Source organism: Balaenoptera borealis, assembly GCF_965194805.1.
Source record: "Balaenoptera borealis genome assembly, chromosome: 13".
Classification (NCBI taxonomy): domain Eukaryota; kingdom Metazoa; phylum Chordata; class Mammalia; order Artiodactyla; family Balaenopteridae; genus Balaenoptera; species Balaenoptera borealis.
The window spans coordinates 42,505,055-42,563,040 of record NC_138870.1 but is presented as its reverse complement, the minus strand read 5'-3'; the positions used below and the strand labels follow the sequence as shown (position 1 = coordinate 42,563,040).

At 45.4% G+C, this 57,986-nt stretch overlaps 1 protein-coding gene across 7 annotated transcripts; it reads left to right on the top strand.

The window, feature by feature from the left end:
• The first annotated feature begins 18,159 nt into the window (after positions 1-18,159).
• On the top strand, positions 18,160-51,402 carry RACGAP1 (Rac GTPase activating protein 1). 7 transcript variants are annotated; one of them, XM_082352420.1, is made up of 18 exons: positions 18,248-18,290; positions 18,863-18,916; positions 31,200-31,288; positions 37,304-37,506; positions 38,530-38,666; positions 39,622-39,691; positions 41,361-41,414; positions 42,097-42,177; positions 42,953-43,070; positions 43,555-43,685; positions 44,342-44,506; positions 45,703-45,798; positions 45,886-46,084; positions 47,799-47,904; positions 48,080-48,212; positions 48,327-48,462; positions 49,839-49,947; positions 50,258-51,402. In XM_082352420.1, exons 2-18 carry the CDS (start codon positions 18,876-18,878, stop codon positions 50,331-50,333), a joined length of 1,944 nt encoding a protein of 647 aa, XP_082208546.1. In that variant the 5' UTR covers positions 18,248-18,290; positions 18,863-18,875; the 3' UTR covers positions 50,334-51,402. The 7 variants fall into 7 exon arrangements, with proteins under 7 accessions (XP_082208545.1, XP_082208546.1, XP_082208543.1 ...); XM_082352417.1 differs by lacking the exons at positions 18,248-18,290; positions 18,863-18,916 and adding exons at positions 22,432-22,579; positions 23,154-23,249; XM_082352416.1 differs by lacking the exons at positions 18,248-18,290; positions 18,863-18,916 and adding exons at positions 22,432-22,579; positions 23,154-23,269 and having other exon boundaries at positions 31,204-31,288.
• Positions 51,403-57,986: the final 6,584 nt, after the last annotated feature.

Genomic DNA, 57,986 nt, shown 5'->3' with positions numbered 1-57,986 from the left:
AGACCCACCTGAGGGGGATTCGGGAACCCGGCAAGCGGCGGCGGGTCCTGGGGCGCGGGGCCGGACGCGGGCTCAGCGGCGAGCCTCGGAGGGGCTCATGGCCCGGAGCGGGAGCCGGCGGCCGCCGCGGCACGCCGCGCAGAGCCCTGCAGGGAGCGGCCCGCCCGGCCCGGCTCGGCTCGGCTCCGTACGCCCGCCGCGCGCGCTCCCTCGTTCGCCTCGGCTCGGTCCGCCCGGGCTTGGCGTGGTGCGCGGTGTGCGGTGCTCTCAGCCCCGGGATCTGCAGGGATCCATCGTCCGGCCGGGAGGCGGCGGGAGGGGAGTCAGAGGGGGAGGGGAGAGGGTGCGCGTGCGCGCCTACGAGTGTCTGCGAGGCTGTCTCTGGGCCGGTGTGCGCGCGGGGCCCCCCGGACCGGAGAACGGGATCGAGGGCTCCCCCCGCTGCCTCGCCCCCTCCTCCCGGCCGCTCTTGGCGGCGCTGCCTCCCTCCGGTCCCGGAGCCGTCCCCCTGCCTGCGAGGCCCTATGGCTTGTGTGTGACTGTGTGTGGTGTGTGTGTGCGCGCGCGCGCGCGGAGGGGGGAAGGTGTCTGCCCCCAGCGTCCCCCTCCCTGCGCTGTCTCCTTCTGATCGATGCTCCTGCCTCTTGCTGCTGCTTCCTCTGGTGGCACGCGCGCGCGCGGGCGCGCGCGCGCACACACACACACACACACACACACAGGCAAGCTCCGAGTCACACTTGACTGATTCAAGCACTTGCCCGTGTGGAGACACACACACACATACAGACCAGAGTCACACCACGCCACTCACAGCCACACGCACCCCCCACAGACACCCACACACCCCAGAAGCCTGGCCCACGGGGCAGGAGCTCAAGAGCTTATAAGTATTCACCTGCTCTTATCCCTGCTCCCCACCTACATGTGACACTGTACACACATGTACATATACAAACAAACACGCAGCCTTGGCCACCCAAACCCCATCCTTGTAGCCTTGGCCTTGCCTTGGGGAGGGCAGGTTTGCAGCTCCTCACTGCCAAACCTCTAAAGAAGGAGCAGAGAGAAGGAGGGAGAAACAGCCAGAGGTCAAGGGAAATGGGACTGAAGTCAAGAAACAGGGAAAGGGAAGGGAATGCGGGGCGGTGGGAGGGTGTAGGGTTGGGGGGAGGGGGACAGGATGAGGAAGGGATGGAAGGGGGAGCTGTACTCAGGGATGGAGCTGAATTCTGAGGCACTGAGACCAGGCCTGGGGGATGGGAGTGCTTCTCCTCTAGCTCACACCTCTCTCCTCCTCCTCTTCCTCTCTAAGAGGTCTTGGGGGGCCCTCCCTATCCAATTAACAGAGAAGGAGCAATCAAAGGGAAGTTGTTAATTTGCTGATGCTCATTAGGGGCTCTTGGCATGAAGACTGTTGAGGTCTGATGGTGTCATATGATGAGGAGAGGGGTGGGGGTGGGACCAGAATTCTATCTCTAACCACTCCTTCACTTCACTTGCGGGCTGGTGCAGCACAGGGAGAGGAAGGTGAGAGGTGTGTTCCCAGGGTTTTAAGTTAGAATGAGAACCTGTAATGAGAAGGGGCTGGCACAGTAGAAAGAAGTGGGAAGAGAAGTTGTGAGGGGTTGGGGCCACGAGGCACACGGGAAGCCAGGGAAGGGAGCTGGAGATCCCTCGAGGGAGGGTTGGCTTAGGGCTGCAGAGGAGGGAGAGTACAATCCATTAACTAGGTACCTGGGCAAGGCACTACCAAAAGGAAGGGAGGATCTTAGGTTCTCCTCTTGAACTGGGGAGCTGTCCAGCAGCACCAGGCCTTTCCGGAGGGCTGCCATGTCCCTGGGTAGCCACTGGGTGGCAGCACCCTCCCAGGTACCTAGAACAACCAAAAGGGGCATTTGGGAGTGGGATTTCAGCCTGGGAGGGCCCCAAGCAGGGACCTGAGGAAGCACTGGGCAGAGTCTGATTCCTGAATTCCAAGTGTCCTCGGGAGGAGGGGTGGACCATTTTGGAGCACCTGTAATTCCCCTAACTCCCCACCCTTGCAGGCTGAATGACACACGGAGCTTCTTCAAATGGCTGCAAATTGCTTCAGTCACCTGGGATGTTACTGAGGGAGCAGCGGGGGAGGAAGGAAGGTGATGAGATGAGGTGGAGGCAGGCAAGGACTGATTGAGGCCAAGGAGCAGCCTCAGGAGGAGTCTGGGGGAAGATAAGAGTGAATCAGGCAATCTCAGATTCCAGACCTGGCCCTGCCATTCATTAGCATGGGCAGGTCCCTTGACCCCTCTGAGCTCAGTTTCCTCATCTGTAAGATGGGGATAATATTTATTTCACAGGAGTTTCTGAGAATTACATGAGCTAATGCATAGAAACTGCTTAGTACATTAGCTTGTACTTAGTAAATCCTCAATAAGTAATAACTATCATTATTAGCATTAGTGTTTGAATCCAGTGGTAAAACCACCAGTGCAGCCAAATCAGGGCAGAATCTGACAGTGGTTCTCAGCCCAGGCTGCACATTTGAATCACCTGTGGAGCTTTTTCAAATGCTGCTGCTGTGGCCCTGCTTTAGACCAATTAAATCAGAATCTCCGGAGGTGGGGCTCAGATTCCCCAACTTTTCAAGACCTGTAATATATAGCAGTCAGCCTTGAGAAACCTTGATCTTCAGAATCCACGGGTCTGAATCAAGGCTTCAGTTATGATTCCTCGTGTGTCAGGCCCCAGCTTTAGAAGTTCTTTCTTATGTACAACCTGAGTCCCTTATGCTATTGTTTCCTCTTCATTTGAGGTGAGATGGATCCCTGCACACATCCCCCCATCCCTGCCCTGTACATTTCGGCAAACCTCCACTGAGGCTTTTCCGGTGTCCATCCCCAGGATTGGCCCTGGAGACATGGGCCAAAGTCTCTCAGTGTCAGAGGAGAGATGAACATGCTGACACCCACCTGAATCTAGTCTAGCAAAAACCGAGTGAAATTGAGGGATGGGACAGCATCGAGTGGCAGAGGGGCAAGTCATAGTGACAGGGGTTTGCAGCACAGGGATGAGGAAAAGGGGAAGTTGGCTTTGGTAAGATGACACTTGAGGGATCCAAGGGCTGTGATTAGTGTCACACTGCTTCTTTCTGCTCCTCTGGGCCCACCTACCTCTTATTCAGGCCTTGACAGGTCCTAGCTCCTTCAGCCTCCTCCCAGCTTCTTGCCCACACTTCCCTCCTCTCTGGTCACTGCAGTCCCTAGACCTCAGTACCCTTTCTCTCCTGGGGCTGAGAGAGAAATAGGCCTGGAGATATCCTGCCCTCCACTGCATGAGGCATCTGGCTAGGTCCCACCCAGGGCTTTGGCATCATGCTGACCTGGATTCAAATCCCACCTCTGTCACACCAGCACTGTGTGATCCTGAGCAAGTTCCTTAACCTGTCTGAGCCTCCCTTTCTCCACAAACCATAAAATCTGGTTAATGCCCACAGTGATGAAAAAATGTCTGCCTGGTAAACAGTAGGTGTTTCATCAATAGTGGCAAGTATTATTTTCATCCCTGAAAGGCTGATGGGGCAAATTCCCCATGGACACTTCCCTTGCAGATGGCCCCATCTGCTCTAGGTGCAGAAGCACCCTCCAGCCTCTCAGAGACAGGGGGAGAAGGGGGAGGGCAACGGTGGGGCAAGGCCCCTTGGGACTCCTAGGCAGCTCTTCTCTGCTCCCCGTGCTTGAAATCACACGTACCCCAGTCTGTCTGCAACCGCTTCATCTGTGAGCTCAGCAAATGCAGAGACAGTTAAGGAGTTAATTAGCAGACAGTGGGAAGGGGCTGTGGACCTGAGGCTGATGAGACCCATCAACACACCTCTCCCCCACCTCTCCGGACTGCACTTTGCCCCTTGACCCTCATCTTCTCACCCTGGTCCAGATGGTCATCTCACCTCCTCCCTCATTTCTCTGCTACACTTGCCTTTACCCTACCCCCCCAACCCCTGGCCTATCCTATCCTGTCCTCTCTTCTTCCCCATTCCTTTAGCTAATCTCTCCCCTGCCCCACTTAGCTTTTCCTCCCTTCCCCACCCAAATCACTGCTTTCTCCACCTTTTGAGGGCTCACCCTTTTCTCCTCTCCATGTTCTCCTCTCATTCTGGCCCCTCTTCACTCTCCACCCCTTCCCCCTCTCCCCACATCACCCCTCTCTTTCCAACATAATATGGGTCTCAGAACACAGTGCCTTGTTCACTGGGCACCATATCTACTACAGGAATCAGTGGGTTCAAGGTTGTCTGCTACGCTGGGTCCCACCACTGCAGTCCGGAAGGGGTCTCCTCTGATCCTCACCCACTCCCAGCACCTCTCACTCCCAGTTCTCTGGGTAGCCTAGTCTCTTTCCTGTACTAGTACACCTCTGGGGGCTCTCTCCCCATATTGCTACTGTTGCCGCTCTCTCAGGGTCTTGGCAGTTCGTCTGCACATCCAGGACCACGATGGACACTTCTTTTTCCTCCCTTCCTCCCTGGGGGTCCGGCAGATGGCCACCTTTCTCCCATCACACGTCCCAAATTGTGTGTCATCATGTCATTTGGGGAGTCATGGCTTCGGAAGGAAGGGATGATTAAAGAGAAAACATAGATTAGGAGACAGAGAAAGGCAGAGGGCAAGAAAGAGGGGGAGAAACTGGGGCCAAGGCAGAGATTAAAAGGGCAGATGTGGGGAGGGAGGAGGAGGAGGAGAGAGATTAAGACAGAGAGTAAAGGTAACGAGATGGAGAAATAGAGAATTGGAAATAAGGAAGAGACTGCTAAGATCCCTCACTGCTTTAAAATTCTGGGCCTTTGAGAAGAGTGAACAAAGGAGAAACAAAAGACCCACAGAGGACCTGGGGTTTTCTTCTTCCAGGAAACTTCCCTGGTTAGTCCTTTACCTAACCCTGATCTCCAGTTCCCTCCTGCTCCAGCTGCCTACTCTCTGTTTTGTGGGCTCTGGCTGCTCTGGGAGCAGGTCTGTCCTCTGTCCTCCCCTGACACCATCTTGCCAAGGCAGGGTGCTCCCCCCTAGTGGGCAGCAGCTATTTTGACCTCCAGAAGAGGGGAAGGGGAAGGATTGTGGACCAGGCAACCGGCCGCGGACTGTGCTCTGCCCACACTCAGTAGGTGCTTTGGATCCTGGGCACCTTGAGGGCAGGGACTGCATCTTCAGCTCTGGGATGCCAGGACCTGGCCTGAGCCTGGCCGTTGCAGCTGCTCAGTAGTGTTTAGTGAGTTGCCTAAATGAGGAGCACTCCTGGGGGTCATGGCTGGGTCTGGGGGTTCCCTAGGCTGGAGACACCTTCCTCTCTCTGCATCAGTTGGTCCTGCAGGGCGCTTGTGTCTCTGAGCTGTCCCCAGCTGACAGCAGTCTTCCTCTCTCCCCTCTTGCCCCCACCCTCCTCCCACCTTAACCAGGCGTCTCTGGAAGGCGCAATCTCAGCGCCCGGGGCGGCCTGCGAGAGCCGGAGGAGGCAGTGCCGGTGAATAATTCATGGGGCTGGGAGGCCCTTATCTCCCAGGCCGGCCCCACCCGGGGCCCCAGCACTGGGCCGCTGTCCCGCAGCTCCTCACTTTATCTCGACGCCCAGCTTGTAATGCAGCCCGCCATATCACAGGCAGAGGGGGAGATTAATTTTCTGGTTTTGCATGGGCGGGGAGGGGAGGGGGCGTGAGGAGGTGCTGGGGAGCAGAAGCTGGGATCTTTCGGATTTCAGACTCCAGCGGCTTAATCCTCTCCCAGGCCGGCAGGAAGGGGGGGGGAAGAGGGTGCTGCAAGCCAGATTTCATCATCAGCGGCAGCCCCAACAAGGGGAGGAGGTAGGCGCTGGCGCTGAAAGGGGGGTTGTTTGGAAACAGGGGGAAAGCGGCCCTCAGCCTGGGCTCACAGACGCTGGGTTGGTCAGGAGCAAAGGACTCAGGCCGCGTGCGGTGCACACATGGGCACATGTATGTGTACACACGGGAGCTCGGGCACATGGGCGTACCGCTTCAGGAAGTGGCGACAGTCTTGGTGTCTGCCACTCCTCACACAGGGCCTGGCACAGAGGAGTCTAAAAAAAATGTTGACTGACTGAGGGGCTGAATGTCTGGGGAAATGCTGATGAACTAAGCAGACACAGCTCCACATGCTCCTGGAATCTGGCTCTGCCATCTTTCCATCTACCCCGTGGGCCCTGGCCCACGAAGACTGCTGGCTGCCTCCGTTTCCTGTCCCCCAAGGTCCACATAGGCCAGTGAGGGTGGGGACACTGGTCTAGGGAGCCTGCCGGTCCCTGCCGCTTCTGCTTAGCTGACACAACTACCCAGAACTAGAGGAATCCACCACCTGTTAGTTGAGCACCTATTACACACCAGGACCTGGGCAGGGCAGTCATGTGTTCCCCAAGATCAACTAGAAGTGAATCTTGCCTTCAAGGAGCTTATGGCCCAATTGGGAGGACCAGACACATAGGTAATTGACTCTGATGCATGACACTGAATGTGATGTTTGCCAGGAAACAATAAATAAAGTGCTCCAAGCAGGGAGAGAGTTGATTATGACCAAGAAAATGTCTTGAGAGATGTAGCATTTGAGATGGGTTTTGAAGGATGGGTAGGAGTCTGAGTTGGCTGTAATGGCATGGGAGGGAGGCATGGCATTTCAGGAATAGGAACAGTATGGAAGAAATGATGATAGGGACCAGGGTGAAGCAAAGAGATGATAACTTTGTCTGTTAGGTGAGGGGGAATAACAAAGCAGGGAGAGGTAAGGACATAGAGGTTCCTGACATCATGTGGAGGAGCTTGCATTTGTCTGGGGTGACTGGGGGGCAACTAAAGTGTTTTGAGCAGGAGGTGGCATGATCAAAGTGGTATTGGGGAAAGATAAAGGCAGCCAACATTACTGAGTTTGTGTACTGGGTGTTGTTCTAAGTGTTATGGAAGGAATTCTCTCATTAAATCCTCACAACCACTCTCTTAGTAGGTAATAATACCATCCCATTTTATAGATGAGGAAATGGGGTCACAGAGGTGTTTGCTATAGAATGGAATTAATTGAAGACAGCAGAAATCACAGATGGGAAGTTTAAGATGATAAATTCTTTAATATCTTAGGCACTTTGGGGCATGGAGAGGAATACTCATTATTTTTTCTACTTTGATGTCCAGTTTGTTAATCTTTATTCAATTATTAACATTCCCCTAAATATTCTCCTACTACTTATGCAACCAATATATCAAAAACTCATAAATTTGGCAAATTATATTTCCCCAAATATTTAAACCTTGATTGCAAATGAAATCAAACTTTTCATAAATCAGGTTTTCCTAAAAGCTTTAAACATCTTTAAGAGCAGACCAAAAAAAGAGTATTACAACAATTGCCCCAAAAAGCCATTACAAAAACAATATCATGCATTTAAATTTCTTTGTTCAATGTTTCTGAGATTATTTTCTTTATTCTTATTCTTTTTCCTTCCTGGGGTAGGATTTTCCTGACTTAAACTAGAGAGTCAAGGTTTACCTGCTCCAGCAGGCTGAGGCCACAGATTGGGTTGATTAGAGATGATTTGGGACCCGGCACAAAGGTCCTGGCGAGGTGGGGCTTCCAGGGAGATTCTCCTAGACTTCATTATGCAGCCCTTTGCTTGTTTCATCAGGAACTTTCCTCTTTACGCTTGGGCTAACCATAGATTTTGAATTTTCGTGTGTGACCCTAATCTCTTCCCCAAAATGATTCTGGTTCTGACTGCCTTATCTTTACAGTACAGCCCACTGTGTTCTGAGTGGGGCCTGGTCTGGTTCAGTTAAGTCTAAAGCCCTTGGTCAGTTGGTTAACTGGAACTACATCCTTTCCTTCTCACCGGCTGCTAAGACCTACACTATTGTCAGCTAGGTGCTGAAGCGAGGGTCTAAGAAGAGGCATTAAGGGCTTGAATTAGGGCAGTGGCAAAGAGAATAAAAAAGAAAGGACAGTTTTCAGAGACTCTGTGAAAGCAAAACTGACTTCTATTAAATGGGAGAGAGTGGCTTACCTCAGAGAATCAAATGAAAATACATGTGAGGGCCCTTTTGAACAGTATAAGCACCATTAAATCCTAGTTGTTTTTGCTTTGTTATTGTGGTACCCTTATGAGATGGCTAAGGACAAAGCCTTAGGGAATTCACACAAGTTTAAGGGGTGAACAGGAGGAAGGGAGGCATGAAAGGAGGCTGAAAGACAAAGGGAACTGAGAAAGATTGGTCGAAGGGAAGAACCAAGAGAGAGATGTCACATAGACCAAGCGGGTGGGAGGTGTTTTACGGAGGTCCAGGAGAGAAGAGGCAAAGGACTGAATAAGGGTGGGGACAGTACAGGTGTGTCTGGAGGGGGAAAGGAAACAAAAGAGGTGAGTTATAGAAAGGATTGGCAGATGGCTACTTCCTGGATGTACTGAAGAGGGACCAGAGGGGAAGCTGGCGATGCAGAGGGTGTGCACCTGGGGGTGGGGAGTCTGGGAAGATGCAGAAAAGGAAGGTTGGGGTTGCCTTGGGTTCCTACAGGATGCACAGGATGAAGGTTCTCCACTGTGACCAGGTTTGATGAGCCTCTGCAAACAGAAACTGTTTTCCAGCCATGTGGCCCTAGGCTTTCCAGCATAGCTGTCACCCTCCATTCACCCTCCGCCCTTCTCATGGGAATCAGAATCAAAGTTTAGAACAGACTGGGTCTTTAGAGGTCACCTAATCCACCCCTCACCTTCAACTACCACCATGAAACAGTTGAGGACACTGAGGCCAGAAAGCCCAAGTGGCATGATTAGTGAGTGACAAAGCTGGGATTAGAGTCCCAGTCTCCTGACTCCCAAGCTAATATATTTTATCCCTGTCACTCAACCTGGTGATCCTACTGGAGGAGGACTTGCCCCCATGACACCCAATATCACCTGGCTGCCTAAAGAGACTTTTCCAGAGAAGTAAGCTTTATTTTGCCTTGCCAGACCTGAAAACCCTGGCATTGGCATTGGATTAGGGGGCTTGGTGGTGGTCGTTGAAGGTATGAAGCATCAGAAAAGGTGAGCTCTGGGAATTCCCTGGTGGTCCAATGGTTAGGACTCTGCGCTCTCACTGCCAGGGCCTCGGGTTTGATCCCTGGTCAGGGAACTAAGATCCCTCAAGCCTCACCACGTGGCGAGGCCAAAAAAAAAAAGGTGAGCTCCTTCTGTGCTTATTAAAGAACAGGAGTGATGTTGGGGGGATTTTAAGAAACAGCAGGTAGTCAGAAGTAGGGAGAGATTAGAGGCAGGAGATGGAGGGAGGGGGACGGGCTGCTCTGGGCTCAGGGAAGCTGTAGCCTAAAGCCTGTGTGAAGGATTGAGAGAGAGAAGATAAAGTGGGGCTGGTGGTGGGTTGCGTCCTATGGGGATGTGGAGCTGGAGACCAAGGACATGAGGATTCAGTACAGGATGGGGTGGATGCTTTATCCAACTTGAAAGAACCACAGCCCAGTCCCCAAACTGGCAGCACCTCTCTGACTCCCTTGGGCCTCTGACCACTCTCTTTTCCCTCCTCCCTTCGATTGCTAGTGGTTATTGCTCTCCATCTGGCAATTACTTAGCTCATTAATTGCCTAAAGAAGAACATCAGCCTAGGGTGGGGTGATTGGCAAAGAATGTAATGGGGAAGGAGGACTCTAGGGGGGTGGACATGGACCTGGACCTGGAATGGACTGCAGTGTGGTGGAGGAGAGGGGTCTTGTATAACTGGCTCTAGTCAGCTGGACCCCTCTGCTCAGATCTAGTTTGGTGGAACTACTTTCCAACTCTGATATGTACTGGACACCAATACTTTCACTCTCAGATACCTTACCATCCTGATCCAATCGCGTTCTCCATCATCAGTATCATCAGTCTCCAACTCTCCTCCTCCACTATCATCATCACCACTGTAGCCATCATGGTAGGCAGCCTCTAAGGTGACTCCCAGTGGCCCCTGCCTCCTAGTGTTCACGCCCTTGTGTAATCCTAACCCCTCGAGTGTGGGCTGTATTTAATGACTCACTTCTAGTGAATAGGACTCAGCAGGGGTGATGGAAGGTTATTTCAAGATGAGGCTACAAAAAGATGTGGCTTCCCTCTTGCACTGAGGAAAGCCAGCTGCCCTGTGGAGAGGCCCACATGGCAAGGAACTGAGGGAGGCCTCAGGCCAACACCCGGCAAGATCCAAGAGCCCAAGAGGAACTGAATCCTGCCAACAATCATGAGTGAGCTTGGAAGCAGATTCTCCGCTGGTGGAGATTATAGATGAGATTGCAACCCATGCTAACACCTTGGTTGCAGTCTTGTGAGAGACTTGGAGCCAGAGGTACCCGGCTAAGCCATGCCCAGATTCCTGATCCACAGAAACTATGAGATAATAAATGTGTGTTTTTTGAACTGTTAAGTTTTGCGAGTAATTTGCTATGCAGCGATAGATAATTAGTACAGCCACTGTCACCATCACTACCACCATCTTCAAATCATCAATATCACCACCATCACTACCAACACCACCACATTTCAAACTCACCACCATGACTGCCATCACAGTCATCACCACTGTCACCATTACCCCCACCTCTACTTTATTATTATTTTTTAAAGTTTATTTATTTATTTATTTATTTTTGGCTGCATTGTGTCTTCGTTTCTGCACGCGGACTTTCTCTAGTTGCGGCGAGCGGGGTCTACTCTTCATTGTGGTGTGGGCTTCTCATTCCAGTGGCTTCTCTTGTTGTGGAGCACAGGCTCTAGGCGCGTGGGCTTCAGTAGTTGTGGCTCGAGGGCTCTGGAGTGCAGACTCAGTAGTTTTGGTGCACGGGCTTAGTTGCTCCGCAGCATGTGGGATCTTCCCGGACCAGGGCTCGAACTTGTGTCCCCTGCATTGGCAGACACATTCTTAACCACTGCGCCACCAGGGAAGTCCCCCCACCTCTACTTGAAACTCAAATGTGAATTCTGTCATAAGCACCATCACCACAATCATCACCTTCAGCTACAAAAGTCTTTTTAACACCCAATAGGTACCAGAGTCTAGGTAAGCCCCAAGATTACAAAGAGGTAGGACACATAGTCTGTGCCCTCGGAGAATCCGTTGGGGACTCTCTTGGGGAATCAGGACACATTCATAAAAAGTGACTAGTAAGTTGAGGAAGTCTATGCTTATTGCCACTTTTGGTGGTAGGAAAGTCTTCAAGGAGGAGGAGGCCCCTAATCTAGGCTTCAAAGGATTGGTGAGATCTGGATGGGTAGAGGGGGAGGGGGAGAGAGGAATCAGCTTGATGTGTCAGGTGGAAAATGAAGTGAGGAGATCTGGCCAGAGGGGAGGACCACGCAGAGGAGGTGGGGTGGGAAATGAGGTTGGAACCAGAAAAGAAGCACATGGAGGTCTAACGCATTTGAGCAGGGCTCTACACTTTCCAAGGCAGTCTCTGTGCTAAGTTGGTTAAGAAGTGCCATTCTCTTAAAAATCTGCCCAGTTTCCCAGCTCAGCCATGGCGAGCCAGGCCTGAGGCTGAAGCCTCGAGCCTTCTGGTCCAGCGGGAGGCAGTGTGGAGTGATGGGACCCAGCAGACCTGAGTCACAGTTCCTTCCAGCAGATAACAATGGGCAAGTTATTCAACCTCCGTGTCAATTATACCTGCCTCTCAGGCTACTGTGTAGACCACATATCAGATGAAAAACACTGCATGTGTTTCCAGGCAGCCTAGAAATAAATGTTAAGTCCATCCCCTAGCCTCCCTGCCTCACGCCTTGTCCATCACCTGGAGGCTGGGCCGCAGTTGTCTCACTCCCATCTAGGCAGACATGCCACACTGCCCAACTCCAGGGGGAGCCATTCACATGTGGACACAAGGCTAGGAAGAGTTAGGAAAGAGATACTATTGACCAGCTGCTTTTAAAATCTTCCCCTCCAGAATGTCTTTCAGGACAGGTCCAGGACAGTTGACTCCTCAGCTCAGACCTGTTTGACCAAGAAATCGCCTGATGTGCCTTCCCAGAGAGGTTACACCCTCCACTCACTGGAGAGGGCAGGGCACAGAGCCAGGATCCTAGGGCCGGAAGGAACCATCTGGAGCTTCTGGTCGAAGCTCAGTCCCATTCTTCAGCCAGGGAACATACCACGAATTCCATGTAAACAAGACATTGCAATCCTCACAATTGTTTACAGCTTTCATGTCACCGCTGCCCTAGGAAATAGTTAGGTCTTGTTATTTGCTTCACCCCCACTTTATAGATAAATGGGAGCTCAGAGACGTTAAGTGATGTTGCCCAAGACCACTGAAGCAATGGATGGCTGAGTGACCTCAGGATGTCAAATGCCGTGTTGTCCCCCAGCCCACTCTGTTCCCAGACTCAGAGATGCTCAGTGACTTGCAGGAAGTCTCTCGGCTTGGACGCAGTAGGGGGGTTAGAACCCAGGCCTCCCTTCCAGCCCCTAGAGCAGTGTTCTTTCTGCTCCATCACCCTGCACCGGTAGAAAAACTGCTGCGGGGAAACAAGTTTGGCAGTGGAAAGGAAGAAATGATGGGAGGGGAGAGGAGGGAACTGGAACCCAGCAGGTGACTGTGGAGGATGGGGTCGATACAGAGACAGGAGGCCTGGGGCACCAGGGTCCCCATTTGTCTGGGGCTGGGACCAGCCCTCCCCATTCCATCAGGCCCGGGGCTGCAGGCTGCCAGTGTTCCTCCATCGAGACCTCGGAGAGCCTGAAATCAAATATTCCTCCTCCCCTGTTCAGGCAGCCTTATTGCCATTGACAGTAAATGTATTGCTCTAATCTTTTCTCATTTTGCCAGCATGGGCTCCATTCTGACCTCCCTCCCAGCCTTGAAGGCTTCATGAGGCAGGAGGGAGGCACCGAGGTGGGAAGTGTAGGGGCTGGGTTGTAATGGGGCAGCTGCAGTGATCGCAGATTTGATATGCCTTATCTCCGGAAGGCTGAAAGAGACTAGAAAATTTGGAGATCTCTGAGGGGGACCCATAACTGAGGGTTCCTCTGGGAAAGCAGATGGGAAAGGCTTGGTGGGCAATGAAGAAACAGGGCCTAGAGCCCCAGGGAAACAGACTTCTGCAGAGCAGACAGGCCTGGTGTGTGTGTGTGTGTGTGTGTGTGTGTGTGTGTGTGTGTGTGTTGAAGCCAAAATTCTAAGCTTGGGAGATGGTCCTGTTGAGATGGGGCAAGGCAGGGCGCGCCCACCCTCTCCAGAGTGGCCAGTCCCCCTGTCCATCCTGCTGTCCACTCTGCTGCCCAAGAAGCCTCACCAGTGTGAATTCCCGTGTTCCTCTGGCTGCTTCTCCGTCTGGTCCTCCCTGCTTAGATGAGCACTCAAGCTTGGCAACCTCAAAAAGCCATCCTGGTTGGGCTTCCCTGGTGGCGCAATGGTTGAGAATCTGCCTGCCAATGCAGGGGACACGGGTTCGAGCCCTGGTCTGGGAAGATCCCACATGCCACGGAGCAACTGGGCCCATGAGCCACAATGGCTGAGCCTGCGCGCCTGGAGCCTGTGCTCCGCAACAAGAGAGGCCGCGATAGTGAGAGGCCCGCGCACCGCGATGAAGAGTGGCCCCCACTTGCCGCAACTAGAGAAAGCCCTCGCACAGAAATGAAGAACCAACACAACCATAAATAAATAATATTAAAAAAAAAAAAAAAAAAAGCATCCTGGGAGGGCCAGAGGTGTGGGAGGGCCAGAGGTGTGGGAGGGCCAGAGGTGTGGGAGGGCAGGAGGAGTAGTGCTTGAGAGACACTCAGCCTGGGGGTCAGGGCTGGTGTCCAGGGCCCAGGCGGAGGGGGAAAGGGGTCAGGTAGGGCTGAGTGACTGTGGGAAGGAATCTGCTGCTCAGAGTCCACTGGCGGCCACAAGAAGGGAACAGCAGGTGAGTGGAGCTCGGCCAGGGAGGAGAAGTGGGGGGAGTGAGGCAGTGCTCTGGCTCTGGGTCCTTCATTTGTTCTGCTAAAATCAAGCCTGAGCTTGTGTGTGTGTGTGTGTGTGTGTGTGTGTGTGTGTGTGTGTGTGTGTGTGTGTATGTCTGTCTGTCTGTCCCAGGGCGGGGTAGAGTTTGTCAAGGTGAGCACCTGTTTGGCTGCGTGCACCTTCAGGTTGAGCTGGAAGCTTTTCTGGATCCTGACAGTTTATGAGTGTGACAGGGCCTCAGCCTCTGGGGTATATTGTGTGGGAAACTACTTCTCTCTTCAAGGTTCTCCGGCCCTTGCCAGGGAAAAATTCCTGGTTGGAGAGCCTGAGCTGGGTCAGAACTCTGTCCAGGGTTCAGCAGGTTTGGGGTGGGGTGGGCGAGAGGGTGACAGCAGAGGAGGGTGCTGGCCTCTCCTGTCCTCCCCTCTGGCTGTGAGCTGCTGCTTCCTATTGCCGGGCGAGGCAGGCCCACATCTCAGCAAAGGTCTTCTCATAATGATTCCTTTCTTAGACAGAATCTCTGCCTGAACTGACCTTCCTGCTCCTCTCTGATTGTCCCCAACTCCACCTTCAGAAAGCATTCCCTGCCTCCACGGATCTCCACCTGTTCCCCACACTCCTGAGGTTCGTGCCAAGACCACTCACTCGGGATGGCCATCCGTGCCTTGTTTGGTACCTTTTCTTTCCTCAGTCCCTTCCCTTGCCTGAAGATAGCTGAGGTGAAATGTGAGAAGTTTTCTATGTGCCAGGCCAGGAACTGGAGCTCAAGGTCCAACCAGATGGGACTTAGGTGTATGCACTGTGCTGAGTCCCCTCTGGGTCCCTTACCTCCCCCAGCTCAGGAGGTACATCTCCCTTACAGAGCCTTACGTGTAACAGGTCTTAGTTGTGGTCTCTAGACCCAAGGCCATACCCTCTCCCCGTTTGGAACCACCCTCTCACGCGCGGCCCTCAGTTTCCATATAGCACGGGGCTGCAGCGCCCCCTGGTGGCGGAAAGCCCCTTCTCTTTTTGTAGTTTTGTAGCATGGCGGCTCCAAGGGCCTCCAAAGGATTACCAAACTTTTTCACTCCAAAACATTTCCAAGGCCCTGACATGTTAGTAGTTGCATTTTTTGTTTTTGTTTTTTTTTTGGCCGTGCCATGCAGCTTGCAAGATCTTAGTTCCCTGACCAGGGATTGAACCCAGGCCCTTGGCAGTGAAAGTGCTGAGTCCTAACCACTGGTCTGATAGGGAATTCCAGTAGTTGTATTTTTGATATCTGTTGATTGAGAAAACACATAATGACTGAGCTCTGGATCTCATCATTAAAGCTCATTTGTATTTTATTCATCCTCCAGCAATCACAGAGTTACACACAGACAGTTAATTACACACAGATGGGTTACTCACAGTCTTTATGGAGCCAGGGGCTAAATCTCCTGTGATCACTCCAAGGCCTCTAAATTTGGGAACCATGGATTTAAACCACTCCTCATGTCACAGATGAGAAGACAGGCCTGGAGAGGGGAAGAGATCTGTTTAAATTCACACAGTTCATGAGGGGGTGGCACCAGAATTTGAATTCAGGGTAGATGTTTGCCACAGGGACTGCCAGTATCAGTCCTATAGGGGCCGAAATAGGGAGGAGGTTGCAGGCAGAGGGCTGGGTGGTGGGTGGGAGAGCAGGACCATCCCCGAGAGGTGCAGAGAGAACCCCCCCCCCCCACCACCACCGACTTCCTTCCGTTCAGATCTGGTAAAACACACCTAGAGGAGCTGTAAAAGGGGCCCACGGGAAGGAGATGGCAAAGGAACAAACAGAGAGTAAGTGGAGAGGAGCAGCCCGCTCTGCTTCCAGCCCTTCCCCCATTTACCCAAACTGCACAGACTCCGGGCAAGTCATTTAACTTCTCTGAGACTCAGCTTTCTCATCTGTAATATGGGAGGGAACAAGCAGTTGAACATTCCCCTTCCTGTGGGAATAATGCCTTTCTTGCTTCACAGGACTGTTGAGAATCTAATGAAATGTGTGTGAAATTTCTGGATAAATAGCAACAACTGAGGAAGGGAACTCTGCATCCATAATCTCCTTTTTAATCCTCAAATCGATCCTGTGAAGTAGGTTCTGTTATTTTCATTTAACACGGGAGACTGCAGAAGTTGAGCAGAGAGGGAGAGAGCCCAGATTTGATTCCAGGCCTGACTCCGATCACTGGTTCTGGACTTAACTTTTAGGGTTAAGAGTTAGTACTAAGTGCTACTTGTTACAATTTACATAAATCTCTGGTCTTTTTTCAGAACCAGCTACTTTCCTCTTCCCAGCCTGTCTCCCTACAGTTCCAGCCACCTTGAACGTGAGTAGGCGAGCGTCCTCTGAGTAAAGTGCAGGCAGGCAGTAGCCCTTGCTGGGTCAGGGTTAGCTGAGGTGGACACAATGAGGAGGGGAATACAGGAGTGTCAGCGGGGGGAGAGTGCAGGGTGGCAATACAAAGCTGGTGGAACTCAAACCTGTTTGCACATCAGAATCACTTGGGAAGTTTTTAGAAAATTCCTGAGTTTCACTCTTCATGATTTTAGGCCTTGGATCCATATTTTGGATGCTCATGACCAGCTGGGCATAGGAAAGGGCTGGTGAAGCTACTTTCATTTTCTTGGAGGTAGCCATTCAACAGCTATTCTAGAGCAGTGGTTCTCAAAGTGTGGTACCTACATCACTAACATCAGCATCACCTGGAAATGTGTTAGAAATGCAAATTCTCAGGCCCCACCAAAGACCTAATGACCAGAAACTCTAACAGTGGGGCTCAGCAATCTGTTTTAACAAGAACCCTTGAGGGGATTCTGATGCATGCTGGAGAACCACTGGTCTAGAGCAGGGACCTACTGAACGTCAGGCACGTTGTTAGAAGTGGGACGAGGTTAGGGTGGATGAGCTGTGGTCTCGACTTTCAAGGAGCCTGGAATCTAGTAGAGATGAGTTCAGGACCTCGATAACTACACCTCCTCCCCTAAGCTAGGCTCTGCTGAGCCTGGGCACCTGGGAGAGGCACAGGTGTGTTTCTGAAGGGGACTTGGTTCTACTAGAGTCTGATTTAATTCAACGCTTTATTCATTGTGAGAGGGTGATTCCTAGGCATGGGGCAGGGAAACCACGGATTTGGGAAGATTTTTTTGTTTGTTTCTGTTTTTTCATTGAGAGGGAGGAAAGGATCAGAAGAAAGAGAGGGAAGAAACAGAGAAGAAGACAGGGAGACACAAAGTAATAATAACTAATACTTATGGGGCACTTACTATGTGCCAGGCACTGTGCTAAGAGTTTTGCAAACACTGTCTCATTTAATCCTCCCAACAGCCCTTTAGACTATAATTATCATCCCCATTTAATACATAGGGAAATGGAGGCACAGATAAGTCAAGTTGCCCATCACACAGGTCATAAGTGACAGAGATAGACCTTGAACCAGGGCCAGTATAACTCCAGAGCCCATGCATTTTACCACTATGCTTTGCTGCTTCTCTTAGAGAATAGGAAGAAGTACTCGCCTGCCATTTGCTCAAAAACCTTCAATTGCTCACTAGTGCCTAGAGAATTAATCTTAATTTATTCAAGGTCTCTCATACTGTGATTTCAAAATTCCCTCCAGTCTTTACCACCCCCCTTCAAGATCCTTGCACTTCGGCCATGCTGGATTTACTTCTCCATTTTCTTTCCTTTTTTTTTTTTTTTAATGAAATTGCTGGGTCTCATGTCAGTTTTCCTGTTCTATTTATTTTAAATTTTTATTTATTTATTTATTTTTGGCTGCCTTGGGCCTTCGCTACTGCCCACGGGTCCTCTCCAGCTGCAGCGAGGGGGGCCACTCTTCACTGCCGCCAGCCTCTCTTGTGGAACACGGGCTCCAGGCGCGCGGGCTTCGGTAGCTGTGGCACGCAGACTCAGTAGTGTGGCTCACTGGGCTCCAGAGCGTAGGGCCAGTAGTCGTGGCCCACTGGCTTAGTTGCTCCGGGGCACGTGGGACCCTCCGGGACCAGGGCTCGAGCCTGTGTCCCCTGCATTGGCAGGCGGACTCCCAACCACGGCGCCACCAGGGAAGTCCCCTCCATTTTTCTCTTAACCCTTCTGACTACTTCACTTCCCACTCCCCTCCCCGTTGGGATCCTATCTGTTCCTCAAAGCTCGGCTCAGACGCCTCTTCCTCCCTGATTCCCAGCCAGAAATGGGCTTGCTTCCCCCGAACCCCCAGAACACAGTCCCCACCTCCGCACTCTGCGCCGCTTGTACCCCACCCCACGCGGGCGCTGAGCGCACTGGCTGGAACGCGGAAGTGCTCCAGACGTCCTGGTGTAACTGACGGAGGGAACAGTAATTCTCGAATGGAGGTAGGGAGTAAGACCTCTAGAGATGGAGAGCAAATGAGAAGGAACTGGGAGATAAAAACCGAGAGGGGGAGAGAGGATGAAGACAAACCCTGGGCGGCGACTAGACGGCCCGCCGCCACGGGCCCAGACTCGCCCCGCCCCGCCAGGCCCCCCACTGCCCAGCGACCGACGGTGCCCGTTCCCCGGTCGCGATTTCTGGGCAGGCGGCCCGCCGGGCGAGAGGTGGGGCGCGGGTGGCGGCGGGGCGGCGCGCTCGGCCGGTCATCCGCGTCCTCGCATTAGCATAAATCCCATTAGCTGCTCCAGCGCGCCGGAGCGGGGTGAGGGTTCTGCCTCGTGCGGCAGCGAGGGCGGGCGCAGCGGTGCTAACGCATCCTCCGACGGCGCGTTCCAGCCGACAGAGGCCCGTTTACAATCGTTATCTCGCTGGCACCTCCGAACCATCCGGTGCGTGGGGCTCTCCCAATGCGAGGGATTAAAAAACCAGGCCAACATCTCTCGTCTAATAGGTGGTCGAGCTGGAGTCGAATCCATGCTTTCTGGCATCAGTTCTCATGCTTTTTCCGTTACAGGTGCAGCCCCAGGATGCCTCTCTACCCAGACAACTATAATTTGGGAAGAAAGAGGTTTAAGACCCCCCCCCGCCCCCGCACCCCCCCACACCCTCACCTTTCCTGTGCTTTCTTCTCACCGGGCTGGTGCAGCAGGGAAGGGGGTTGAGTGGAATGGGAGGGGTGTGGTGGTGCTTTGGGTGGAGGGAGGAATTGGGGGGGGGGCAGTGTCACCAACCCTCATCCATCATTTGGGACAGAATTTGGGTGATGGAGTGGAATGCTTCCACCATCCTATTGAACTCACCTCCACTCACCCAAAGGACTGTTTATTGGAGCTGCAAAATCAAGAGATTATAGCAGTAAATGAGAGGAGTACCATCTCTGTTCTCTGGAAGTTTACAGTCTAGTAGGGAAAATCAGGAATATTTACGGAGCACTTACTCTGTGCCAGGGAACTGTGCGAACTCTTTTTTTTTAAACCTATTTTTGGCTGCATTTGCGTCTTTGTTGCCGCCCGCCGGCTTTCTCTAGTTGCTGGGAGTGTGGGCTACTCTTCCTTGTGGTGCTTGGGCTTCTCGTTGTGGTCAGGCTTCTCTTGTGGCAGAGCACAGGCTCTAGGCGCATGGGCTTCAACAGTTGTGGTGAGTGGGCTTAGTAGTTGTGGCTCACGGGCTCTAGAGCGCAGGCTCAGTAGTTGTGGTGCACGGGCTTAGTTGCTCTGCGGCATGTGGGATCTTCCCGGACCAGGGCTCGAACCCGTGTCCCCTGCGTTGACAGGCGGATTCTTAACCACTGCGCCACCAGGGAAGTCCTGTGTGCCAATTGCTTTACATGGATATCTCACTTATTCCTCTCAACAACTCTATGAAATAGGTATTATTATGATTTACATTTATAGACGAGTGAGCAAAGGCACAGATGACTTCTGAAAGGCCATATAGCTGGTGACTAGAAGAACCAGGAAGATGAAACAGATGAGCTGACATGTGTGACAGCAGAGGAAGAGGATGATGGGGAAGCTTGTAGCAAAGGCATGGCTCTAGGCCTCAGAGACCTCCCTGAGCAAGGCAGAAAACATCTCAGCTGCCCAAAAGGCTGAGTAGAATTTAGCCAGGTAAAGAGGCTGTAAGGGTGGGGAAGAGGAACTGCAAACGCCAGAGCGTCAGGAAGTGCAGCTCTAGGGGCAAGCCAGGGCCAGGTTAGGAGAGCCTTATTAAGGATTTTGGTCTTTATTGAGGAGGAAGTTGAAGTCATTAATGGTTTTAAACAAAAGAGAGGCATGATTAGGATTGCATTTTTAAAAGATCATTCAGGGGACTTCCCTGGTGGCACAGTGGGTAAGACTCCTCGCTCCCAATGCAGGGGGCTCGGGTTCAATCCCTGGTCAGGGAACTAGATCCCACATGCATGCCACAACTAAGACCCATGCAACCAAACAAATAAATAAGTATTAAAAAATTAAAATTAAAAAAAAAGATCATTCAGGGTGTAAAGAATGCAAGTGAGGGGTAAATAGATTCACTGATGGCTTGGACCACTGAATTGGATTAGGGTGGTGAAGGTAGGAAGAAGTAAAGTGGGTACATACAAGAGATACTTAAGAGCAGTGCTAAGTAATTGGATAAGGGGTGAAAGGGAGAGGGAGAAAGCTGAGTCATTTTACACCCCCTTCTCTCCCTCAACCCCTAGATCCAATCATTTAATAAATTCATTTCATTTCATGAATGTCTTTCCCACCCGTCCTCTCCTTTCCATCCCTGCTGCCACTGGCCTAATTCAGCTCAGGTCCTCTCCCTAACAATGAAGCAAGAGTCTTTCTACCTTCAGATTTTCCCCTCTCCAGATAATCCTCCATGCCATTTGCCGGTACGACCTATGTAAAATGCAAACATAGTCGGAGTCAACCCAGGCCCCATTGTCTTGTCATTGTGTCAATTACAGGATAAAGTCCCATCCTTTCCTAGTCTGGTCATTCTTTGCTAGCTTCTTCCCCTCCTCAGGCCCAAGCTGCACAAGAGGTGTCACACCCACTGAACCCCCAAAGTTACCTGCATGTTAAGGTAAATATTCCTTCACAGCACTAAACCTTCACAAATCCTTTGCTTGTGTATTTATTATATATACATGTGACTCATTTCTGAAAGGTCACATTGGCAGGAATTGCCTCCCCTTTCTATCAGGTAAATTCCTATTCATACTTCAAGTCCAAGCTCAGATAACAAGTCTCTGTAGGCTTTTCTAACACTCCCGCTCCCCTGATAGGATTAATTGCTTCCTCATCTGTGCTTCTAAAGCACTTTACACATATTCTGTCCTTGTATATGTTTAACTGTATTATAGGTGTAAGGAGGCACAGGCTAATGCAATCACCTAAATGAGCGCTCCTGACCTTGAAGGGTTGTGGGAAGGATTAAATGGGATAATATATGTACAGTTAATATTTCTTCATCTCTTTCCTAATAATAAGAAAAATCTTTATTACAGTTTACAAAGTGTAAACTTTGATAGTGTTCCACATACTCTCCTGTTTGATCTAGGAATAAGCCTGTGAGATAGGGTTGATACTGTTATTTCTGTTTTATAGTTGGAGGAAGTGAAGTACAGAAGGGTTAAAAAGTGATGATGCAGCTGGTTCAGCAGTATGCGGAGGCACAAAAGTGCTCCACAGTATTTGTTTAAATGGAGTCAAGTTTTCTGGTTATAAAACCTGTGATCTTCCCTTTAAACCGCACTGCTTCTTGCATGCATTAGCCAGTATTTTTTTCAAGTTGCAGGTAGCTAATCATTAATAAATTCAATGAGGTAGGGACAACCAACATGGCAGGGGTGGTGGTAAGAGAATAGGAAAAAAATAGTTCAGAATACAGTCATGGAGTAAGGATAAGCAGAGTTCTGTACTACGTGGTTGTAATGTAAAATCTGTTTCTCACTGTGGATTTGGATTAAAAGAAAGTATGAAAGCCCCGTGTTAGCACAATGCCAAGTTCTAAATGAACGTTTATTAAATGAAATCATGGCGCTTTCATTTTACATTTATTTTTGTTTTCCCGATGTGTAGCTACTGGAAAGCAGATATCATGTCATCTTTATTTTTCCAGTTCCTAGGAGAGTCCTTGTTACAAATTTGGTGCACTTAATAAATGTGTGTCAAATGAAAACCTGGAATGCAGGAATCAATGAAGGCAGTGTACAGCTCAGCATATATGGTTGTAAATGACTGCTGTTCTATCTCCTTCCGGAATTCTTCCTATTCAATCGAGAGATGAGACACTGTTCAGTTAACAGTTTCCAAAAGTCCTATTTCTCAGTCTGTAGAAAACAGTAAGGCCAAGAATAATTTGCACTCAAGAAGTATCACTTGCCCTTAGTCAACATGGTATCGTGAATGGCTTCAGGAAAGGGCTCCGGAGGGTGTTGGGGGAAGGGGGAAACAACAACAAAAAACAAAAAACGGTTGACCTTAGTCAAGATGGCTGCCTTTGGCTTCGCTCTATCAGAACGCGCATGCCCAGCCTTGTCCCCGCCCCCTCCCCGTGGCCCCGACGCGTGCGTCGCAGCGTAGGGGTCAGCGCGGGAGGAATAAATTTCTCTGTGATTGGTTGGTGCCGGATTTCAAACACGAGCTGGCGGTGAGGAGCTTTTCTGCCGTTGGGTGAGGCGCGGAGGGAAGTGGAAGGCCGCCCAGGTGGGGCCCGGGGGACCCGGCCAAGTGGGTGCTGGGAGTTGCGAGAAAAGGTGCGTCTGGCGCTGGGTTTGTGGTGGGAGGCAGGCGTCCGCGGTTGTGAGCCGTGGCTTCCTCGCGGGTCGTGGTGGAGGCCGGCACCTACAGCCCCTCCTTTGAAGGCTCTCCATGGGCCGGGGGCGCGGGCGGCCTGAGGGGGCGGTGGCTGGGAAGTGGGTGGCTTCTTTCTTGGCGCCGTGTCTTGTGGAAAGCCGGGGGCGTCTTTTTGAGATGGTGGCTTGAACAGGGCAGGAGCCACCCCAAAGAAGTGGCTCTCACTTAAAGACAGAGTTAGGGAGTGGGTGGGCTAACACCCCCGTTCTCCACAGAGGAACAAGACTTTTTCGAAGGAAAAAGCCCTGGTGTTTGAGAGGCCGGCGCGGCTCCCAGTGGAGCCCCTCTTCCTAGTGGGCTGTGTGTGTCTGGGTAGGCAATGACATCTTGCCCTTCCCGTCCTAAATCCCAGCCTTAGTAACAACGAGGCCATTTCACATACATCCCTCTTCAGGATTTCATTCCTCGACAGAGGGTGTGCATAGGAACGTGAGGTGGGTGGGAAGATAAGCTTTTTTTTTTTTTTTTTTAAAGAAACGTCATCATACTCTTCAACGTAGAAGGTGAACTTTTCGAGTTATTGAAAGTGTTTAGAGAAGACGCGTTTCCTATAGCTTAATCATTCAACAGGTACTTATTAAGTGCAAAATGTAAGTACAAGACAATCTTACTTGGCTTTAAAGGAGCTTGCAGTTTATTTGGGTTAATAGAACTTAGAAAGGTAACAGATTGTGTTACCTTTAGTAGGCCTTTACACTGTTGAGAGTACTGTGCATTAGTACGGCCCTTTTAGAAAATATTTTGGCACTGTTTATCAAGAGTCATAAGAGGTTTTTAACCTCTGACTTGGTAATCCCAGCTTTGGAAATCCATTTTAAGGCACACGGCCACCTGAAGAAAAACACTGTCCTCGGTGATGTTCAATTTATTTATTCGGTGAATATTTAATAATCATTTGCCAAGTGTCAGGCACTGTTCTAGGCACCAGGGGCTCAGCGATGAACAAACAAAAATCTCTGCCTTCTTGGAACTTAAACTATTGAGGAGACAGACAATAAACAAAATAAGTAAGTTAATATATAAGTATGTTAGATGGAGATGAGTGCTTTTGAGCAAAATAAAGCAGAGAAGTGTTGGGGGGAAAGATGCAATTTAAAATAGTGTGGTTAAGAATGAGACAATGACTTTTTAAAAAATTGAAGTGTAGTTGATTTACAATGTTGTATTAGTTTCTGGTGTACAGCAAAGTGATTCAGTTTTATATATATATATATATATATATATATATATATATATATTGTTTTTCATACTCTTCTCCATTATAGTTTACTGAATCTAGTTCCCTGTGCTATACAGTAGGACCTTGTTGCTTTATCTATTTTATATATAATAGTTTGATTCTGCTAATCCCAAACTCCTAATTTATGCCACCCCCTTTCCCCTTTGGTAACCATAAGTTTGTTTTCTGTGTCTAAGTCTGTTTCTGTTTTGTAAATAAGTTCATTTGTGCCATATTTTAGATTCCACATATAAATGATATCATATGGTATTTGTCTTTTCTCTTTCTGACTTACTTCACTTATAATCTCTAGGTCCATCCATGTTGCTGCAGATGGCATTGTTTCATTCTTTTTTATGGCTAAGTAGTATTCTATTTGTGTATATATACACCACATCTTCTTTATCCATTCATCTGTCAATGGAAATTTAGGTTGTTTCCATGTCTTGGCTATTGTAAATAGTGCTGCTGTGAACATTGGGGTGCATGTATCTTTTCAAATCATAGTTTTCTCCACATATATGCCCAGGAGTGGGATTGCAGGATCATATGGTAGCTCTATTTTTAGTTTTTTAAGGAACCTCCATACTGTTTTCCATAGTGGCTGCACCAATTTACATTCCCACCAACAGTGTAGGAGGGTTCCCTTTTCTCCACATCCTCTCTAGCATTTGTTATTTGCAGACTTTTTAATGATGGCCATTCTGACTTGTGTGAGGTGGTACCTCATTGTAGTTTTGATTTGCATTTCTCTAATAATTAGCGATGTTGAGCATCTTTCCATGTGCCTATTGGCCATCTGTAAGAGGCAATGACATTTGAATAAATACCTGAAGGAAGTGAAGGAGTGACCATGTGAGAGGTTCTAAGTAGATGTAACAGAAAAATGAAATTACCTAAATGTCCAAGGAAGAGAACAGTTAAATAAATGTTCATGAACTTTTTGTAACTTAATGGAAACATGATATAAAAAAAGTAAAACACAAAATTATGTATAAATCTGTGATTGCAACTTGATGAAATATGAGTGCATAATGGGCAAAGATTAGATAGGGAGGTGCATATAGTTGTTTAGGGTGGTGAGGTTTTAGTTTCACCATTAAAAAACTTTTTTTTTTTTTTTTCTTTTTTTAAATTTTTGGCCGCACCTTGCAGCATGCAGGGATCATAGTTCCCCTGCCAGGGATCGAACCCTCACCCTTTGCAGTAGAAGCCCAGAGTCTTAACCACTGGACCACCAGGGATATCCTTTTTTTTTGAACATAGAAAATTAACAGTATGAGGCAGTGTTTTATATCTGCCAAGTGAGTGTTATAGATAATAAAGAGGTTATTTTGGACTAAAATGGTTAGGGAATGCTTTAGTGAGTTGGTAAGACTTATACTAGACCCTGAGGAATGGAATGGAAGGAATTCACAGAAGAAAAAATAAGAGGAGAACTTAGTATAACGAACTGGTAATCATTTGCTGAAAAATAGTAATTCAACTTGTCCCATTCCATTTTTTTTGTTTTATTTCGTTTTGTTTTTTGGGCCATGCTGCAGGGGCTTGCGGGATCTTAGTTCCCCCACCAGGGATCGAACCGGGCCCTTGGCAGTGAAAGTGCAGAGCCCTAACCTCTGGACAGCCGGGGAATTCCCTCCCATTCCGTACTTTAATCTTCATTCATGTTGGACTGAGGATGTTCTGTTTACTCTTTCTGCAATTGACTTGCTCATGAGAACATTCGGTTTCAAGATGTTCCTTCTGCCTGCCAGTTGAATAGAGGCTTTGATATGGTGAAGCAGAAGCTGGACATTTGGGAAAAAGAATTATTCCGAAATGCTTTCATTTGAAAGAATCTTGTAGTATTGAGACAGTCTTAGGGAATGTTTTTTCTTGACAGCAGAGAACAGAGAACCTGTATTGTTGATTTCTTGGGACTCTCCAGATTTAGTAATGTTTGTGAGAATGCTTTTCATTAAAACTCTTCCCTGAAAAACGCACTGCTTTGTGTGACAGTATTTAACACCCTCAATGCATCTAAAACCTGATGTATAGTTCTCTTAATAATGTTGTTTGTAAGGGGAGGAAGAAGAGGCTAGAGACTTTTCCCAGGATACTCTGCAGTAAGATCTGTAATAGTCTGTTATTCTGAAGGATGATCTCTGTTCTCGTGGCTGGGTGATTGAAATTAAATTGGGGACTGAAAGCAATCACATCAAGCTGAGACTCTTTCCTGGTGATGCCAAATTGCTCCCTTAGGGATACTCACAGATTGGGAATCTGTAACACAGTGACTTCTCCACCTCTGGGGCTTCTCATCAATAACAGCTGAGATTCTCTAGCACTTTTTTGTTTAAAGCACTCAACAAACTGATTTCCTTTCTACACACAAGGATCATTTCAGCTTTCCCGAAAGGCAGCCGCCTCTGTAGTGAAAAAGTGACATCTGTTTTACAGCTGCAAAGCAATGTTCTGCAATATGACTTTGTTTTTGTTTCCTTTCACATTAGTGTATCTCCTAGCTATGAGCTAAATAATAAAGGGGGGGAAATAAAGAAGTATTCATGAGGGTAAAAATGTGACCCAGCAGGAAAATTAAGGCCATTTTCAATTGACATTGAATAGGATGAGTAAATTTTAGTTTTTCAAGCTACAATTTGGCTGAGATATCAGAGTTAGTACTGATACAGAAAGATATTTTTGGCATCTATAAATAATTCCTGAGAGTCACTTCTGTAGCACATTAATAAAAATACATGGTCCCTTAGCATATAAAGAGAAGAGGATTATATTTTCTAGTGCTGTTGTTGGATTGCCCAAAGTAAATCTGTGTTAGAGGAAAAATTAACTCTTCTCAGATGCTATGAGCCTCATGTAGAAGAGCTTGTTTAAGAGCCTAGACCAGGTCAAGTTTTGCTATCTCCTCCCTTCTTTTTGATCTGGGTTCCAGCTATGATTTGGTAATCACTGTTCTAGGATGTAAATAACAACAATCAGACCAAAACAAAAGCAAAAAATTTATACCCACTATAATACCCTATATTCTTTTTTAAAATTAATTAATTAATTTATTTATTTTGGCTGCGTTGGGTCTTCATTGCTGTGCACAGGCTTTCTCTAGTTGCGGCGAGTGGGGGCTACTCTTCGTTGTGGTGCGCAGGCTTTTCATTGTGGTGGCTTCTCTTGTTGTGGAGCACGGGCTCTAGGCGCGCGGGCTCAGTAGTTGTGGCTTGTGGGTTCTAGAGCGCAGGCTTCAGTAGTTGTGACGCACGGGCTTAGTTGCTCCGCGGCATGTGGGATCTTCCTGGACCAGGGCTTGAACCCGTGTCCCCTGTATTGGCAGGCGGATTCTTAACCACTGCGCCACCAGGGAAGTCCAATACCCTATATTCTTACAATGAGTTTCAATTTATACGGTATAAAACTTTTACCTACATTAATTTGTATTATTCTGTGAGGTAAATAAGGACAAGTATTATCGTTCCCATTTATAGATGTGTGTCAGAATTTAAGTGACTTATGCAAGGTTATACGACGGGTAAATAGAATAACTAAAATTTTATCCTAGGGCTTCTGCCCCCTCACCTTTCTTTTAACTGTTCCGTTTTCATCTATATTAAACATTAATGTTCAGGTACAATGGAAATCCTTTTGACAGTAGAATCATGGGGGGGGGGCGTGTGTGTTTGTGTGTGTGTGTGTGTGTGTGTGTGTGTTCGTTCATGTGTTTGTTCTCTGACTTCGATTTATCAAGTATTTTTTAAAAATACTGAGTCTTTGTGCAGTACAGTGGTGCAAAATGTAAGGTTTCTCCTCTCAAATCTACAGTTTAGCTGGGACATAGGATAGAAACATGGTAAAGTTAAATTAGAGTATAAGGTGTCTGAGTGCCAATTGAGCTAAGTCGTTAGGGAAAGACTGGGGCCAGGGAGGCCAGTTGAAGTGAGTGTTAATGACCTGCAAGTGATGACGGGCTGGGTATAACACACATGAGAGAAGAATCCACAGAGTTTGGTTTCCCTGTAGGAAAGGGAGTAACTTAAGGTGACTCTGAGGTTTGGAACTGAGTGACTGGGAGAATGATAAAAATAAGGAAATCAAAGTTGGATGTCGGTAGGAGAGGGAGTAGGGTAGGTCATTGGGTAGAGTAGTTGATGACATGTGTGGGGGAAGGATAGAATGATGTCTCAAAATCGAGGTCAACATCCAGGGCAACCGAAACAAATTGAGAGTTACAAGATTGACTTAGGAGAGAGCTGAGGGCTGGAGAGAGAAATGGATGAGTTGTCTGTAGAGATGTAATGGCTAAAGTGGGATAGTTTGATATGTTTAGTCAAACAGCTATCTCCTAGGTACTAGGCATCATGATAGGAGAACAATGTAGATCGAGGTAGTTCTATGAGATAATAGTTACTATGGTGAGATGTCCACAGGTAGGTACTCTGTGTCTGTAGTCTTTTCAGGAATCAGGTTGTATTTTCAAGAAAGTACCTCTCCACAGCACTCACTCTAGGGAGTGGTATGCACAAAGAAAATAGGAAAGAAGAATAGAGGAACTTGAGAAAATGAGGGATTTCTCTTAAAGGAGACAAGGAATCAGGTTGTTGTATTGTCATTTAAGACATAAAAACCCTCTGAATTTTGTGTGTGTGTGTGTTTCAGGGTAGTGCCATTTATTTATTTATATATATATATATATATATATATTTTGGCTGCGTTGGGTCTCTGTTGCTGCGCGCAGCCCCTCCAGCTGCCGCGAGCGGGGGCCACTCCTGCTGCGGTGAGCGGGCTTCTCATTGCGGTGGCTTCTCCTGTTGCCGAGCACGGGCTCCAGGCGCGTGCAGGCCTCAGCAGCTGTGGCTTGCGGGCTCCAGAGCGCAGGCTCAGCAGTCGTGGCGCACAGGCTTAGCTGCTCTGCGGCACGTGGAATCTTCCTGGACCAGGGCTCGAACCCATGTCCCCTGCATTGGCAGGTGGGTTCTCAACCACTGCGCCATCAGGGAAGTCCCTTCTTTCTTTTTTTTTTAAATAACCAGTTTTCAGTGCCCTAGTTGCACTGTCACATTTTCCTTTTCTGCATTCCTGGACAGATAGAAGTTTTCCTATGTACTGAGCTCACTGTCTTATAGTTTCAGAATATACAGATAAGTGCAGAGATGATAGAAACCAATAATACCCCATATTAAAACTGATCACTGGGGGGACTTGCCTGGTGGCTCCGTGGTTAAGAATCTGCCTGCCACTGCAGGGGGCACGGGTTCGAGCCCTGGTCCGGGAAGATCCCATGTGCCACAGAGCAACTAAGCCCATGTGCCACAACTACTGAGCCTGCACTCTAGAGCCTGAGAGCCACAACTACTGAGCCCATGCGCCACACCTACTGAAGCCCACGTGCCTAGAGCCCGTGCTCCACAACAAGAGAAGCCACTACAATAAGAAGCCCACGCACCACATGAAGAGTAGCCCCCACTGGCCACAACTAGAGAAAGCCCGCACACAGCAACAAAGACCCAACACAGCCAAAAAAATAAAAAATAAAAATAAAACAATTGATCACTGGGAATTCCCTGGTGGTCCAGTGGTTAGGACACCACGCTTCCACTGCAGGGGGCTCGGGTTCAATCCCTGGTTGGGGAACTAAGATGCTGCATGCTGCGAGGTGCGGCCCCCAAAAAATACGCTGGATGCAATAAACGTTTAAAAAAAAACCAAAACAAAACTGATCACTGTCTTTCATTTTTATTGGGAGCCAAAGGAAATCATCATTTGAATAGGCTACTGAATGCCCTGCCCCTGTTTTCTGTCCTGTAGCACTTAGAAGTATTTGCTTTTTTTGTCATATTGTTAAAACCCATGGGCATCTCCATGACTTCCACATCTCTTCCTACCAGTTTTAATGCTATTCTTTTAGTTTTGTTCTTAGTTTAGAGGAAGAGGTTTGTAATAAATTTGTTGGTCTGGTTGCTTAGCAGCTTGCCGTGATTATGTAGCTTGGAACAGATACATTGCCATTTGAAAATCTTGGTTTCCAGCCCTGATTCATGTATATATTGCATCCAAGCTTGGAATTGAAAGCTTTTTTGCTATTAGAGCAACCATCATACAAGTACAAATGAATAAATCTGTAGCATTTAATAGAAAATATCTTTACGTTTATATATTCCTTTTTCCTTTGTGTTTTGTCTGCCCTTTCTTGCCCTCATAGCTTATGGTACAATCTTACAAACATTGTAAAATCACTAAACCTTCGTAAAAGAGTTCTTAAAATTTTATTTAGATGCATGAAAAAAGGGCCTGGACTAGAATGTTGAAGGGGTGATTAGGAGAAACATAAGAAGAATCCTTTAATGGTGTTTCTGAGGACATTCAATTTTCAAATGAAATTTGATTTTTTAATTTCATTTCCTTGATAATTTTCATAACATCCCGCTGAGTTTTTTCTTTCTTGAAGATCTTAGTTCCTCAAAGTGTTCCCAGTTAAAGTCTATTTGGAATAGAACTGCCTGTAAGGACACCATTTTTAATGTAATATCAGCAAGTCTTTGCGGGGGGAAATATGAAGCCTGAAATTCACTATTACAGAACACAGTAGCAAATGATTTTTCCTTTGCCCTTCTAACTGTGAAGGTGGTGTATTGTCTCCTTGATGCCAGAATATGGTACAACATAATCCTTTGCCTATACTTAGTATAAATTTATTAGACATAGTCCCTGCACGCAGTCCAGCAGAGAGCCCTGCATTACAGAAATAATTCTTGAGCTGCTGAGCTGGCAATTTCCCCACTTAATCACTTGTGTGACGTCATCTGCGCTGTTGGTAGGAAATGTGCTGACCATGTCCTGCGTTTTAAAAGGCAGTTGCAACAGGGGTACTAGCTAAAGATGAAATTAAAAATAAACCTTTTAATTTACATTGAAGGTCTCCAAAGTGCAGCAGGGTTAAAGTGGCAAAAATGTTATATTGATAGGCTTGACTAAGTCGTTGGTCACTTAGTAATCAACTGACATACTTGTCCCTAATTGCTTCTCAGCTCCAGAGTGATTACAGAGTGGAGGAAAAGAAGTAGGCCGGAAGGGGTGTTATATTCAGGGGACTGAAATGAGTTTGTAATTTTCAAATGAGTCTTAAACATTCCAACTTTGTTTTTATAATAAGGATTACACAAAACATCAGTTGTTAGCTCGAGATTCTCACACTGGTAGCTACACGTGGAAGAGTCCAGATGTTAGTCACTGATCACTGTACTGGATTGCTTCTGAATCTTTTGTCTGGGGGAGATGGCAGGACCCCTAATGTATATTTGATTTCTTGGCAGAAAGATGGAAACTCTGATGCTGAATATGCGGAATCTGTTTGAGCAGCTTGCACGCCGGATGGAGATTCTCAGTGAAGGAAATGAACTCCGTAAGTCATTCTGAGCTGGCCTGTGTGAAGAGAAAAAACAGATTTCAGATTTGGGTTTTCTGCAAAGCCAAAGTGTATTCCAATCCTAAAATTGTTTTTCATTTGAGTTATCTAAAAAGAAAATGATGGTCACTTATCTATGGTCAAAGCTTAATGGACACTCATTCTAAATGGTCACTTATTTTTCTGTAGTTGTTTTTAAATGGGTTTTACCCAGACTTTTTTCATTATCAAGGTTCTCTTTTCACTAAATAGTTGGCATTAGTTGTCAGTTTCATTTTCTTATCACGAACTGGGCAAAATCTACTGAATTTCTAAGGATGTTGCCTTTTTTCTTTAGAGTAGTAGTTGTCTACATTTTTTATCCTGGGTTTTCCCTGTGTTCTATAAAACATTTTCAATTGAAGAGGAGAAAAATGACAGTTTCTTTTTGAAGGAGGGACAGTTCATCTGCTTTCATCTACCTATTTGATGCTTAGTAATAAAGGGTTGAGGTTGGGTGGAGAGCTAGGAAGAAAAAGGAGGTGGTGACACAGTAGTCTTCTGGGAAGTAGATTAGTGAGAAAGAAAGGTGGGGCTGATAGCACTGACCTAAGTGATGTAAGGGAATTTTTCTTTACCAGCTTTTCTTTGTGTTACCATGCTCTCCTATTTCAGGTTTTCATGTAAACCTAATTTAGCGGGTGTTGCTGTTAAGTCAGTCTCATTGGTAGAAAAGTAATGCAAGAACTGTGTCTTAAACTTAAACAAAAAGAAAAAAACAATCTCCATAGTACTTAGTATGGTGTCTTGCTTGTGGCATTCAATATTTTCTTTAATTTGATTCATGTTTTTGATTTGATAGCTCTCATCTACTTACAGGCCTTTCAAAACAATATTCTATTTTCTCTCTCTAATAGCTGTTGCATGACCCTATCATCTGGTACCAACTCAGTAACCATGATGGCATACTAATTAGGCTTCTCTTTGAGGTCACATCATCTCAGAAGATGGATTGCTTTGGAGTCTAGTGGGGAGGAGTATTGAATAAGAGATCTTAAAATTCAGGTTCACTCAGCAAATAATGGCTTTATGGAAAAAAGTAGGGTTTGAGTTGAGCCTTAGATTAGGTATAGGGTAGGATCCCAACAGACAGACATGAAAGAGGGCATTTAGGGTCAGGGCAGCCACCTGAGTGGAGACAAGAGGGTGTGGAGTGTGAGGGGAATAAGAGTAAGGGGAAGTGGTTTAATCAGAGCCGTGCTTTTAGAAGGTTACCCTGGCAGAGGTGGAGGCTGCATCAGAAGTGGAGGCTGGGAGGTTGATTAGGACATGGTTGCCATCGCTCAGGAAAGAGGCACTGGGGAGCCCCAACTGGAGTGGTGATTGTGAAGATGGAAATAAGGAGAAATGGGTGGAAGAGATTGTGATAAGATCTCTAGGAGGAGGCAGCTGATAGTATTTGGGGGCAGAGGGAGGAACCTGAGGTTTGGAGTATTAGTAACTAGTGCTGGCTTTTAACTGTTATTTCTGTGTCTGTTTCTCCATCTGTCAAAAAGGAATTTTGCCATGAGGATTTCGAGATAAATGAGATACTAGTTGTGAAAATACCTTTTGAAATAATTATAGCACCCAAAATACAAGATATTTACTTTTACAGGAACCTTTATTTTATAAGCAAATTTCTATCTTCCCTTGATTTCTGTTATAAAATAGAGGTACGTTGGGTTTTTTTTTTAATTAATTAATTTATTTTATTTATTTATTTTTGGCTGCGTTGGGTCTTCGTTGCTCTGCGCGGCCTTTCTCTAGTTGTGGCGAGCGGGGGCTACTCTTTGTTGCGGTGTGCGGGCTTCTCATTGCGGAGGCTTCTCTTTGTTGCGGAGCATGGGCTCTAGGCATGCGGGCTTCAGTAGTTGTAGCACACGGGCTCAGTAGTTGGGGCTCGTGGGCTCTAGAGCGCAGGCTCAGTAGTTGTGGAGCATGGGCTTCATTGCTCCACGGCATGTGGGAACTTCCCGGACCAGGGCTTGAACCCGTGTCCCCTGCATTGGCAGGCGGATTCTTAACCACTGCGCCACCAGGGAAGCCCAGAGGTACGTTTTGTCCCCTCTCCAAATCGCTAACTTGGAATGTTGGCTTTTTTTTTTTTTTTAATTTGACTCTGCCAGGTCTTAGTTGCGGCATGTGGGCTCTTAGTTGCAGCATGTGAAATCTAGTTCCCTGACCAGGGATCGAACCCGGGCCCTCTGCATTGGGAGTGTGGAGTCCTAACCACTGGACCACCAGGGAAGTCCCGGAATGTTGGCTTTTGAGGAACTAAAGTGGCTTAGTGTTTTCTAGACTCTAGAATCTCCTTTTCTGCAACCACCCCAGTCTGTCCTCTTCTTAGATCCTAGGAATTCCTCCCATCCCTACGTGTCCCCTGACTCCTTACTCTTGCTTTTCATCATAATAACTTCATTCCTCTTTCTCCTTTTTTTTTTTTTTTTTTTTTTAAATTTATTTATTTATTTTTGGCTGTGTTGGGTCTTCGTTTCTGTGCGAGGGCTTTCTCCAGTTGTGGCAAGCGGGGGCCACTCTTCATCGCGGTGCGCGGGCCTCTCACTGTCGCGGCCTCTCCCGTTGCGGAGCACAGGCTCCAGACGCGCAGGCTCAGTAATTGTGGCTCACGGGCCCAGCCACTGCGCGGCATGTGGGATCCTCCCGGCCCGGGGCACGAACCCGTGTCCCCTGCATTGGCAAGCGGACTCCCAACCACTGCGCCACCAAGGAAGCCAGCCCCCTCTTTCTCCTTTTTGTATAGTTATAGTTTTTTTTTTTTAAAGCTAAGTCCAAGGTTACCGAAAGATCAGAGTGAAAGTTAATATTCAAATAAAATGACTTCAATAGCCTAGATATTTTATCTTTGTTTTCCCCAGTCTACATGATTTTTATCTTCTATTTTTATCATGAGACGCCTGAACTTTTTTGACGTTGGTGTGTAAATCAGGAATAAATATAACTTAATATTTATCAGGTGCTTATTGTGTGCCAACACCATACTAGGTTGGTGCTATGCTATATGCAGTAGGTGATACTAAAGTGTATGTGACATGGTGCCTGTCTTCAAGAAGATTAAGGTATTTAACTTTCAGAGACAGGATTCTGTCTCATGAAACAGAAGATAATACAAGTATAAAAATATATGCTTTGGGGAAGTATAGAAAAATGGAGCAAACAAATTAGGAAAGGATTCATAGAGCAGTTGGGACTAGAAAAATGGGTAAATAAAGAAGAGTGGGGAATTCCCTGGCGATCCAGTGGTTAAGACTCAGTGCTTTCACTGCTATGGTTCCGGGTTCAACCCCTGGTCAGGGAACTAAGATCCCATAAGCTGCGTGGCACAGCCAAAAAAAATAAGAAGAGTAGGTAGGGCATTCCATTTGGAGAGCATAGCTTGATCCTAAGTGAGAAGACAGAAATGAACACAGGTCTTTCCTGGGGCAGGGACAAATTTGTTTAGCTAGAAAGAGGGTATTGGGTAGTGATGGGAAGTTTGATCAGACTGGTGAGGTGGGCCTGGATGCCTGGAGTTTAAATTTGATCTGAACAGCAATTTTGTTCAGTCATTCATTGAACATTTAAGTGCCTGCTATGTGCTGGGTAGAGTGTAAGGCCCTGGGGATAAAAAAGCAGAAGAGACACAGGGTCCTTGCCCTTAAGAAGCTTAGAGGGTAGTGAGAAAGACAAGGAAGAGCCTGTACAAAGGCCCTAGCAGGAGTGAGCTGAAAAAAACAGGATTTCTGGAGCTGCTTTAATCTCTTTGCTGAACTATGAACCAAGTCCTGATTTTTTTTTTAATGGATCTAAGGTTATTCTTAATTTGTTTTAAGGAAATTTCCCTTCTCCTTTCTCCTTTTTGATAGATGCATTTTGTAATTTAATATACACATAACTTTTTTAAAGAGACAATTTGAATTTAATAAACCTTTTGAAAGTATACTTCATGACAGAGGCTAGTACCAAATTGAATTGTGATTCACACACTGACCAAAAAAATGCCATTTGTGTTTATTGATCTCCAACATCAAAGTTTTTCCTGGTCTATGGTCCGAAGTGCCTTTTTGACCCATGCTAGCACAATTAGTTCGTAACAGAATTGTACATAAAAGTAATATCTTAGTCATGTATGCAAATGCTCTGGTTTTGGTCTAACAAACTAAACTAGTAATTTAACCATTTGTACTATTAAAATAGGAACTCCTTCCTTGAAATGAACTGATAGTTTATTTGGTTTCAGTTCTGTTATCCAATTCAGTTAGACCTGTAACATATGCCAATTAACGATGAATGGGAATTAAAACCCCAATTTAATAAGACTTTTCAAGGAGTATCCTAAGGAACAAGCAAGCCAGCAAAATTAGGTCAAATGAAAATCTTTTCATTCTCAAAATTGTTTTTCAATTCAGTAAATACTGGAGTGTGTAGGCAACACTATATTTAGAAACATTTAATTGACCACAGTGTGGAGCTAGAAAGTTTTTAGACTGTGTAGTTGAAAAGTGTGTTTCCTGTTCTTTATTCTTTAAAATGGAAGTATCACATACATCGAGAAGTACACAAATAATAAGTGCATTGCTTGGTGAATCACGAGAGTAAACATGGCTAAGAACCAGCTCTTGTTTTTAATTTTTTCTTATGAATCTGTAATTTTGAAATAGTTAAATTTGCAAAAGGATATGTTGCTTGTTTTCTTTTTGTTTAAGTTAAGGAGAAAAAAACCCTTAGTAATGTGTTCCAAACTGTTAACTAAACCACTATATCATTTAAAACTATTTGAATTTTGTAATAATATATTTTATTTTTTGAGATTCTTGATATTTGCATTGTCTAAGATAACTAGGTCATAATATCCTGTTTTGCTAAAATCGATTGTTTACTAAAAACCTGTTTCCCTATGTGTCAGACTTGGTTTCTCTAGATTGAATTGTTATCCTAATTTGTAAGTTTGAAATTTAGTCAAATTATTAAAATTGCTTTTAAAAAGCACTATATTATTTCTGTGCTCTCAGGTTAAATTCAAATGGGAGAAGTGCCCTTACTACCTGAGAATCTGCTAGCTTTGTGTGAATTTGGCAATTTGGCCTAGTTTCAGCTGTAAACTGGGTTAGTTTAACCTGCAGCAGATGTACACCTTGGAAAGTTCCTCCATGATGCTGGTGGAGTGAAGCTTAGGGGTAGATTGAGGTTAACTAGAATAGTAAGGCATTATAGAATAGTCTTTGCCGGTAACAGGTGATAAGAACGGATGCCACCAGGGTTATCATGCTTTGAGGTGCTGCCTTAGAAGGGATACTTTCTTTGCAGACATTTGAAAAGAGTCCATGTTCCTCTATCAGTGACTCACCCAAAGCTAGTATGATCTTCTCTTCCTCTGTCTTTCCAACTGGAATGTTTACATACCCTTCAGGGCTGTGTTAAACAGCAAAAGCAAATTGGCTCTTTACTTTCAAATCAGTATTTGTATAATTATATAGCTGAATGCAATTGTAGGCCTAGACATCTGTAATATTAATCTGTATCTACTGGAGCATATTACAGCAGTTACATTTGAATTTGCTGTTTAACGCCTCTCTGGCGCAGCAATGCGTGACTCTAAAGGAGGCTGTTTTTGTTTTATAGCTGTAACTGTCCTGGTGGGTGACAGCTGCCCCAAAGGTATCCCCTTTCATTGCCTTCTGTTCAGGAGCTTTCACTGTTAGTGTTACATCTGGAGCCAGGTGACTAATGACTTACTTATTCCATAGCAGATGCCACTGGCTAAGCCAAAAGTAACTGGCCTATTGAAATAGGAATTGCTCCCCACAAAGCTCTCATCCAGAGTGATGAACATATATCCAGGATCTACTCCTGGTTATTTTCAGATGGATTTGCCCATAGTTCAGCTGGTCCCTTAATTATGCATTTGGAGTAAAACTAACCAGAGGACTCATTTATTAGAGCATTTATACTCTGTTTGGTGCTTGAATTATTAAAGTTTCCCCCTTTTCTTAGAATTTATCCAGTTGGCAAAGGACTTTGAAGATTTCCGTAAAAAGTGGCAGAGAACAGATCACGAGCTGGGCAAATACAAGGATCTTTTGATGAAAGTAGAGACTGAGCGTAGTGCTCTGGATGTTAAGCTGAAGCATGCACGCAATCAGGTGGATGTAGAGATCAAACGGAGACAGCGAGCTGAGGCTGACTGTGAAAAGCTGGTGTGTATTGTTTTTTATGCTACAACTGTGACAGTGGGGATGGGGGAAGATCAACGGATAATGTTTCCACTTGCCCAGATATACCCAGTTTCTTCTTCTGCATTAAAGAACTAAAAGCAGTTTGTCTATGATTGGAGCTGAAATTGCAGCCAAGGAATCCTATTCTTCATAGGCTGAAATTTAAATTAAAAAAATTTTTTCTCCTTTAGACCTGAAACTTTTACTTAATAGACAGATTTCAAATGAGAATTTAAAGAATTAAAATTAGGGGGAAAGGCAGAGAAATCCTAGCATATTTGATCTGTCTCATTGTTGATTATAAGTGCTACCTAGAACATCCTCATATAAGATATCAATAGCTAGTACTTTGTCATTGATATAGGCAGGACAACTCTTAAGTCTTTCCTTTATCACTGCTCTTAATTTAGGGTAAAGGGATAGATGTATTCAGCCAATGTGAACACTAGAACATAGAGCACTATCATTCTGATGTACCAGGGTGGGTCATGGTACAAAGGCAAGCCTTTGCTAGGAGGGACTAATTCATCTTGGTACAGTGTTAGATGCCTCAGTAAGCTCAAATTGTCTGGTTCCAGTGCATCACAGCTTTATATCCATTTTAATGCATTTTGCTCCACCATTTAGAAAGGTGGGTGGCTGCTTTGATCTGTAGAAGAAGCCAATAATTGTCCTAATTAGATGACACTAAAGTGTTTTTGCTACGTGAAATCTATTTTGGGACTCTCATTTTGCAGTACTGTCTTCTCTTGGATTAGCGGTTTGATCCAAAAGTCCTGTAGCAGAAACCCCACTATTCTAGATGGAGTTCATTTTACAAGTCAGAAATCGGAGACACAACCTGGGCTTGATGTGAATTAATATGCTATTGGTGTAGCAGCCTTCCTGAAGGCTCATTTGCATAATGCTGTATTTTAATGTCTTCTGGTCTGCCTGTCCCATAAATTTGAGGTGAAGCTTTCTCCCCTGGTTAGTTAGGGTGTTTTACTCCTCTTTGGTCTGTAGGAAAGACAGATTCAGCTGATTCGAGAGATGCTCATGTGTGACACATCTGGCAGCATTCAACTAAGCGAGGAGCAAAGATCAGCTCTGGCTTTTCTCAACAGAGGCCAACCATCCAGCGGCAATGCTGGGAACAAAAGGTGGGGGAACTGCATCTGTTGTTATCTGATCATAAGCAACACAGCTGTCATAAGTTCTTGTTATCTAAACTCTTAGATATACTGCTTCTGGAATATGTGCTGAATAAAGCAGAAAAAGACTTTGGAGGAAGGGTGTGTGGGAAATAAAGGCGCAGAGGCCTCCCTCTTTATTTTATTTTTTTATTTTTCCTTAGGATGTTTCATCATGGGTAAAATTTGATGTTGATGCTGAATTGCACATCAATAACTAATCTTGCACATTGCTAAGAAACCTAAAGGTGGAAGTGGCAGTTCAGCAATACTTGCAGTGTTTACTCTCTAGAGAGCTCTCGTAGCTCTTCTGGTTTGGAAGGGCCTTCTGTGAGCCAAGACCAGACAATAATTTTGGTTCCACTGCATCGCTATTTAGAATAGTCTCAACCAGGCTTTCAATTTAACACCCCCAATACAATACGTAGGGAAAGGTCAGCACTCTTTTAGAGCTATTTATTTTGTTGCCTGGTTGTTTTATGGGGAATCTTTATAACTAACAAGATGTACAGGCTTCATTTCTTAAAAAGCTAATGCTGGGTAATACTCTGTCTTGTAGAAAGCAACCACAGTTGGGATCAAATTAAACTTCACTCATCTGCCTTGTGAATTTTTAGTAGCCTGTAGTACAGACTCAGCAGGGAATAGCACCCATACCCCTGACTGTAACTTTCAACTTCTGTTATAAGGCCTTAGCTGAAAATAGCAACTGTGCTGCATGTGTGCTCCTGCACACACGCACATAGTCCCCCATGAAAACCATAAAAAGCAACCCACCACAGCTAGGGTTTGAGCTTGTAGTTATCTCCACAGGGAAGATGCTACTGTGAAATAGCTGATGTTACCTGACAAGTGTGACTTGTTCTGGTGTTGGTGGATTTTACTTTCCAGTCTTGTTTCTAACACTACTGTTTCACTCATTTAGACTGTCAACCATTGATGAATCCGGTTCCATTTTATCGGATATCAGCTTTGACAAGACTGATGAATCGCTGGTAATGAACACTTGATTTCTGAGAGTTATCTATTTTTCTTAACCCTGCTCCCTCAGGAACCTCTCTCCTGTCCTCTCTTCTGAAATTCCCTTATTACTATTTTATTAGTTGATATGTTATAGATACTGACTAGCATTTAAAAATATAAATATAAGCTGTAAGAGACTGGCTTATATATTTAATTTTGGAAGTGAGAATATAGAATTTAGGATTTGGCATGAGGTTAAATTTATTTAACGGATCTGTGAACTGCCTGTATTAATTGATTACTACATCTTGACTTATTAAAACCCCAGCTAGCAAAAAAATAATAATAATAATTAGCAAGACTCTATCCAGCCAGGGTTTATTTGCTGCTCTTGGGGAGAACAGACTTGTGCCTTATTTCTAAATTAAATTGGTTCTTGAGGAAAACTTAGACATACTTCACAATTAGAAGGAAACCAGTGCCCTGAAACTTCAGCCAGAAGACTGATGAAAGTTTCCAGGCACGAGATAATGCTTTGATGAACAGTGGTTCACCTGTCTAAGCTCTTTGTTATCCTGCTTTTGTGGGGCAGAACCCTTCTTGTAACTTATGGTGGTGTTTCTCCATAAAAGGTCATCTCCTGATATTTCAATCTTTGATGTTCCAGAGACTTGTAGTTTATTGGTTTATGTATCTCTCCTGTTTTACTGGCTGAAAGCTAGCAAACAAAACAATAAATCAGGAGGTTATTAGTAGTTGGTTTTCTGATGATAGCAAAATAAATGACAACTACTTGTTACATAGGCAGGGTTTTATGTCCAAATTGTCAGAGTTTGACTAGGGAAATAATTGCCGTTTTGTAGATATTAGTATTAGGTATCACCTTTTTGAAATAAGGAATGACATAGTCTGGGATATGTAATAAAACTAGAATATACTACTAGCTGATTTTAGAGCTAGACCTATGATGTGATATCTGTTGTAACTGAAGCTGAATCAAACAACCAGTAGCTAAAATTACTTGACCATAAATTGGAGAGGTTAAATTTATTTAGCTAAGCTATATACGACTGTTTTTGGATTTTGTGTTTTCGGGGATTATCAGGATCAGGAGGTCATAGGTAGCTACTAAAAATGAATGCAAATGGTTAAAATGAGTGAAGTGAAACTAGACCACAGTGAAAGACAAATAATTCTTCAGTGTCCACATGAATGTCTTTTAGGGCCCAAGGAGGAGGGATGATTGAGAGATGTAAAACCTAAACTAGAACTTTTAAAGTGGCTACATTGTACAGAACATCTGATTAGATGATAGCAGTCCCTTAAGAGTAAGGCTCACATCTAATGCCAGCAGTATAGTGCCCAATATTCTGTAAGTTCTAAAACTAATTACAAAAATAATCAGAAATAAAGGACCGGGCTGAAGATAATCATGACAGAAGTTGATCCTTTAACCTTTTCTTGCCTCTGTGGTATTGATTCCTGATTCTATTATAATAGCTTCAATTTTGGAAAGAAAGCATGTTAACTTACTACAGCTCTATAGCTATAACATTTGAGACCCTCCCTTTCTGTCTCCCCAAATTGTGAGTTAGGTACTCTGACTCAAGAGGCCTTTAAAATTCTCTGTAAATTTATTTGTACAGCGTTTAGGGGAGGACTAACCAAAGAAAGAAATTAATACAGTGTAATTGTCAACAGGATTGGGATTCTTCTTTGGTAAAGACTTTTAAACTGAAGAAGAGAGAAAAGAGGGTATGTATGGTTTTGTTTAGTTTTGGGGGTTTTTTGTGTTTGTTTGTTTTTACAAAGTAACAATAAAAGTTTTCTCCAGAAATGTTGCCATTGTACTGCATTCCTGACATGTTGCTCTAGCTGTTGTTAAACACAGATTACAAGAGAATCCATGTTGCGGGGGCAGTAATTGATGTTCCTTGATGTCCTAACTCAGGACAGGATCCCGTCCTGTTTCACTCTTCTGGGCTGCTCTCAGTTCATTCATGGAGAGTAAAAGGATATATTTAAGTTTGAGTTGTCATATGAATTTTTATGCAGGACTTTTGTGCTCTGATGTAAGCTTCAGATGAAATGTGTGTATAATGGGATATACAGAGATCTATCTTTGTGCTTGTTTAGGGTCCTTAATATGTTTCCAAAGACTTCATGTCCTTAGATAGGATTACACTCTACTTTTTCTGGTGCTGTCATCTAAATTTTTCCAAAGCTTGCTTGTTTCTTCTAGGGCACTGAGGGCATTTTTGTGTTGGTACAACTTAAGCTTCATGTGGAAATAGGCAGTGAGAGAGTGCACATTGTTATTTCCTGCAGTCCTGGTACCTAGGGCTTACATCCAAGTTATCCAATGGAATAATTTTATCTTTTGTGCTTCAGATCTTCTATTTGGCACTAAAGTTCTTGGTTTTTGCCCCATCTCTAGCGTTCTAGTAGCCGACAGTTCATTGATGGTCCCCCCGGACCTGTAAAGAAAACTCGTTCCATTGGCTCCACAGCAGACCAGGTAAGAATAGCCAGGCCAGGGCCTCCCTGGTGGCACAGTGGTTAAGAATCTCTCAGTGGTTAAGAACCCTGGGACACGGGTTCGAACCCTAGTCTGGGAAGATCCCACATGCCGCAGAGCAGCTAAGCCCCTGTGCCACAACTACTGAGCCTATGCTCTAGAGCCCACGGGCCACAACTACTGAGTCCGAGTGCCACAATTAGTGAAGCCCGCGCGCCTAGAGCCCGTGCTTCGCAACAAGAGAAGCTACCGCAATGAGAAGCCCACGCATTGTGACAAAGAGTAGCCCCCGCTCGCCGCAACTAGAGAAAGCTTGTGCGCAGCAACGAAGACCCAGCGCAGCCATAAATAAAAAAATACATACATACATACATACATACATAAATAAAAAAAAAAGAATAGCCAGGCCAAGAGAATTGTGGTCTTGAACACATCAAAGTTTAGTGGCCCCAAGCATCAAAAATCCCAAGTCAACATTGCAGTGTTATTTTGAGAGAGATGTTCAGTGAAAGTTTTTCTGTGTAATAGGATCCTTATCATCCATATGAATAGAGTAGTAAACAGCTGTCAGCTTTATGTGTGGTTCTTAGTTGCTTGTATGTATGTTCCTGTGACCTGTATTTCTATTTGAAAGTATGAGATTTCAACTTTAAGAGTGTTTGGGGCTGGGGGCTTAAGTCCTGACCGAGACTCAGGTATTTTTTAGCTATTCCAAAACACCTATAGTAGAGGGGAAATTAGATTTATCCTTCCCTCATTACAACCTTTGTTTCAGGGAAATGAATCCATAGTTGCAAAAACTACAGTGACTGTTCCCAATGATGGCGGGCCCATTGAAGCTGTGTCCACTATTGAGACTGTGCCATATTGGACCAGGAGCCGAAGGAAAACAGGTCCGCTGGGTTTGTGGCTGAATTGCCTGTGTAAAACAACTGGTAAAATCTGGGGAGAATTGGTTTCTTAGAACCCTCATGAGGCAGGGGTTGGATGTTTTGGGTAGTTTCTTACTGCTGCTTACTGAGGGCCACAGCACTGTTTGTGTCATGCCCTGCCTTTGGCTTGCTAACCTGGCCTACACCACTATATAACTTGTTTCTCTGGAAACAGTTTTTTGAATATCCATTGTATTCACTTCTGATTATTGTTACAGATTACTGGTTATCTACCAGTTATATTAAAATTGGGGTAAAAATCCAGAAGGGGGAGTTCCCTGGCGGTCCAGTGGTTAGGACTCTGCGCTTTCTGCCGAGGGCCCGGGTTCAATCCCTGGTCGGGGAACTGAGATGCCACAAGCCATGCAGTGCAACAAAAAGAAAAAAAAAATTCAGAAGGAACAAAATACCTAAGACACAAAGCTTAGAGTTGCCTGCTTTCTAGGTTCTTTACAGCCTTGGAACAGTGACTCCACCTTGAGCAGCAGGCAGCCGGAGCCAAAAACCGACACAGACGGCTCCAACACTCCACAAAGCAATGGAGGGATGCGCCTGCATGACTTTGTCTCTAAGACGGTAAATCTGGGATTGCTGCTGCTCTTGGGCACATCTACTTTTTTAATTGTGGGAGTAATATTTACTAGCAACAAATTTAAATACTTTAGTGTTATAAAGTTAAATGTCGAATTTCCTTCCTCCTTCTTACCCCGCTTTCCAGGGTTACAGAGGGTGTGTATCTTTCCATTCTGTGAGTAATATTAAATTAAAAGAAAGCAACTTTTCAGAAGCAGTTGTTGCTTTTTAGTGATGTGTATTTACATTTCATGCTTGAACATGGCACGTTTTAACTTTGTCCCACTTGATTTACTCATAAAAACCCAAGCAAACTGACTGAGGCTCAGAGGAATTAAGTGACTTGCTTGAGCCACAGGATAGTAAGTAGCAAAGTTAACATGGGGGTTTTCTGACTCCTTGCCAACAAATTCTTTCCACTACTGTACAGTGATCCCTTGCAGCTGGATGCCCTTATGCAAGTTACTTAGCCTCCTTTTGCTTCTGTTTCTTTATCTTAAAAAAAACAAAACCTATTCTCTAGGATTATTGTGAGAATTACACAAGTAAATATGTGTAAAGGGATGAGGAAGTTGTTTGGCACATGCTAAGTCCTTAATAAACATCGGTTGATATGATGATAATTTTCTAATTCATACCACTTCCTGTTTCATCCTCAGGTTATTAAACCGGAATCTTGTGTACCATGTGGAAAGCGAATAAAATTTGGCAAGCTGTCTCTGAAGTGTCGAGACTGTCGTGTGGTCTCTCATCCAGAATGTCGGGACCGCTGTCCCCTTCCCTGCATTCCTACCCTGATAGGGACACCTGTCAAGATCGGAGAAGTATGTATGACCTGTGGGAGCCATCACTGTGTTATGGCTTCTTTAGCTTTTAAAAGCTTAAGGTCATTTTTTTCAAAAATTAATGATGCCACATATATTTTTTCCCACAAATAATGAATAGAAATTATAAAATGTTAACCTGCAGCAGAATCCTGTTTGGGTTTGTCTGTCTGTTTAGTAACCTTTCTAAACCAAATTCCTCTTCCTTTTCCTCCCCTCCCTTCCCCTTTCTCTCTCCCTCCCTTTCCTTGTTTTCATCCTTTTTTCCTTCTCCCTTCCCTCCCCTCCCTTCCTTTCCTCCTCCTCCTCCTTCCCCTCCCCATCCCATCCAATTTTGTAAAATTTCAAACTTATACAAAAGTAGAGAGATTAGTATAACTAACACTAGCTCCTATCACTCAACTTCCACGATCACTGATTCGTGTCCAGTCTTGATTTATTAATACCCCCATCTCCTCCTCCTCACCCTGTTCAGTGAATTATTTTGAAGCAAATCCCAGCCATCATGTAATTTCATCTTTGAATATTCTTTCTCTTATGTTAGAGATATTCCATACTATGCTCTTAAGATTAGATTATTTCTAAAGTTTGATTAAGAAATTATTGTTATAAGCAACATTAGCAAGAATCAAAACAAAATGGCTATGCTGCTACCCAGCCTCCAGCAAATCAAAGGTTACTTTTCTTTAGAGTTCTTATCCATGCATGTAATTTTTTACAAATTTTCTGTATTCTAATATAGAACCATGGAGTTCTCTCCTACAGATAGGTTTGTGTCATGATCAACTGTGAGTTAGTTGTGTTAAATAATTTTTCTTACTAAGATTAATTACAGTATAGAAAAGGTTTTCTTTTTTAGAGTAATAAATTAGTTTATATTATACTCCATACCTGTGATCTCATTATTGCTTTCTTTCTGATGTCCTTGACTATAAGAGGAGCAGGGACAGAGTTGTAGCTAGTGGTCTTTTATTACTTGTTCATGCAAGAGTGTGGTATATGTGACCATAAATCAGTCCTGGTGTGGAGGTAGGAAAATAATTGAGTCTTTGTTTTAATACATGCTTTGGGAAGAGGAATTTAAAAGTAAACATGATGTCCCAGCCTGAATATTAGTCTGGGGATGGCTCTTTCCATTGGTCTTCATCTGCTGGTCTAAGTGGTGTAAATACTAATTTTAAACTCGCCTTTTTCAGGGAATGCTGGCAGATTATGTGTCCCAGACTTCTCCAATGATCCCTTCAATTGTTGTCCACTGTGTAAATGAGATTGAGCAGAGAGGGCTGACCGAGGTAAGAGTCCACCCTTGGAGAGGGTGAATTTGTTACTTGTGTCAGTAATTAAGAGGTTTTTAACTGAAAGTGTCATCTTGATAATAGACAGGCCTGTATCGGATCTCAGGCTGTGACCGGACAGTAAAAGAGCTGAAAGAGAAATTCCTCAGAGTGAAAACTGTACCCCTCCTCAGCAAAGTGGATGACATCCATGCTATCTGTAGCCTCCTGAAAGACTTCCTTCGAAACCTCAAAGAACCCCTTCTGACCTTTCGGCTAAACAAGACCTTTATGGAAGCAGCAGGTAAGAGCAGATCTTAATACTTAAATGTGGGACTTCCCTGGTAGTCCCGTGGTTAAGATTCCGCACTCCCAATGCAGGGGGCCTGGGTTCGATCCCTGGTCAGGGAACTAGATCCCACATGCTGCAACTGAAAGATTCCGCGTGCCGCAACAAAGATCCTGCACCCAGCAGCCGCAGCTAAGACCCGGTGCAGCCAAATAAATTTAAAAAAACAAAACAAAAAGCCCTTAAATGTGAGTCCCATGGGGGCAGGAATTTTTGACTTTTCTGTTTCCTGTTTTATCCCCTGCCTGGTACAGTGCCTGAAACATAGCAGATGCTCAAATACTTTGATGGATGAATAACTATATCCATGTTCCCTTTGCCTATCTCCTCTTCCTGTCTAAACTGTATAGGATCCTAACAGGTTTTTTTGTTGTTGCTTTGTGTTGTTTTTTTGGTCAAGTTTTAGGTTGTCCTTTTTTTTTTTTTTTTTAATTGGAAACCATCTTTATTACTAATTACTCAAACCTAGATAGGATTTCCCTCTCTACTTTCGGAACAGCAGATTTAAATTGAAAGGAAAACCAGACCTATTTTTGTATTTTTAAAAATTAAAAATACTAACAGTACACCACATCAGTCGAAAATTTGATCACAATTAGGTTGTCCTTTTGAACTTGGAGCCATCTTTGATTTTTTTACCTCATGCCCAACATCTAATCCATTGGCAAATCATGTCAACAAAGGCCCTGTAAATATATCTTAAATTTAAAATGTGTCACTCCTATTATTATCTTGACCTCTCTTACCCTGGAGTGATGTAAGAACCTACTGGTTTTCCTGTTTCTACTCTTGCCCTCTACAGTATAATCTTCACACAGAAGCTAGAGTGGTCCTTTTAAAATTTAAGTTAAGTAATGTCCCTTCTGTCCTCAGTATTCTCCAAAGTCTTCCCAAAAGTCTCAGAATAAAATCCACAGTCCTTAACAGGCCCCAAAGACCGCACATGATTTGGGTCCTGGCAACAACATTTCTTTCAACACCCTTCCCCTCCTTTCTTCTTTTCTAGTTACACTGGAATTCTTGCAGTTCTTAGAACATAACCAAGCTTACTCCCATCGAGGCCATCATGTGTGTTGTCTCAGCCTGGAGTGATTTGCATGATTTGCTCCTTTATTTCCTTTCGGGTTTCTTTTTGGATAGCTTGTCCTCAGAAACACCTTTCCTGACCACCTTGTCAGAAAGAACAGCTACCATTACTTTCTAGTTTCTTGCCTGCCTGACTATTTATTATATGTATCATTGCCTGATAGGTATTTGCTTTTTGACTGACTCCTCTGGTAGCATGAGGCAAGGTCTTTTGTTTAGTTCTGCTTGATCCTGAGCACTTAGAACAGTGCCTGGCACATAGTAGGCTCTTAACATGTTTTGTGAACAAATACCTTCTTAATAATTGTAGTCACTGCACTTATATGTCTGCATTCCTGGAAACATGAGTTTCCAGCTGCTTTCCCTAACTGCAAGAGCTGGTTTTTTAAGAGTTCTGATTTCTAATATTGAGCTGTTGGCCAGTATCCTGCTTGTTAATGAAACTAGAGTCTGATGCAGTCATGAACTTAATCAGAAGTTTCAGAAGCTTACTGTATAGATGAGACTTTGTGATCAATATCTGGGAAGCCCGCTGTCAAAGGAAAGAAGTCTAGGCCTCTTGGTACTTTCTTTTCATTTATAGAAATCACAGATGAGGACAACAGCATAGCTGCCATGTACCAGGCTGTTGGTGAACTGCCCCAGGCCAACAGAGACACATTAGCTTTCCTCATGATTCACTTGCAGAGGTGAGTAGAGCAGAAATTTGTCTCTGGGAGTCAGGGAATTTTGCCAAGGGGAAGAGAATGGGGTTGGGTGTTAGGGAGGGAATGTGAGGGGTGAATTGTTTTCCTATAGATCTTATATTTTGGTCTGCTTTTAAGCAGAGGGACAAGTCTTCTAATTTAATGCTCTTTTACTTAGAGTGGCTCAGAGCCCAAGCACTAAAATGGATGTTGCAAATCTGGCTAAAGTCTTTGGCCCTACAATAGTTGCCCATGCTGTGCCCAATCCAGATCCAGTGATAATGTTACAGGACATCAAGCGTCAACCCAAGGTAAGCAAGCATGTATGTCTATATACATGAACTTGTGTAACATAACAGGAGAGAATGGTGAGAGGTAAAAGCCCTGAGCTTTGGAAGTTTGCTAACATATTTGGTGGCATTTAGGTGGTAGAGCGCCTGCTTTCACTACCCCTGGAATACTGGAGTCAGTTCATGATGGTGGAACAAGAGAACATTGACCCCATGCATGTCATCGAAAACTCAAATGCCTTTTCAACACCACAGACCCCAGATGTTAAAGGTAAGGTAAGGCCTAAGGTGTGCTTTTTAAAGGGCCTGACTCCCTCTCTGGTTTTTGGTCGGGGGCCCTCTCCTTGCCTTTGCTAGAGCTGTTTGAAATGTATATTCTTCAATAAAATTAAAATAATTTTGAGAATTCTAACATTAAAGAAAAATTTGTACAGTTCCATCCTAATTTTTTTTTCACTTTTCCATATTCTCCTTCTTTCTTTACCCATATAGATATTTTTAAAAAATATAGATAGAATAATTTAGATATAATTATTTCTTATTTTACTTAGCATTTTGTGAGAACTTTCTCTGTTACTGTATGATCTTATTTATCATTTTTATGGTTGTAAACTAGAATTTGCTTATTCTATTAGGTATTGATGTTGTTTTTCAACTTTTCATAATTACATATAGTGATGCCATCAACATTATATGTATATACCATTTTTTTTTCCCTAATGATAAATTCCCAGGAGTGGGAATTACTGAATTAAAGGTTTTAAACATTTTTATTTCTTGGTATGTTTTACCAACTTGATTTATTTCTTTCTTTTTTTAATATAGATTTTAAAAATTTATTTATTTATTTATTTATGTGTTTAACTTATGACTGCATTGGGTCTTCGTTGCTGCACGCAGGCTTTCTTTAGTTGTGGCAAGTGTGGGCTACTCTTCGTGCGGTGCATGGGCTTCTCATTGCGATGGGTTTTCTTGTTGGGGAGCACGGGCTCTAGGCGCATGGGCTTCAGTAGTTGTGGTGCACAGGCTTCAGTAGTTGTGGCTCGCGGGCTCTAGAGCGCAGGCTCAGTAGTTGTGGTGCACGGGCTTGGTTGCTCCGCGGTATGTGGGATCTTCCCGAACCAGGGCTTGAACCCGTGTCCCCTGCATTGGCAGGTGGATTCTTAACCACCGTGCCACCAGGGAAGCCCCAACTTGATTTTTTAAAGGCTTTTGCCAGTTTGTACTGCCACCAAAAATATATGAGGCTGGTTTCATTCCAACTTCACTGGCTTCAGAGACCTGTTCTTTCATTATTGCAAGTTCCTTTTTAAGGGAGCATATTGTTTTTTCTAGTATAGGGAAAAATCAAATAGATGTTAGATTTGTGAAGTTTGGAGTTTGAGAATGGCTTAATTCAGAAAATGAATGTGAGAATGGCTTAACTCAGAAAATGAATGTCAGCTACTCATTGAGCAGTTGCCTGCATAGTTCAAAAAATATACTGGTGTGTTATAAAATGATGACAAAAATGACCTCTGGGACTTTGCTAGGTCTCTAACCTTAGCTCTTAAGTGTTTCACAGGATATTCAGCTTAATACTGGCTGCCTGCAAGAGTGCTTTCTTTTTTCCCTTCCTTTAAAAATATGTCTTGCCTTTGATTGAAGTGAGTTTACTGGGGCCTGTGACCACTCCTGAGCATCAGCTCCTCAAGACTCCTTCATCCAGCTCCCTGTCAAAGAGAGTCCGCTCCACCTTCACCAAGAACACTCCCAGGTATGCAAAATTGGTCTGCTCAGGAAATAAACAATGACCGCTTCCTTAGACTTCTTTCCCATCATGCTGAAGCTTACTGAAAGAAAAATTGAATTAGATCTTAGCTAGCAGCTCGACTTTAAAAGCCTCTTTTTAAAAAGGGTCTGAAGGTCTTTACTGTTTCCTCTCCCTCATCTCAGGTGACAAATAGTAGCTTACAGAGTAGTTGTTGAGGGTTTCCTACTTTAATTGATTATGTCAAATAATGTTATAGTTGTTTATTTATCATTTTTTATAGAATACTTTTCCAGTTCATTCTCTTTTTCTTTAGATTTGGGAGCAAAAGCAAGTCTGCCACCAACCTAGGACGACAAGGCAACTTTTTTGCTTCTCCATTGCTCAAGTGAAGTCACGTCTCCTGTTACTTGCCAGCATTTACTGACTGCAAGGAAGGGCGCACCTGTACTCTCTGCTCTGCAGCCTCCTGTACTCATTACTACTTTTAGCATTCTCCAGGCTTTTAATCAAGTTTAATTGTGCATGGGGGCTTTATGAAAACTATATATATCTCCTTCTCCTCAAGTAGTGTAATATCAACACCTTGTGCTGTCATTGGGAGCTTTTAGATGGGAGATCTTTACGGGGTAGAAGTGGGGTATGAAATTCGTTGTGATTCTTTTGGGGGCTGGGGGTACGTCCCTTTGGCTTAAAGCCAAATTCTCTCATGTAATGACCTTTCTCTGATGTAATTTCCATGAGACTGGTAGAAGCCCTACCTCTTTGGTAAGACTGACTTGTCTCAGGGTGGGGAGTGGGAGGGCAGGGTAAAGAAAGGTTTTGACAGAAGATTTAGGATGGCTCCTTCGAGAACTTGGAAATTGCCCTTCCCCCATTATGAACTGAGCTATAACACGGAGCCTTCATAGAAATGGGGTACGGTGAGGACTGAATTAATAATGGGAGTGTGCTTAGCTTTAATTTGGATTGATTAGGTTTAATAGTGTTAAGTGGTACAACCTTGTAAAAGTGATACTACAATTTATATTTATTTCTAATGGGCCTCTGGCTGGACTTTGGGTTTGGTTGGGCTCAAAGCCAGTTTGTTCTTAAACTGAATTCATTCTGATGCTTGACACCCCCCACCCCCTTGTCCATTTAGAAGCCCTGCTTCTAAAGGTCAGTGTACCATCTATTTGGTACCCAACTAACAATTAAGAGTAGGCTATAAGGGAGGATTGTCAATATTTTGAGTGGCAAGAAAAGCCACAGTTATTTTGTCTTTGCACTTTGGATACTGAAATCTTCCTGTGTAACATAGCTACATCTAGATAAATATGAGCTTTTTCTTCTATTAAAATTATTTCCAATGTCTATCAAAATGCTTTCTTTTAGAGAATGTTTCTGACCCATAGTGGCCTGTAAAACATGTATTTGGAATAATATTTGGAAAAAAGTAAATAGTTTTTTCAAAATGAATGTGAGGTTGGTTTTCTTGCCCTGGAAGGTAACCTTAAATTCCTTTTTTTTAGGAATATTTTTCCTCAAAGTGTCCTGAGTCTATCATTCATTTCTCCCCTCCCCCATCACCACCTTCTCCCAACTTCACCACCACAAGGAGTTTGTTTCTTCGTTTCAGTCTCTTTCATTGTCCAAATTGAAGTCCTAGATTTTTCCTCTTACCCTCTTGTTTGAAGAAACGACTTTAAACAAAAAACAAACTTTTTAAACAAGTCTTTAGGGACCAGAATGGTGCAGAAAAACAACCACAACAGCAACAACCCAAACGATTCTGTCTGGCTCACTGCCTGGAACATCCTTCACTGCTGGAAGTGACTCCGGAGTGAGCTGGGATGATTAACTGAGGGCACCTGCACTTGGAACTCTGAGGCTGGTGAACAGAATGTATCTGAGATTGAACGTAAACAGTGGCAGGCTTAATAGAGGAGAGAGGAGGCAACCTACTGGCTTTTTTCCCAGGAGGTGGCAGCTCTCGCAGCAGGGCCCATCTGCCTCAGCAAATTGACAGAAGATGGGTCCTGTCTCCCCTTACCCCCCTTTACACACACACACACACACACAGGCCTGTTATGTTTTGTTGTTTTTTTAAACTTTGTTCTAGATGCCATCTCCTTTCTTATGTCTCTGCAAGCCTAGTGCTGGCCTGGCTCCGTATTTGCTGTTCTGTGGTGTCTCCCCAAGGTGCATTTTAAGTCGCTAACGTAGAGGAAGTAAATGGATCGTATAATGTGAGTGAAGGCAAGATGACGCTATGCAGGAACTGATGGCCCATTAACGAAAAAGGAAATGGTCCTGTGTGTCAAATGTTGGCAGCCAGTTGCTCAGTTTTTGGGCTAGGCCAAGAGACCTTAGCCATGAAAATAATTCTGATATCGGCAGAGGGAAATGTGTACCAACCTTCAACTTCTTTAACAGTACTTCATGTGGAACAGCTTGAATTTCGAGGGCTTTCTTAATTAAATTATGCTCCCTTGATGTGAGATCTATGGAAGGGGCTTTGGAGTGGGTGTCACCCCACCTCCTGCTCCTAACCATTTCTGATGCTTCCTCTTCCTCTGTCTTTAATGCAGTTTAGCTTTATTACCCCACTTGCTAATAGCTGGAATATTCACATCTTTAAATCCATTCACCTCCATCAATCTATGTAAGTCTTCCTAAGTTTAATGCTTATTTAACTGGGCAAGCATTACATGGTTTGATTTAGCAGCAACAATTTGTGTTTATTATTGGCATTTAACGATTTTTTTCTTAAGAAGGTGAATTCTTTGCTTGCAGAAATAGAGGGCAAGAAGGCATCATATGTTTCCATCAGAGGACTACAAGGATACTCAATTGACTTACCATGGGGAAAAAAGTAAGTTTTGGCTATGAACTGCCGCTGTGGCATTGAAAGGGGTCTTGAGTTCCTAAATTCATGCTTAAGTTATCAGGCAGCACAAAGTGACAAGGAGTGCTGTGTGAGTGCAGTGAGCAGAGATCCCAGGCTTGCTGTTTTTGTTTTATAGGGCTTCTCTGCCCACCTCATGCTTCAGGTAGGTAGACAGACGTACACACACGCATATACGTATGGTATATGGTTTCCTATTGGAAAGCATTTGGGAGACCAACTGCTGTGCCAGGAATACTGACCAGTTTGCTTAATCATGCATCACCTTTTCTTAGATTCTCAGCAGGAGCGGGGAAGGGAGCTGCTGTGGCGTCCAGATCTGAGAAGCAAGGGTGGCAGGCACAGAGTTCAGTGTTCAAGTCGGCACAGCTCACACAGTAGGTTCTCGATCAATGTGCTTTGATGGTAATCTCAGTTGTGACTCAGGCTTCAGCCACTGGTGCGAAAAGCTTTTAAGCATGCAGAGTCAGGGCATGTTAGTCATTGTGCTTTTAGTATAAACGGGGTTTGGAGAGTGGCCACTTAACCTAAGAATTTAGTAATTTAAAAAAAGCTGCTCCCTGTAGCTGGTATATTTTGTAAATAAGTGAAGGTCCCAGGCCAAGAGGTCCTTAACTCGTGTAATTTATTAGACTCTCGTTTTCAGAGTCTGTATTTGTTGATGGTTTCTGTTCACGAAGTCAGGCTGAAGACAGCTTGACGTCACCAAGAATAACCTTGCAGTGTGTGGGAGCCTTGTCCTCTGCAGTCGTGTGGGATGGGAAAGGAGGCCACTTTTCAGGGACACAGAGTTGGAAGCAGGAATTTTTTCCTCTTGTATACCTTCTCCCTCTGTAACTTGCCAGGCCTCATTTAGTTGCACTGTTTTTATACAGCATTACTCTCGCATCTCACATGGCTGGACACCATCTGTGTGTTAGGCTTAGACACATGTAAATGGATATGTAGACTTCTCATAAAGCACTTGCCAGTTAATATCTTCTCTGGTCATCAATGAAGATGGAATCAAGAACTGATTCCCCACAAAGCCTCTAGGAAATATAATATGGTGATTTACAGTATACTGGTTGGTTCCATTTATCATCTTATTTGACCTCGGCACACCCATGTGTGGTGGGCGGGATAGGTGATATGATCCCAATTGATGAAAAATTCAGAGAGGTCATTTGGCTCAAATTCTCATAAACTATAGTTTAGTTGGGATTAGAACCTGGAGGTTACAGCTCCTGCTCTGGAGGTCAGCTGTGGTGCTTGCTGCTTCAGACTTCCTCAGCTTCGTGGGGCCTGTTAATATATTATTAGGTATGTAAATAATTCCACACAGGGCTGTATGTGGATGTGCCTATGTGCTCTCAACAGATGACCCAGAAAGAGCAGGAAGGCCCAGGCTGCTGGGAAAAGCAGTGGGATAGGAGAATGTCTTAACGTTGGGTTGTTGTCTCGTAGGATGGAGGACCTGGGCTTGGTGGCCCGGGGCTGAGCTCTGTGTGGAAGGAGGAGGATGAGCTGGTGGAGGAGGAGCTTGAGGTTGCTCCTGGTGGGAGTCTGTTTTGTCAGACCACCCGTGAGCGTTTTGTGTGCTCTGAAGCTTAGAGCCAAAAACAGGCAAGTCTCTGAGCGAAAGCCATCAGCCTGCTTTGAGAGACGTGTCAGCGGATTAGCTTATTGGCTTTCCCCCTGAGTGGCATTAGCTCTCACCCCGTCTCATGCTCACCATCTGGCTTTGAGTAAGAAGTCTTCAAGTGATCTCTCTTCAGCAGCCCGCTCTGTGCCAGGGCTTTCTGAGGGCTGTTCAGCTTTCTCTCTCATCAACCCCAGGGCCCAGTGCTCTCTGAGAAGAGGAAGCCTGTCTGTTGTGTCCACATGTACACACACCTGGGATCCAAACAATACTTGAGACCTCAGAGAAAAAATCAGTTCAAAGGAGAATGAGTGTGTGGTTAGTGGCCTAAAGTCTTGTCAGAACTAACAAGTGGATCTGTCCTTAGGTGAGTTTTAAAAATGGAGTCGTTCTTGCTACAGAGAAAGCTCTTTCTGCCTGTGAGATACCAGTTGTCCAGATTTTAGTAGAGTGAACACTATAAAGGGGCTGGGATTTTTCTTCTTTATTGGAAAGCAAAGCCTGTGGGTGGAGGTGCCTAACTGAACCCCCTCCCCTTCTCCCAGGGAGCTGGCTGCTCTCTCCTCCTAGGTTAATATACATCGACTGGGGCTAAATGCCTGATGCTTCTGGACAGAGTCCAGCCCCTCACAGAGCAGCCGCACTGTGGAGATACAGCTGCTGGCATTAAAGGGCTAAGCCCTTTCCAGCTGCTTTGCTTTAATGGGAACTGCCTGCAGTCGGCAGCTTAACGGTGCTGTCTTAGCCCGATTAGGAGGAAATAACTAATCTCGGCATCGTCTCAGGGCACTGGCCTGGAGGCTTAGGGGAAGGTAACCCGGTAGGGTGGGAAGTGGTTGGATAAATGGTGTTGGAGTGCTAGGTGATGATATAAAAAATGGCGGTCCCGGCTTTGGCAGGGTTTGTGTTTTGTTTTGCCTCTGTGAGGAAAGTGGGGTTCTCTTCAGTGGACTCCCTGGCGCTGAAGGAGAAGAGATGGCCGGGGTGAGGGGCAGCCTGGGTATTCAAAAGCTGGAATAGCAACAGATGCGCAGAGGAGTTGAGAGCGTACAAGGGCAATGGTGTCCATCCCCTTTAGAGGAAGAAGACTTGAGACCCTCCAATGTGGTCCCCCCTTGGGCCTTCCATTCCCAAATCTGACTTAAAGAGCCAAGATTTGAAGGAGAAATGATCATTTCCTTGATTGTAAAATGCACTTAAAAATACAATTTAATATCTGAGTATTGAGATGACTTACAATCAGTGGCATATAATGCAGTGCTTTTCTTTCTTAGTGGCTTGTACAATAGCGGTGCATCTTATTATCAACATTATTTGGGTTGGAAATGTTAGCTGTTCTTGGGAGATAGGCTGTTGGCTAGACCAGATGTGGAGGTGAGGGAAGCTGCTACTTAGCTGTGATCAGAGAAAGATTAAAATGGGGAGTTTCCCCAGGTCTGAGGGAAGCTACAGTGTAGGAAAAGCAAGGCTCAACCCCAGGACGCTTGGCATGAAGAAGCAGACAAGTAATTTGTAGGAGAGGATCAAAATCTGTCCCAATCATGACCCCCAGAGCCCTCACGTGTGACCCCTGAATTGAGGAAGGGGCAAAAGAAGCCATTGTGAATCAGTGAGGCTATGACCCAAAAAATAGCACCTTCTGGTGGAGTTCTGAAATCACAGTATAGTACTGAAACGTTCAGGGTTCTTTAACACAGAGGTGTTAGATAATCTGTGCAAACCTTTAGCTCACCAAATCCAGAATACCAGAGGTCTTTCCTCACTAGAAACTGGAAGGCCATGGTAGGGCACCAAAAAAAAGGGGACAGATGGTCAAGTTAAGGAACCTGTTGCCTGGAGATGAGATTAAAAATACAGTTTTGCTTAAGAAAGTCTTCCTGCTTGGGTAGAGAGAGGTGTTCAAATAACTATGAAGTGATGTGTTCAGTGCCAGGACGGAGGTGGGTGCAGGGTGCTGTGGGAACTCAGAGGAGGAAGGAGCTGGAGGCTTCAGAGAGCCTCAGCGGTGATGACATCAAAGTGGGGTCTCAGCATGAACCGGGCAGCTCGAGAGGCCCGGAAGCACAATCGGGGCTGGGGAAGCACCTCTAGGCTGGTGCTCCATAACCGGAGACTGTCCTGGACTGCTGTCCTGGTCTCTCCTCTGACCCGGGGCTGGGCCCTGGCCTGGCTGGGCCTTGTTCCATCTGCCCACGGGGGTGCAGGGCGAGTTATTGGTCCCTGCCTCTGTCTCTGGCCTCCTCCACCCCCAGCTCTGAGAAAAACTGCCCCTTTATCTGACATAGAGCTCTGAAAAATTTTCATCCTCCCCTTTTCTGCCCATTACTGCAGCCTATTAATTAGAGTCTTTGGGCTCCCCACTTTCATAAACCCCCTTCACTTACCGTGCCTCCCCTCTGCAGCTTTTACTAAATATGTGACTGCTCCTCAGTGTAGCTGCTCCCCCCTGAGAAGTGATTACGTGTCTGTGCAGACCCCCTTCCCCAGCTGCCCAAGTGGTGACCGCTTGGCCGGATGCTTCATCTTGATTAGCCCTGACTTCTCCCCTCCCCCCGTCCCTCCTCCTCTCTCTCTCCTTTACTCAAGCTAAGCCTAGGGTATGGGGAGGAAGTAATCCCTTCTTTAGTAATAGCCTGGCCATGTTAAAAACTGCAGGAGAAACAGCTGAGCTCATTGGCAGAGGGCATGGCAATCTACCATGATGATGGTGAAAACCACCACTGATCGAGAGCTGTGTGTCAGGCGCAGTGCTGAACGCACGCGCCCCATAAGGTTCTTCCAGACGCTTATGAACAGACCCTGTTTTCCAGATGAGGAAAGTGAGGCTCAGGATCCTGAAGTGACTTGCTTAAGTTCATGCAGCTGTAAGTGCCTGAGCCTGTATTTAAACTCTTTCAACCCTCTCAACCCCTATTCTATCTTTACATGGTCTTTTTTTTAAAAAACCTTGGTGTACAGAATTCCTTCAGGTCAAAGTGATTTTCTCTGGAAAGTGAAAGTCTCCGGATCGTCGTCATGCTCCTCTTCTCCTCTCAGTCCATGGAGCCCGAATGTGTCCCGGAGCCTGGCCCCTCCGTGGAGCCGCCTCCACTGTGCAGCGTGGTCCCAGATTAGACCTGTCCTCTTTACACCCGGAGGAGGCAGTGGCGGGGGGGGGGGGGGGGGGGGGAGCGGAGAGGGGCTTCCTGCCAGCCAATGGGGATGCGACAGCCATGGATGGCTCTGTGTTCCCATCATCTGCTCCTGCTAAGACAATCATCAACATAAAAGGCTAATTGTATTAATCACCAAGGCGCCCACCCTGGGCCCCCCTCCCTTTCGGGAGAATTATGAATTGCAATTGCAGATGGCTCCGATGATTGAAGGCAGTGCTCAGCGGGGAGAAGGGCCAGATCAGATTACACACCATTAATTAAAAACTTCCCCTGACAAAAGGGAGGAAGGGAGCGCACACCAAGGGTCGGCCTGGTTGGGTCTCTGCCCTCCCCAGGCTCCCGACCCCCATCCAGGCTCAGGGGTTGTGCCTGTGAAGCG

What these genes read in the sequence shown, in the direction of transcription:
- RACGAP1 (XM_082352420.1), top strand. Translation starts at nt 18,876, where the DNA reads ATGCCTCTCTACCCAGACAACTATAATTTGGGAAGAAAGAG. An exon ending in TATAATTTGGGAAGAAAGAG is followed by an intron (nt 18,917 to 31,199) that starts GTTTAAGACCCC and finishes ATTTCTTGGCAG; the next exon opens with AAAGATGGAAACTCTGATGC. An exon ending in CTCATGATTCACTTGCAGAG is followed by an intron (nt 47,905 to 48,079) that starts GTGAGTAGAGCA and finishes TCTTTTACTTAG; the next exon opens with AGTGGCTCAGAGCCCAAGCA.